At 38.1% G+C, this 72089-nt stretch overlaps 1 long non-coding RNA gene across 2 annotated transcripts; it reads left to right on the forward strand.

Moving 5' to 3' along the window:
- The first annotated feature begins 20478 nt into the window (after positions 1-20478).
- Positions 20479-58069, forward strand: LOC128114128 (uncharacterized). 2 transcript variants are annotated; one of them, XR_008219724.1, is made up of 5 exons: positions 20479-20576; positions 50576-50633; positions 54460-54555; positions 54981-55095; positions 55789-58069. It is a non-coding gene; the product is annotated as an uncharacterized LOC128114128 (long non-coding RNA). The 2 variants fall into 2 exon arrangements; XR_008219723.1 differs by lacking the exon at positions 20479-20576 and adding an exon at positions 29399-29578.
- Positions 58070-72089: the final 14020 nt, after the last annotated feature.

Genomic DNA, 72089 nt, shown 5'->3' on the forward strand with positions numbered 1-72089 from the left:
TTGGGACGGTATGTGAAAGGAAGAAGTGAAGTTTGTTATGCAGCATTTCTCCATGTTTTCTGTTTCAAGCTCCTGAACTGAGTTGTCCCTCTGTATGAACATGGAGGTGTAAGCCAAATAAACTCTTTTCTCCTCTAAGTGGGTTTTTGTCAGTGTACGTGTTATGCATGTAATGATGAAGTGCTATAAACTGAGCCTGATATTCAGACACCCTGTTTATGATAAGAATTAGTGTCAAGGGCACAGTGTGGAGGAATATAATTTCATACCATACATGAGTGACAATAATTAGATTATCAGTTTTCACATAAAGCACACATGCCAAGAGCCTGAAGCTTTTGTTCATAAGAAAATTAAACAAGTCTTTCATAATCTACACAACATATTTTCTATGTATTTTAAGAGCTAAAAGTACCAATTCAATTACGATATGATATTTACATTGAGTTGCAAACATTAGTGGGAGATTTGCCCTGAGATTGCACACTCTTTTTGTTGTTGTTTCAGGTTTAAAGTATTGCATAAAGGTAGAGAAATTAAAAGGGAAAAACAACTTTGCCCTTCAGTTTACATTTCTGGCAACAACACAGTAGCATAGCAGATGTCAAGAACCATAGTCAGCATTTCGGGAAGAAAACATTCTAGTCAGCTGCTCACTGTGGGAAGCAGTGGCAGGGCTTGAAATCTGACCAAATCAGTCCACAGAAGTGTACAGATAATTTCCTGAGACAGACTTGAAGAAGATCGGATTGTTGCAAGATAAAGAGATGATGAATCCATCCCAAATGGAGGCAGTTGTTCTGTATTTGGGCTTCCATGATTGTGATATGTAAGAGGAAAATAATTTAAAAATCTCATGATCTCAAGATATGCAGGACTAGCATATCATAAAAGTGATGTGTGCTATTGGAGTTCGTGTTATTTAATTAGTTGTGTGCATTTAGGGCATATATATTCCCAGAGACAGTACTTATTACTAGAAAAAAGGGTAAAGACAAAGACATTCACCTTGCTGAAGAAGTACAATAAATATCATTTATATTTTCTTCTTTTGGACAATCAGTTGTTTCCACATTCTTTATACTCAATCTGTATCGCCTAAGTGGTTTATAGATTAAGGTAGTAATTGTCATATGATATAAATATCTTGACCTATTATTTGTGTCATTAGAATCCCAGAAGAGAAAAATAAGAGTGGGGTCAAAATTATATTCCAAGAAACTGTGGTTAGAATATGCATCAAATTAGAAAAAAACCCACATAAACTATAGATAGAAGAAATTTAATGAACTAAAAACAGGATTAATTGAAAGAAATCCACAAACTTCTGGTTAATGGCAAAGACAATCTTGAGAGGAGTGAGAAAGAAACCAGAACCTTGCCTACAGAGGGGAAATAAAGGGATTATCACAGACCACAGTGTTCAGAGGAAGTACTACGTTTCTCAGTACTGAGAAAGAGCCATCAACTGGAAATTCTACATCCCATTAAGACGATCTTCCAGAATAAAAGATCAAGAAAGAGAGCCCCAGGAAAAGAAAAGCTAAGAGTATTTGTTTCCAAAAGATTTAAGCACAATGACTAAGAAACTTTTTCAACAGGAAGGAAAATTTAGAAATCATGAGTCTTGCAACATCAGAAATTGTTTCATAACAATATGGTTAGAAAAATATATATTATGTGGTTTCAAGTTTAAATTTGTTTTATTTTGTGTTATGATCTGTCCTGGAGAATGTGGTACCTATTTCTGAGAAGAATGTGTGTTCTATTGCTGATCAATAGAATATTCTGTATTTATTTGTTTGTATCTAGGATTCTAGGTGATCTATCTATTGATAAAACTAGGTTATCTCAATTTTGTTATTTACCACCTTGTGGGATCTGGAAACTGAATCTGGGTCCTCTGCAAGAGCAGTAAGCATGCTTAGTGGCTGAGCCATGTCTCCAGCTCACATTTTCCTTAATTTTGGTATATTATGATGCTGATATCACAGTTTCATCTATTTGTGTTATATGTTTATCAAAAATTATTGTATACAGTAATAATTTTCTTAACTTTGGTATTAGATATAAAATAGATTTGCACATCACCAGTTACTAATAAAACATTCTGAATTTGACTATATACTTACCTTTACCAGTCAGTTTTTTGGTTTTATTTGTTTTCATGTTACTTACCATATTTTTGTTTTAATCTGAAGAACTTTACTGACCCTTGTCAGATGACATTTCCAATGATGATTGAATATTGTATTTCTCCTTCCTTTCTGAAGGATGGCTTGGTTAGGCATAATATTAAATATTGATTGATGATTGATAGATTGATTTTCTTCCTTAGCATTTTGAGATACCATTCTACTCTTTCTTGGCCTGAACGATTTCTGCTGAGAAACCCACCAAAGGTCCTTCCCTTGTAGAAAGGTTTCCTTTTCTTTTCTTTTCTTTTCTTTTCTTTTCTTTTCTTTTCTTTCTTTCTTTTGTTCTTTCTTCCTTCCTTCCTTCCTTCCTTCCTTCCTTTCTTTTTTTTTCTGCTTCTTAGAAGATTCTCTTGCTGTGCCTAGATCTTAACATTTTGGCTATAACATATCTCAGATTTTCTTCTTTTGACTAAGTAATCATTGTTTCTGGTTGATTTAATTCACTAACACAGAGGTCTTTCCTAAGATTTAACAAGTGTGTTCAAGCATTGTGTTTCTCTAAGGTTTCTACTCTTTTCTCATTTTCTTTTCAATTCCATAATTTATGTCTTTGTTCCTATTGTAGCGTCTTACAGGTCTCTTACCTGTCTTCATCTTCCTTCATTTATTTGTATCTTTTCTTCCTCTAACTGGCTAATTTCAAGTAACATATCTTAAAGTTTGCTGGTACCTTTTCCATATTGTCTAGTCTGCTGCTGAAGCACTGTGTTACATTTTGCACTTACAACATCATATTGTTCAACTCTAGAGTTTATTTTTGGTCCTTTTTTGTAATTTCTTAAACTTCTCGCTTTGTCCATTCCTTTGAATTTTTATTTAGTTATTTATCTTTTTTACTCTCGTATCTTAAAGAGAGTCCTACAGACAATTGTTTTTAATTCTTTGTCAGATGATTTTTCAGATGTCCCTTTCCTTGGGGTCACTGCCTGAGACTCCATGGTTTCCATTGGTTATGTTGGGTTTTCTTGTTTTATTTTTTTGTATATGCAGATACATGTTGGTGTCTGTGTATCTGAAAGAGTTAAGATCATTTTAGTGATGCATTCACACATTAATGGATTAGTTCTGTGATCTCAGTTGGGTAGGAGGTAAGCTGGGTCACATTCTGCTGCTGAGCACATAATACAATCTGTTTGGCATGTCTATTTCTAGGGACTTAAGAAAACATGGGGATCTCTTCTATTTCCCTTTCCCATGGCAATCCATGTGTCTCTTTTAGGGTCCTACTTGTTAGCCAACTTCTTTGGAGCTAAACTGGGGATGAGAAGGGTCAATGGAGGGTGGGGGATGGGAGATGAGCATATGAGGGAATGGGATGGTAGAGCTGGAGCAGGGACTGAGTGAGGGAGCGGTGAAGGAGATACCATGATGGAGGGAGACACCATGGAGATGGGGAAAGGCCGGGTGCTAGGGATGTTCCCAGGAATTCACAAGGATGACCCCTGCTTAGACTACTAGCAATAATAGAGAGAGTGCCTGAACTGGCTTACCTCAGTAATCAGATCAGTGAATACCCTGTCATCATAGAGCCTTCATCTAGTAACTGATAGATGCAGATGCAGAGATCCATGGCTGAGCACCAGGCTGAGCTCCAGGAGTCCAATAGAAGAGAGAGAAGAGGGATGACTAGGCAGAAATGACTAAGAGTCTCTCCAGGCCATGTGTGGTCATGGGGGCATGGCTAGAATTCCTATCATCCACAGCTGTTGGTCTAAAGTTCATGAGTTCCTCACTAGTTTGGTTCGGTTGTCTCTGTAGGTTTCCTCATCATGATCTTGATGCCTCTTGCTCATAGAATCCCTCTTCTCTCTCTTCTACTGAATTCCTGGAGCTTGGCCTGAGAGCTGTGGATCTGTGCATCTGCTTCAACGATTAGGTGACTACACAGCTCATGGATTATGTAATCTATGAGCATGCATGGCGTAGCCATGTGGACCCATATGTCCATATGCGGGGGTAGTCCATAAAAAGCGAATCCCATGTACCCTCCCCCATCTCTGCACATGTCTTTCAAATAGGCCTGATCACATCCTTTTCTGTCCCTCCCTTTTCCTAATAAAACTCTCAGTGGGTTTTGTTGTGCCTAGTGACTTTTCCTTGAAGGGTAAAAGCTCGGCATAAAACCAACAATGGAGCCTTCATGGGACTGGACTAGGGTCTCTGCATAAGCAAGACAGTTGTGAAGCTTGATCTGCTTAAGGGGCCCCCTGGCAGTTGAATCAGGATCCATCCCCGGTGTATGAGCTGGATTTTTGGAGCCCACTACCTATGGTGGGACACCTTGAAAATCTTGATGCAGGGGGAGGGGCTTGGACCTGCCTCAACTGAATGTACCAGGCTCTGTGGAGACCCATGGGAGACCTTGCCTTGTTGGAGGAGGGAATGAGGGGTGGGTGGGAGAACGTGGGAGGGGTGGGAAGAGGGAGGAAAGGGAGATCTGAGATTGGTATGTAAAATGAATAAGAAATTCCTTAATTTTAAAAAAAAGAAAGAAAACATGGGTTTTGTCTAGGGACTGAGCATACTGGACTGCCCACTGAACTTAGGTCACTGGGATTAGTGGAGGAAAGGCTTGACAGATTTCAGTCATGTTACCAAGTGCATTATCAGATATGGCTTTCTCTGGGTCTTTGTCAGGGTCCTTACTGTGTCATTCAGTGAGTCTCTGAGCAGGTCACAGTGTCCTTGGGTCACAAATAAGATGAAGTAGAATTTTAGGGGGAGGTAGGAATTACAGCTAATGCTGAGGTCTCTGGATAGTGTCCTAAATTCCTATGTGTGGGAGGAAAGTGAGGTGGGGCTTTTAGCAGTGCTGGCTGTGGGTCACAGTCCAGGAAAGATAAATCAACATTTCACAGTCATTTTGGGATCTGTTTTGGGTCCAAGGTCAGCAAGCCTATGCCATAGGGATGGATGGGCAAGCTACTCATTAAGTCATTTACGAGGCAAAACTGTTTTTAGGCAACAGCTGAGATAGATTAGAGTATAGTTATAGAACTGGAGTCTGCAGTGGAGCAGAGGTCAGCAGGCCTGCCTCCCAGGGTAAGGACAGGCTTAACATCTGATGGGCTCGATGGCAGGTGTGACTGTTCTTATACTATTGCTCAGAGGGGCTAGTGCTGTGTTTAAGAGCTTCTTTGGGAGCTCCCAGGAACAAAATGATTGAGCCTGTCATCCAAAGTGCTGGTAGATATGCCTCATCTCACATCACTTGGTGGAGGATTCTGATTGGAAGAAAGAGCGAAAATGGGGTCCTGATTGAGTCTACAAATGGACAAGACCGTGTGTAGGTTACAAACCCTACCATGGTCAGTAGGCCTGCCACTAAATATCTTCTGAGGCATAGGTACACTATTGCACTTATATAGGATTGCCAGATGAAATTTAAAACTGACAGTTGAACCAGGATCTTGTATAAGCAGGCATCTTTTTGAAACAGGGTCTTTCTGTGTTTTCTAGCCTGGCCTTGAACTTAAGATTCTTTAGTATTATCCTCAAACCTGCTGGCGTGGTGTGAATCAAATAGTATTTTTAGTTTAAGCATGTCCAAAATTTTGCTTAGCACATACTATGAAATTTCATTGTACTTAGAGAGATTCAAATTTAAAGAAGTGTTTTGTAAATTTACTTGCTAGTCCAATAATCTTACACTTGGGGCTTTTTGTTATAAATGATAACACACTTTCAAAACACAGGTATATACTTCAGCTGGGTAAGCACAGCACTTTGCAGTTTACTGATTTTCTATGCAATCAACTTCCCTTCTCACTCATATATACCCTTTAAAGAGAAGTTCAGACCACCTACAAGGAATCATCTGCAGATTATGCAGTGTTAAAAGTGCTCTCTACATTGTTGTTATTCTGTGATTGACTCCCAGAAGACTAATTCTAGAAAACATCACTGAGGATGATTTTTATACACAAGTAAAATTACAAATTATTATACCTAAGAGATGTAGCATAGTGTTTTAGATGTAATGACATCTTAAGTAGAGTGTTGATAAATACAACTGGATGACCACACAATGATAACTCTAAATTTAGTGATGTAAGGTGAAAAGAGACAAGCACATCATGGTAAGTGCCTAGGCTGTCTGCAGTGTCTGCCTTTACACACTTACCTCTTCAAAGCAGGTGCCCCTGAGCTGACATCTATCTGGAACATGGCTTCCAGAAGCTCCAGCTATGACTGCACATGGGGAGGCTTGGTCAGTGGCTGTGAACAACTGTTAGGTCTCTAACCAGTTGTTTAAATCATAAAACAATTTCAGCCTCTCGAACAATAAGCCCATTTTCCAGCCATTCATGTATCCAACTTCTTGCAGTCTTTTCAAAAACGAATTCATTAGTCACTCAGGATGTACTGTTTCATGCTGAGAGTTAAAATGCTGGCCTGGGTAAACTCAGAAAGCAACACGGTATCACTCTCTATTGCTCACCTGGCCAAATTTATTCAGTGCAATTGATGTCATGGTCAAAGCTACAAAAGCAATTTCCAAAAACACTCATGAAAAACTGACTTAGGTGACTCAAATTATGATAATAGAATTGAGACTGTCTAATGATTCATCTCCAAGATTAATGAAACCTGTAAATTTGAGTACTCCTTGAATAGTCTAGATTAGTGTTTCTGAATTTAAGTTCACTGTGGGCCAGAACTTCCTTCCACTTGTTAGTGTTGAACCTATAAGTAAAAAAATGTAAAGAAAAGAAAAATTAGGGAACTCGGAGGACTACAATCATAGAAGCAGAGAATGTGCAGCTGCAAGTGAACACTGCAAAGCTCTCCTCTGGAGTTTCAGATCAGCGTTTCTGTTCTTGTTTAAAGCGTGTCTTCTTTGCATTTTAACCTTGTTTCCTTCATGCCTTAAGACTGTGGAATTCAATTAGGCATATTGTTGTGTAATCTGGATGATGTCTATTCAGTGCCCTAAGATTTTCATTCTTCACCTTACAAAATAAATGATAATATTGAGTATTTTACCTGCGAACACACACAACAAGAAGGATAATGTGATTCTGAATCTATTCGCGGAAACGCTGAGAATCTATTCTGTGCCAGGTGAATCAAGTAGTGGTAAGAATGTTTGTTAGGAAGCTTTTTGGCAGCACACAGCAAAATACTGCTTAAAGGACAAAGAAATTTATTGTTGTCTTAAGGTGATTTGAGAACAGGGTGGGTTTTTCTATTAAGTTTCTTCTTTAAAAATTATATACATGCAAATAATGCTTTTTGATTACTGTCCCCTCCTACCTTCCTTCATTTCTATCCCATGCTTATCATCCCCACCCCCATCCCTACCAGTCTCTTTTACATGCTGAAGACTTCAGGTCCCAGTTAGTTTAACCAGGGCTATCAGTGTGAGCAATGGATTAGAATTATCCACTGGAGCTTGGTGGGGTCATCAGTAGGTAGACAAGTGAAGGGAATGGCTATCCTCAGTTCATCAGTAGCGAAGACTGGATCAGCAAGAGATAGTGCCTGGAACCTCTCTTCTGTCCCTGTCCCACTGTTGACGGACACACTCTCATTCAGATGCAGGGCACAATCCACAGCCCAGGAGATCAGGGCTGTAATGACAGTGTCTTGCCCGGCAGATGACATCTCTCAGCCCTCTCCCTTGCTTAAAGGGCTCTTACATCTTTCTTTCCCCTCTTCCACAATGTTCCTAAGCCTTAGAGAGAATGATATAAATGTGCAAAATAGTTTTTAGAGCTAATATAATGACTGGGTAACATTATCAGGCATTATTTTGTATGTGTAATAATATTTTAAACACAGTCAATAACTACCTTGTATGAAACACAATTATTAACTGTATTAACCATACATTCACAACAGAATACTATTTATCTGTCAAAATAATAGTGTTCTGTTATTAGATGAACCTGAAGGACATTGTATTAAGTGAAATGAATCAACTACAGAAAGACATAAATATCATGATCGAATTCTGTGTGGAATCTGCTCATAAAAATGGAGCAGAATGTAGTCACCAGGGACAGAAGATGGAGGGAATAGGCATTTATGGAAGAATCAAAGGCTTAATTAAATGAATGAAAGTATAATAAATTAAAACACCATGGAACATGGGGAATTTTAATTTGACAAGGGAATAAAAATAAGGAACACTTTTTCTTTTCTGAAGCTTCAAGAAATATATATTAACATGTAGTATTATCGCAGCTTATTAAGATGAAGGTACAGTGACCTTCCACTATGTGGAAATTTGGAGTCTATGAAGTACATGTGCCATTCTTCAGTCTTCACTCCGAAAATGAGGTGTGAAGGTCACCTTTCCATTCATCCACTCATGAATATTTCCCAATCATTAGGGAAACACATTACCTTGGACTTTGATGTAAGTGTCCTTTCAACAAACTCCAGTGAATAAAACACATCAAAGAAACCGTTTCAGGACGTGAGGCCACACAAACAGCACAGCATCTGAAGCTGGGCCTGTTCAGAACCAAAGCTCCATTCCCTGCTGGCTGTAGAACACTCTGTGAATTCCTTATCCAGCCCTCTCAGAGTCCTTTTGGGTTGCTGTGTGGCACGGAATCAAGAGCTACTCTGGGACTGAAAAATGAAGCTTTCCAAGAACATAAAATGTCATATGTAAATGGCAGCTGACGAGTTCTTGACTTACAAAAGCAGAGGTTCTTTTCTTCTGCATTTTTCTTTTTCTTCTTACTTACTCCTTTGTATCAGACAGGAAGCACCAGTTTTGAAAATTGGAGGCTGCACCTTAGTCATTTTACTGTTTTCAAAAATGTTTTAAATGTTCTCTTTGTATTTTATTTAATGTGGTGATAGAGCTATAATACATCCTGTGATTTCCCTGCTGACTATTTGCTTCTTTAGTAAAACACACTGCCCTTTCCTTCCTTACGGATGGAGAAAGTGCTGTGCAGCTCTGTAGTCCGGAGTTAGGACCATCAAGGGCTGTAATATCCTTGAGACTGTGACCAAATGTGAAGATGTCTGACTTTAGCAGCTCATTTCTCATTTTAAATGCTAAGAGGTGACTTTCTTCATTGTTAATGGAGATAGTTAGAAGAAGCAGATGTGCATGATTTCAAGATATAAAATTTTATATAACATAATTTTTTAAATTATTTCTTTAATTTTTTGAGATTAAAATATAATTACATAATTTACCTCTTCCCTTTCTTTCTCTTTTCAAACCTTCCCATTTATCCCCCTTTGCTCTCTTCAAATCCATGGCTTCTTTTTTCATTAATTGTTGTTTTATAAATATTGTGTTTGATTGTGTTATATTTACCATAGGCTCATATATTTGTGTATGTATATGTGTGTGTGTGTGTATGTGTGTGTACACAAATACATCCCACTCTGTCTATAAAATGTTACTTGTATGTTGTTTTCAAGCTGACCATTTGGGGTGCTCCTCCCTGGGGAAGCCTACTTCTCCTGCTTACAACATTCCTTAGTTGCTTGTAATTCTTTGTGTAAGGTTGAGGTCTCATAGGTTTTCCTCAGTCTGCTTCAGCATGTCTATTGCTGTCTTTGTTCAGCTCTCTCACCAACATATTTGGTTTTGTTTTGTTCATTTCCGTAAACCTACATGTCTCATTTTGTCTGGTTTTGGCTCAGACGGGAAGGGAGCATCCTTCAGGGACACTGTTGGGGACAATTTCTCATGTCCTCCTCTGCAGTGAAACAAGGAAGAGGTCAGATCCAATGGCTGGCTGTCCATCTTCAGGACCACAGTTTTCTAAGGACATCCTGGCAATTTAAACAAGTACGTTTCATTCTTGTTGTGGTTTGATTGTGTCATATTCACCGGAGGCTCAGGCTCATGCATTTGAACACCTGGTCCCTGTCTAGCAGCACTGTTTCGGGATCTTCTGCAGGTGTGGCTTATATGGAGGAAATGGGTCACTATTGATGTGCGGCTTTTAGGGTGATAGCCCAGTCTTGTTACAAGCCAGAATCTCTTTGTTTACTGATCCCACAAAAATGTGAGATGCGACCTCATTCTCTTGCTACTGTGCCCTCTCCCACATCATGAACTATACGCTCAAACCATTCTGAAATGAACTCCTCCTGAATCAAGTTGTTTCTTGTCAGAGGTATGATCACAGAAGTGAGAAAAGGAATTTTATTATACTATTATTTGTCAGTATCTGATTATCATGGTTAAGAATAAATACACCCGGAACCACCATCTCTGGGTTTAAAACTGATAGGTATGTTGTTAGGTTGAGCAACAAGTTCACGTAAATAAAAACTTCTCATAGGTGACTTCACAACTAAACGTTAAATATAACTGTATTCCCTATGCACTGATAATAATTTAACATGTAATTTGAGTGTAATAGTCAGTAATTTTGAGATCTGTGTGGAAATTATAGAAAATTTAATTTGCATGTTCTATATTGCTCTCTTGTCATAGTCTGCCCATCCTTTACTATGGCAAGAGCCTCCTACTTACAGCTGTATCCAGACAACAACACCGGGATTTGCCCCTCACTACACAAAAACCCACAAAAGGAAACCCAAGGCTAATGCCATCCGTGTCCGGCAGCAGTGCCAGTGATTTTGTGTGTTATTAGTAACGGTGTCTGCATTTGTGGGTGACTCGGCCTGTTCATACAGACTTGTTACCTTGTCCAGTTTGTATTTGCTTCTTGAGAATTCTTGCATTTTCTGGTATTTTTATCCCTTTTACTCTTGTTGGTCTTGTCTCTTCTCATAAACTCTGGTTGTGATGAGCCGTATTGCTTTGAGCTTAGTGTCTTTGGGGTCTTCTACTCATGTCTAGTTGTACTACTGGTCACATTATCTCCTTAATGACTGTATATGTATACACACACACACACACACACACACACACACACACAGACACACACACACACATATAATATTCTAAAATAAAACTAGAGTGACGAGGGGAAGCGGGCACAGAGTCCCACCCCTAGTCAAGGAACTATTTACAAATTATAGTTGCTATGAAAGGGAACCTAAATTATATTTAGTGGAGTGTCACTGGGTATATCTTTCACACTCCAGGGAAGGTCCCATGCTCAGGAATAGTTGGCCAACAGACTCCATATTTTTCAGTGGCCTTTTTATTCTTTAGTTTTTAAGAAAGAAAAAAATATGAAGTTGGGTGGGTAGGGAGGGGGGAGGATCGATCTAGAAGGAGTTGGGAGATGGGATAAAATAATAATATACTATATGAAATTCTCAAAGAATAATTTTTTAAAAAAATTTTGAGTTACTGACTTGACTTTCAGAAAAAGTTATAAAAAATATTACATTTTTGTTTTGGAATTAGGACAGAATGTTCAACAGTTTCCAAAATGACCAAAAACATATCTCTGCAATTATGTACTACATATTTATGCAAAATGACACTGTCAATCTTGACAGCTATTAAATAAAATTATTAACTCTAAAAAGTGTTGCTGATGATATGGATCCTGAAGTAGCAAATATTCAGCTAAAATTCAATTCTTCTTCCTCTAGCAGCAGATGGGAACAATTGTCGTGACCCCCAGTCAGACATTACGGAGAGAGTCGAAATGGGATGTGTCTCTCAAATCCCTCCCCTCAGAACTCAGGAAACCCTGCAGAAGAGGAGGCAGAAAGACTCTAAGAGGCAGAGGAGATGGAGGACATCAGGAGAGTAAGGCCATTGAAACAACTAAGCAAGGTGCATATGAGCTCACAGAGACCTAGGCTGTAAGTATAGGGCCTACACAGGTCTGCACCATGTCCTGTGAACATACAACTTTTAGCTTAGTATTTTTATGGGACACAAGCAAGTTCCTGATTTCTTGTACCTGCTGCTGGGACTCTTTTCCTTCTGTTTGGTTGCCCTTTCCAACTTCAGTCTGATGTTTTTGTTTTATCCTGTTGTATTTTATTTTGTCGTGTTTGGTTCCTGTTCTTTTCTAATGAGAGACAGAAAGGGAGTAGATCTGGAGAAGAGGGAATGAGAGGAGGAACTTGGAGGAATAGAGGGAGGGGAAACCATAGTCAGGATATATTGTATGAGAAAAAATTCTATTTTCAATAAAGGGAAAAATAAAAAAGATTAAATTCTTCATATAGAAATAAGTAAGTTGCATCATCTAAATTGCTGTTCTTTCTTTTTAAACAAATTGCCAAGTTTTTAAATCGGGGGACATTTTAAAATAAATCTATTCATGGCTTATTACCAAAAAACAAAAACAAAAACTTTATTTACAAAACAAAACTTTATTTATAAAAACAGGCTGTACCATGTTATATCTAGAGTATAGGCTTTATTTTGTTGAGTTGACAGTTTGGTAGCTGTTGCAAGAAGGGAAAAATAAAGCAGCCAGTCTGCACTTATAATGACTTCAGTAGCAGAAACAGGCCTGGAAAACCTCTCAGAGTCATCTAGGAGTTGCATGTGTAGCAAGGGATACAACTCAGCCACAACAGGCTAAAATCTATGCTAAAGGAACTGGAATCCACCATGTCAAAAGAGTCAAGCCAGGTATATCTTGAATGTACTCTCTCATTTGTTGAGATTAGCAGGTCAAGTCTATGTCATAGGTGAGCTGAAGGGACCAGGACTCCCAGTGCTGGTAGATGATGGATCTCAGCTCCATAAGATACATCAAATGGAGGGGGCTTATTTCAGGTTCTTTTTCAGCATGCTTAGATGTGTATCTATCAATAAAGCATATGTTATGCTTCAAAATAACTAGATATTCTCCAAATATTAAAAATAGTATATGAAAAATAGAAATGCTTTTTTGCCTTGATTTGAGGGCTGCTGCTATACACATGTGTAAGTCTGCTGAAATCTACTACATTAGGACATTCAGCTATTACGTCTTTAAAAAAGAAGTTTCAAGCCAGACTTGATGGTGCATAGCAATAGTCCTAGTCAGCTTTAGTTTATTTACCATTTGCAGATTAATATAAATAGTTTGATTGATTGGTCAACTGACAGCTTCAAGATTCCAGTAAAAACACACATAGTACAAATACTTTTAAAAGAATGTTTTTTTTTAATTCTATGGGAATTACAGATAGTCTGTTTTGATCATGTTTTTCTTTCCCTCAACTCCTCCCAGATCTTCCTCCACCTTCCTATCCAACCAGCTTCATGTTCTCCTTTTCTTTCTTTTTAAACCAGCGTTTTAATACTGTGAAGACAGCATTCTAATGACATGGTATCTAAAATTATGCTATCAACGTACCCAAATTTAAAAAAAAATATCACGTGTTATCAAAATTTCCTCACTTTCACACCTTTCAAAGTACTGTCAGGATTGTTTTCTTATATGATCTAATTGACAGACTACATGATGTTCATGTGTGATGGATTACTATTACACCAATAATCTCATGACTTCTTACAGTTTGATTTTTGCCATTTTGAGTGCCTTTCCTGTAGGACAGAGGCTGCTTCTCAGCAGCCTGCATGATCAGCAAGGTATAATAAACATGACAGATTAGTATGGTATTCTTTGAAAACTCTAGTCATGGTATATATAGATATCTTCAGACTATATTCTGATGGAATGGTTGAGGGTAATTTTAGACTTAAGAAACATTTAAAGAGCACTTGTCCATTCTGCATGAGTGCATATTGCTTTTGACACCTTCTAATTAAGTAAAAGAGAACACATTGACCTTATTAGTGGCCTCATCCCACATATCTAAGCCCTCACTTTGAGCTAACCTATCAGCATCATTTTCAGTACAGTAGCTGTGGTTGGAACATTACAAAGTTGAATTTATGGTAATCTACAGTCAATATTAATGACTGATCCAGTTTCTCAAGGGCCAGATTGGTTAATGTAAAGACCCTTCAATCTTTAAATGTAGCACCAATCCCAATAGTCTATGGGACACTACACTGTTCTTGAATTACTACCCTGGTTTGAAGTATTTTAACTGGTGTCAAATTTTATTGTGGTTGTTTCTTTTATTTTGGTAATGCAGTACAATGTTGGAGAATTTTTTCTAGCTCCAAAGGATATAAATTTCAACTATATTAGGTTCAACGCTAGTGAGATGGCCACAGGGTGTGTCTGTGACCCCATGAATATAAAGGATCAGATTTCAGCTAACTACCTGATGCCCCATACTCCCTCCTAACAAGGGAGTCTGATAATGCAGTCTCTGAATGTCATTGTCATCTCAGACCCAATACCCCACCACTCAGCTTGTCTTGACACTCTTCTTTTTTCAGTGAGTCCTTTCATAGGAGGATTAGTGGAATTACACTGCCAACTGAGAGCCAGTCTCATCCTCTTGAGGACAGTCCGTTCCTTAATTACCATATTCAGAGTCAAGGAACAGAGAGATCACAAATGTCTTTGGAATGATATCCTCGAGTCTCTTGTTCCATTCTCATCATTTTAAAGTTGTAAATAAGAGGCTATAGCCTTGTTGGCTCTTTGTCTCTCTTCCCCAACTAGTGATGCCATATGTTATTAACCATCTCCATAACATCCTGTGGGCCAAGACTTCTTGGTTGCTCTTCTGACTTTGATGGTCATTATGATGATTGTGTCTTCCTGCTTTCTGGCAGTTAAATGCCATCACATGCCCTCTATTATTTCAATAATGCATTACTCAATGAATATTAATGGGTCCTGGCTGAGACCATCTTTCTTACCATAATCTCTGGCCTGAAGAGGTGAGCCACCAATCAGTATTGATACCACTCTTCCCAGTACTGTCCACACACATGTGGATTACCTACTTGGGATGTTTAAAGTGTTGCAAAATATATCAAGCTCAGAATTCTACTTCCCTCCGTCTTTCAAATTTCTCACCTGTAATCTTACAGGGAAACACAGATCCTTCTCTGCAGTTCAGAGGGACTATAACTCACAGGCTTCTTATCAGTAAGTTTGCCTCACTCTGTGAGGTCCTAGTTGCTAGGGTGTTAAAATCCTACATAAAAATCCTGGCATAACAAGTCAATAACATTTTGATTTTTCTGTATTTTGTTCTAGTTCACTTGCTCATACAGCTTTAAACCGCAATCTCAGGAAAGGCATTTACTGATGCGTGCTAGTGCGTACTTGGCAGCTGTTTTAATGAACAATCTTTTCTTTCCTCCTCTCTCATATCCAACCAGGTTACCTTAGGGCTTTAACTTAGACACCTGCCTGGCAGCTAGGAGTAAGGTAGATTCTTTCAGATGATCACTGTTTACTTGAGGGAACATGGCATTCCTTGGTATCTTCCAGATGGGGATGAGGGTGCAGTTCTAATGAATATTTAAGTTTTTAGGTCAACAACCAATTGTGCCCACAAAACATTGCATTCTTATAGTCATATACCAATTCTGGCTCTCACAATCTTTCTGTTCTCTCTTCCATGATTATCCCTTAACCTTTGAAAGAGATAGCCTGATATAGACGATCCATTTAGGACTGTCATATTCTTACAAATGATCACTGTTACAATATTTGATTACAGTATTTGAATATAAAATATATGTACATGAATGTTACCATGAAAGCAAAACTCCTGATTGTATATTTACATTTATATTCATTTAGTGTTAGGTAAATATAAAGTGGGACATCTGTAAAATGTCATACTAATTAGACATTAATGACAAATATGCAAAGAAAGTAAAATAAAAAAGAAAAGAAAAACCTCAAAATGTACCATAGCTTACATGAAAAACGTAGTCAGAAGCTGCTGATTTCTCATTTTTAAAATTACATTGATTGATTGATTGATTGATTTATGTGTATCAATGTTCACATACCACAGCACATATGTGCTTGGAGGGCAGAAGACAACTTGTAGGAGTCAATTCTTTCCTTCTTCCTTGTGGGTCTTTATGCTTTGCAGCCAATACCTTTAGTCACTGAGCTATCTACTCAGACCCATGCTCTTGATTGCCTCCTATAAAAAATTGTTGAAGATACCACAATCTTGAGATATTGATTGTGGAGAGATCAAGCTGGGACTCATCTGGAAGTTTCATTCCTGTTGACTAGCATTCGGAATGTTGGAGCATGCATGCATGCTACCAGAGGAAAAAGTAATCAATAACCTTATAGCTTTGAACCTTGCCGACTCTAACAATGATCAGCCTGAAAAGGCATATCTATTGGTATGACAGTGGAATGAATGTTGTGGGAATTATTAACCACTTTCTACTTGGATATAAGACCCAGTCTACCAGCTGAAACCTATATTTGACACTGTAGCTAGACAGGCCCTACAGAAGTACCTACTACTATTACTCTACAAAATGAACATAATGTTATACAAGTCTAATGAATTATCATGGTATCCATAGGCTAGTGTATCAGTTAACCCTCATCAGAGACACTTTTTTTTTTTTGTAGCAGAATGCACGTAACACAGAGACTCATAACTGGTCAAGTTGTAGAGAATAAGAAACTTAAGAGTTCTCAATTCTAAATGGGTCATCTTTTAGGATATGCTGAGGGATAATAATGGAAGAGGGAGCAGAAAGAAATTTAAGAGCCAGAAGTGGTTGACTACAAAGATATAAGGTGTTTATGGGCACAATAGGGCAGTTGCACAATAAGAAAACTCTCACACGCATACACACACACACACACACACACACACACACACACATTAAAAAAGCAGAAAACCCCACTTAACTGTTTGCTGAAATCAGGAAGTGACCTTTTATGACTAGTATAAGCAAATGCAATATATACATTTTTATGATGCCTCGAACTAGCTAATGACTAGGAAAATGGAAACTGACTTCATAATGAGATAACACTACATACCTATCAGACTGGATTAAAATAAGCAATGGATATAATATCAAATATTGGCAGGAGTGGGGAGAACTGAAATCCCTTATGTATTGCTTATGGAAATGTAAGGTGATAAACTCATTCTTGAAATTAATGGTTTCTCATAAAATTAACTGCAGTTATGTCACATGAACCTATGATTACACTATCTGGAATTTCTCCCAAAGAAATAAAAGCGTATGTTCATATAACAACCTCGACCCAAATGGTTATTACGTTCATCTACAGAGGATAGTCTTTTTTAAAGATCAAGTAGTTTTCAATGACTGAATGCTTGAACTGTGAAATGTCCATGCTTATGAAATTGCATGGAATGCTGTGGATGAATCTTTGGGTATTTTTTTTTGTCAGTGAATTAAGCAAATCCCTAAAGGATACATGTTGTCAATTTTCATTTTCTTTGTAATTTTGAAATGACAAGAGATTAGAAGTTTTCTCAGTATTTAAAAGGCCAATGTGAGATATTATTCTAATTACATCTATGCTTTTTATTATAAAAGTTAGTTTACATTATAAAAATTAATGTGTTTATGGCTACATTTCCATATATGCATGTATCATACTTTAATTCAGCCTTCTTTCCCTTCCTCCTATTATCCCTCTGGACTACCTGGACCTGGTGTCTGCTAGGCACCATTCCACAAGCCCAGCCTCAAGAGAATGAATCTTGAAATAAAAATAAACCTTAACAGTTTACATTATAAAATCTCTTTCACCAAAATCTAGACAAGTCCTGAGCTAGGAAATCATAACAGTATCAGTTGAAGTTTGTTTCTTAAAAACCAAAATGTTCCAGGAAGGATGGCCAAATGTAATCCCCAACAGCTGGAAGTGGACATCCTAAATCTCATTCCTTAGGTCAGGGCAAAGATGCAGAATGTCAGTACATGGCAGCATACACTCTTTGTTACCAAATCATAAAGATACCCAAGGACCCTTATGCTGAACCTCTCAGCATCTCAGGCTCCAGAAAGATCTCGGGACCTAGAAACACTGACAAAATCCTATCCATTATCCAAACAGAGAAGAAAGAAAAGCTGCAGGGAAAAGTAGAGAAAGTTTCTAAACCTTCTAAAGAGCAAATGCAGAGGAGGCTTCCGATGGACTGAAGCAAATGAACAGAGACTGCTAAACAGAGTAAACAGGAATCTCTCAACTGTGAAATTAAGATTGCCTCATCCAAAGTGCACCCGCATGAGTACCTTCTGACTGCCACTCAGTGCTTCAGGAAAGTGCAGTCTCGACAAAACCCAATTTCTACCTATGATCATTAGAGTCCAGTCTTCTTTCCATCATTTCCTGAAGGCCTAGAGAGCTGCAGAGGAGAAACACTGTTACTTAAAGATTTTCTAAATTACAAGCTACCAAAGAGCTCTGTCATAAAACCCAGAGACACGAGTGGTGCCTGACAGACTCTGCAGTATGTCTTGTGTTCCTCAAAATCTTAAGGTATAGTCTTTTCCAAAATTCCTTGCACTGAATAATGATTTCATTTGTTTGTATACAAGTGGACAGCAAATGGCTTCTTCATCTTCCACTTGTTTGTAGATTCTCTCTGGCATTCATTAGGCCATGGTGACTCACCCAGTTCAGATGTTGAGGCTAGAAAAGGAATATTTTTCTGTCAGGTTTGAGGATGAGAACATCTTGACACCTTAATGCAGAGGCATCTGCAACCACATAAGGAGCCGCTGTGTGTCTGGTCCCAGGTAGTCACACGTGCTCCATATGCAGAACAGCTTAAAGCTCTGTTCTCACTGTCTTAAAATGTTTAGTAGTTTTTCAACCATGGCCTAGAAATTTTGTGTTCACTGAGTTCTGAAGATTATGTGTTTGGCACTAGTGGAAGATAAAGTCAGGGGTTAAGAATAGCTGTCCCTCTCCAGAATGGCAGAGGCCCACATGTCCTGACCTACCTGGAAACTCAGCTCTGAAGGGTGTGGGAAGCAGGTGAATTCCTGAGTGAATGTGTATTGTTGAAAGGAGCATGGCCTTGCCTCAGACCCCTGGGAATTCGAGGCCTCCAGATGGTCCAACTATGGATGGTGACAAACAATGACCTTCAGCTTCCTCAAACTGGTTGAGCGCAGCCAGAGACTGCTCCCCCATAGAGACCACCAACCAAGATCAGTAGAGTTTATTGCAGAATACAGGGTAGCAAACATTCAATACATTCAAGGGTGGGAATGGGCAGCGGCCAAAGTAAGAACGGGCCATTTTAGACCAGAGCACACACTCTCATGGGGTCAGAGTGTACAACGGCCAAAGGGAACATTGTGCTAATCTACATTTTAGGCAGGCTTTATACTATTTCTAAAGTCTCTTAAACAAGTTGCCATCATAAGGGCCCTTGTGCTGTCCACATGGTTGACAGGCCTGTTGGTTTGGCCCTTACTGGACTGGCCAGTTGAATGGCATTTTTGTTTATCAAAAAGCCTATACATTAATCTTGTAAGATACAGAAGTTCTTGAAACTAGGTAAAGGTAGCTATCAATTAAGCTCAGGATTCCAAATGTCTTCTCAGTGTAAGAAATGACTCAGGTTCTATTCCTCCCAACTGTAATGTGGGTGCTGATGTTGTAGTCCTTGGTTATAACAAGGCATTTATTAGGGGAGAAAAGTCAAACCATGATGTCATGGTGCCATCCAATCCTGATAATATCTAAGGAGCAGTACCAAATTGACAAGGCCAACTTTGAGCTCTTCTAGATTCCAGGCTGACTTTGAACTCTGTAAACCAGGATTTCTTGAATTTACTTTCTTCTTAGCTCAGTTTCTTAAGAAGCACAGGGTTACAGAAGTATTTGTTACCAGGCTCAGCTAAAGATGTCCACTTTAATCAAAAAGACAAGCAGACTGACTTCTGAACAGGAGTTTAATTTGGTAAGAAAAGAGTGTTTGGCCAGAATTTCCCTGGTACATGGAAGAAAGGAAAAGTGTAAAGGGCTTTCCTCATGGAGAAGTAATCCAATAGGAGAAACTCAGTCGAGCGCCGACGCAGAGTGTGAACTAAGAGGAAGCCACCACGGCCTATGAGGGCAGGGTGAGAATAAGTGGTAGGCTAGGAAAGGACTATGGCCTCTGACCTTAACTTTTAACCTCATGCTTTAATGGTTTTAAATGAGGCAGGAATCAGAGGTGAAAAACCTTAGCTGTGTTGTAATGGACCAAGCAAATCCTGTACCATGTCACGTGAGATTACACCAAGGGAAATGAAATTGCTATTTCCCCACGTGCTTGGGTGTACGTTCCAGAGCTTACTTGTCTCCCGGTGGTTTTTTGTCTCCCAAACTCTTTTAAGGTTAACAATCACTTACGTAACTGTCCTTTTAGAGACTTTTGTAAATATCGTTGAAACGCTTTTCTCCAAGTTGAAGAAAATGCCTTGGGTGGCTGCCTAGCCTAGTCTCATTACTATGCATCTGCATTGCCCTCCTGTGACAGGCAGCAGAGAAAACACAGAGACAGGAAGGTAGAGAATTAAATTATGTGAATTTTTCTCTCCTGACAAGGTGATGAATCAAATAACCACACTGTTCTCTGAATATCTTTTTCTTTTTTCCTTCCTCATTCCAGGAATTTCCTTAGCAGGTAAGTGAAACAACTAGAAAGATCTAGAAAATTCACTACCATTAAGGACAATTGGCAGACTTTCAGAGTATGGATTTTATACTTGAGTTTTAAGCAAAAGTATGCATAGTCATAAAGAAGGCAAAATTGTGTGGGTACTTGAATATTAATGTGTTTCTGTCATTGTCTCCGTGTGTAACTGGCCATCTAAGTGATCCCAGCAAGAAATAAAAGGCATTGTTGTTGGAAAATGTTGGATGTTAAGCTCCAGGTTTCACCTATCAGGTTTCTCATTACACCATTTCTCTCAACATACCATGTTTTCTTTCTATAACTTGGGGTTCATAATAGCTTAATCATATTTAAGAGTTTTTGTTGTTGTTGCTAGGTAGAGCTGTTGTTTTCAGAGAGAAAAATCAAAAAGTCACAGGGCTGAAGCTGGTTGAGGAAATAAGGAAGAAAATAGTATGATAAATGAGATTCTTAGAGGCAGAGCAAGGGTTTGTACCTATTGTGCTTACTCAGGACTGCACTAGAGCTCACTTTTAAATAATACTACTTAAAAGAAAGGCTACAGATCCTTAACTGAGGAAATGTAGAAAGAAAAAAAAGTTTGAAAGCATAAGGAGGTCAGGATGTGTGTTCTTTATTCACAGTAATGAGGCATGCTTTTGATACCTGTTTATCAGCTATCAATAATCTCTCATTCTTCTACACATACCACTGGCCTCTTTGCTATTTGTTTTGTTTATCGTCTTGAAGAATCCATAAATACGTCAAAGTTGTAAAGGACAGTATACAAAACTAATCAAAGCAGAACTTTTCTCTTCAACAGAGACCTGTGATCCTGGTGATTTAATCCCCAGCACCCTTTCATTTCAGAAAGAGCATAGAGAAATAGAGACTCTTCTGTAGACGCCACTATGCCATTCTAAGACACAGAAATTTTGAAAGAGTGAAAAAAAGAACAACATAACAAATCTAGGATCCATAAAAGAAAGGAAAACACAGGGCAAACCACTGACCCAGCAGTAAAGGGACTGAATTATGAGAAGTCATGGTTTACTAATGGTTTACTAATGATGAACAAATAGAATTTTAAATTAAAAATCATATAGACATAAATCTGAAAAATCATGCACATGCAAAATCTATGTTAGAAAAGCTATGAACATCTGATGAACAAAATCAAAGAAATAGCATGTTCACAGAGAAGAACACTCAATATCACCAAGAGATCAATTTTTTTCTAGTCAATCTATAGATTTAATGCAATCCGGTCAAAATCCCAGCAAGTTATTTTGTTGAAATCATCTACCTCATTAGAAATTTCTTACAGAGAATTTTAAGAAAAGACCCAGAATAGACAACCCAATATCAAATAACATTGTTGGAGGATTTATACCACTTGACTTTATTAGTTACTATAAACCTGCAGTAATTAGAGTAGTGTGACATTGCTAAAAGAATAGACAGACAGATAAGTCGACTGAATATATCCCAGGAATATACCAAATAAACATGGTAAACTATCTTAGACATAGAAAAAAAGGCTGTATAGTGGAGCAGCGATAATCCTTTCAACAAATGACACTAGAACAATATTCATATACATATAAGAAGATAACTCTAGACATAAGCCTTATATATCTTACAAGAGTTAAATGCTAAATTCTGAAACAGTGCCTATCAATGAGGTTATTTCAGAAAGAGAAATACTTTATAATTATTTGCTGGAAAAGAGAATATTAATTTTTTTGTTAAAATGTATTGACTCTGCAGAAAAGATACTAAAGTGAATGAATTGTGATTTCTATAATTTAGCACCAATTAACATTAATGGTAATAATTTGCATATGTGATGGTTTGTGTGGTGGAGAAAGCTGACAGATAATTTTATTAAATTAACTCTATTTGATTCATGGAAAATGCAAACTGAGAGAGAATCGCCTGACAAATAGTTTGCATAATGATGACTCAAGATTTTGCATTTATATTAGTGTGTATTAGTGAATCAAATAAACCCTAGGAGCTGACAAGATGCAATCTGAAAGCTGTAGTTTGTAAGGAGAATAGCAGACTCACACAGTGAGGTAATCTTCATTGTCCTTATTTCAACCTTCACCAGCAGAGAATGTCTATTCTGTTAATGCTTCCTTCCAAGGGCATGTCTTACCATGACCCAGTTTTACTCAACAGGTCTGCTATTCACTGCCACCTCTAGGGAGTGGCCCTGTCGTGCCCTCTCTGCTGTAATAGACTCTACCCACTATATATAAACCTCTCCTTCCTTCAGTTGATTATGTCAGGTATTTTGTCATAGTTATGACAAAGAAAACTATGACAATATAGATAAAATAAAATCAAAACAACACACAAGCAAACACAGACAAAAACTACTCCTGTGTGCTAGAGCAAGAGACAGTTGAATTGGGTTACATAGTTCCAGGCTAATTTTACAATGATAGATATACTGTTGCCACAACTCCAATCTATACATAAAAGGGGAAGTGAGCTATTTGAGTCAAAAAGTTAATATTTTTTTCTGAAGCATTTTTCAAATAAACAACTGAGATATGAACCTTATAGTTCATATTTCATTGTAATTCAATCTCTAAAAGCAGGCAGTCTCAGAGTTCTTCCTATGATTTCTCCAAATCAACTCAACAAACACAGGTAGACTTTCTTAAGGAAATTAAAAGAGTAGTTACCATGTAGGTCAATGTGAAATCAAAGTCTCTTCTTGACTAGATTTTGAAGGATCTTCTCATAATACACATCATCTTAACTTCCCTGCTTACATCTTAACATTCTATATCTTAACATCACTGCTACAAAGTTTAAAGCAGATAAAATAGTAATGTACAATTTAAATTCCTAGGTGAATAGCCAATTTGCCAACTAATATATATTTGCTTGAAAACCTCAAGTCTGACTGAGCTGGCAAAAGGTGAAGTAACCATTGATGATGCACTTTATATGTAACCTTGAAGCAAATTCTTTAGAAAGATGATAAAATGTCACATATATTTAACTTTTTCTTTTTTTTTTTTTAATGTCAGTTCCCATTCAACTGTAAAAAATGAAGACAGGCTTTGTGAATTCATGTGATGTCGCTGTAGCTGTCAATGTCTAGGACAATATTTTGGGGTTATTGTTGATATAGACAATCATCACTGTATAGTATTACTTACCCCAAAAGTGCACTTTTAATCAATGTGTTCACTGTTTCCATCTCTGTCTGGTGTAATTTTAATGTGAAATGAAACTGATAGACACAGCTGGTTAAACATCTGGACCACAGCTGGCAGTGCTCTTCTGGAAGGTCACAGGGCCTGTGAATGAATAGCTTGGCCCTGTTTCTGGTCTTGCTCTCTGCTCTTTGACTTGCTTTTCCCAACCCTACTGTGTGAGAAGGTCTGATATTCACTGCTACCTCTAGGGAGTGGCCCTGTCGTGCCCTCTCTGCTGTAATAGACTCTACCCACTATATATAAACCTCTCCTTCCTTCAGTTGATTATGTCAGGTATTTTGTCATAGTTATGACAAAGAAAACTATGACAATATAGATAAAATAAAATCAAAACGATAAAACACACAAGCAAACACAGACAAAAACTCACAAAAATTCTAAGAGTACAAGAAAAATGGTCAAGGTAAGCTTAATTTGGAAGAAAAGATGGAGTGTATGTTTTATTTCTCTTATTATAGCTTAACAAGAACTGTGCAATTATTTCATAGCTTTGACAAATAAAAAGAGTCCATTTTCCTTTACTTTTACTATGCTAATCACTATATCCTATTCCCATCTTTATCAAGTACAAAATTATAAATAAAATTTAATAGAAGGTATTTTCACTTGCCACACCAAAAGAAAGAAAATTTAAAGGTCTTGATTATAGAAGCTCTCCTAACTATTGAGATTTATCATTTTTAGTTATTATTTATTCAGTGTTCTGCCTGCATGTATGCCTCCAGGCCAGAAGAGGACACCCGATCTCATGGTAGATGGTTGTGAGCCACCATGTGGTTGCTGGGAATTGAACTCAGAACCTCTGGTAGACCAGCCGGTGCTCTTAACCTCTGAGCCATCTCTCCAGCCTTCGAGATTTATCATTTCAACTATGTGGTTTTTTTTGTTGTTGTTGTTGTTTGTTTGATTGAAGTGTAGTATATGTGAAGAATTGTGTCTTCCCACAAAAAATAACTATATTCACTTTTAGTATCATGGAATAATACATAGTTTAGTAATGGCAAATATGACCCCTGTCTGAGACTTTACCTGTAGCATTGGTGGTATAGTGGTAAGCATAGCTACCTTCCATGTCTGGGATGTCTTTTCTAAACAATATGTGCATAAAATGAATCTTTCTTGTTGCATGAAGCATGTCTTATTTTAGTCTCAATATCTCATAGTGTGTCATTGTGTGAATATGCTACTCTTTGTTATAATCTTGTGTGTGTGTGTGTGTGTGTGTGTGTGTGTGTGTGTGTGTGTGTGTGTATGCTCAGGTGCATGTGTGTGAATGAGTTCATGTTCACATGTCTGTTTGCATGAAGAGATAACAGTGATAATGCTGGGGGTATCATTTGCCAGCTGCTATATACCTCTTTTGCTGCTGTTTGAGATAGTGTTCTGTTTGCCTGAACTTCACCAAGTAGGAGAGGTTAGGTGACCAGTGAGCTTCAGACTTCTATCTCAGCACCACCCACCTCAGCCTTAAGAATACAAGAATACCATTTTATTTTCTAAATGGGTGCTGGGAATTAAACTCAGGGGCTCACGCTTGCAAGGAAGGCATATCGCCAACTGAGCTACCTCCTTAGCACTGTCCATGATAATGTGGATGGGTATCTATCACTTTCAAATTTTTGCTTTCTCAAATAGACTTGCAAATTTCATAAATAAATACATGAAATTATAATGTCATAGAATATGCATGTCCACTTTATTTTATATTATCAAATGCACTATCGTATACACTATAAGCAGTGGCATGAAAGCCTCACTTGAATTCACAGATTAGTACCTCTAATTAGACATTGTTGTTACTAATTGTCAATATTATCTTTAGCTATCCTAATGAGAATACGGTTCTTGGTTATCCAAACTCTATTTCCATTGATTTTGATTGTTGTCTTACATTCTGATCATTTACATACACAACAGACATATCTCAGAAAAGCTTCAAACTCACATTCACAGAAAATACTAGATCCATTTATTTGTTTCACAAAATTTTTGTCTGCCAAGGCTTCAGAACATTCTATTGTGAACTTACTGGTGGAAATGCAAAACCTGCTTCTCGGTGGCTTTAAAAATCTGTGATTGTATGTATAGTAAAATATTTACTTATCTACCCTTTACTGATATCTAAAGAATGGTGTTTCTAGTATATTTTCAATTATGTAGGAACACAATACAACAAATCATAATATAAAATTTAATGATTATTCTGTGAAAGCATTCATGGAATAGTTATTGGGTAGCTATATAAAAAATATACAGTTGGGCGGCGGTGGTGCACACCTTTAACCCCAGCACTCAGTAGGCAGAGGCAGGCGGATCTCTGTGAATTCGAGGCCAGCCTAGTCTACAGAGCGAGATCCAGGAAAGGCACTAAAACTGCACAGAGAAACCCTGCCTCGAAAAAATTAATAATATACATACATGCATTTCATTGTTAAAGCACACATGAAGTACAATTATTATTGCTATGTAATGGCTGTGGAAAATAAAGCAGAGAGCTCTGATACCATGCCCGTCTTGTCGTAGCTCACATATAGCAGGAGGTGGAGTCTTTTGTCTCAGACAACATGGCTTCAGAATTGTGATTATGGCCACCACAACTGAGTACCTCATAGCTTTTCTGTGCTGAAACAGAGAAGCATTAACTTCTACTGATATTTGATAGTCAGCAAATCAACTTTATTCCATATCACTTTTACATGAATTTGTTTGAAGTCCCATGACTTATAAATTAAATCTGAGTTTCACTACTCCCAAGGGTTCTAAGTGGCAACCATGGCTGTTTTTGCCAAGGACAGCATTCTTGCCCAAAGAGAGGAAAGTAATTCTTTTAATCTGGCTCTGATATGTCTCTCAGCTTATCCATAAACTGGCTAGGACAGCAAAACATTCTATTCACCTATTTTTATTTCCATTGGGAAGGTTGCTCACTTCCCAATTTGACTCAGTACCTACTCATTGCAGATCTGTTCCTAGTCACCTGTGCCTCATGATACCAAACATGTTTGTTTCAGATTCTTTGCTGGGAAAGCATTTTATACTTTATATATGATTAGTATTATATTTGGCTTAATCTTTATTTTAACTAGATTGCCAGCAAATTTTCTTCCACAAAAGTTACCAACATTTATGGCATGGAAGTCAAGTGATAAAAGCATTAGCTACAGGAGCACTACATGATCCTAAGGAATTAAAACATAATGTTTCACAAAGCAATAAAATTAGTATTTTTGCTATGATATCAACTCTGGAACAAAGAAAATATTATTCTTGAACTATCAAACACAGATAATTAAAATGAGGATGTTTCTATAATAAATATGCTCTTGTGAGAATGTATGAAAAAGTTCCGCAAAATGGACTTGTCAGTGCTAAGTAACAATTTTCTGTGTTCCTAGGACTATTTGCAAAATCTTCAAATTCAGATTTAGTTTTACATTAAAGACTAGGTTCAGCAAACAATCAGTAATTACTCAGAGTTTAATGCTTAAGTATTAACACTATTGCATATAATTTTGATGCTTATTTTATTTTATTTGAGAATTTCATACATGAGCACTGTGTGTACATCATTCCCACTCCATTTCACATACTTCAGACATAAGGCTTGGAGAAATAGAGCTAAATCTAATTGTATCTGACATGGATGCCTCCTTCTGGAGGACTAGATGTCATATCCAAAGGTGCTGTAAGGGCTGCCAAATGTAGAAAACAATCAGTAGTCCTATCCAGCTGTGAAGCCTTTGGACCAAACAATGGCCAGAATGGCAATATATGCTCAAGAGTGCAATAGTAGCATTTATATCTTGGAGATAACCAAGAGTCATTTAATCGGATCTACAAATATGTAAACTATATATGCCCACTCATGGTGAAGAATATGCCAGCATAGAGTTAAGAAAAGATATGAAACCTTATAAAAGAAGAGCATTCCCAAGGAGAAGCTTTTCCTCTAGTTGTATTCTTTTCTGAAGGGTGATTTTAGAGTCACCACACAATATAGCATCAGGAAGCTTGTGTACCAGGCACTGTACCAGCTAGGACACCTTTCCAACTAACTTCCATGATCTTTAAAAGCCTCAGTAAGACATATTATCATTCTCATGTTCAGTCTAGGATGCTAAAGATGCACTAAAGGGCAGGATAAATTGCTCTCACTGTCTTCTCAGCCTATTTTAATAGACACAGCCTTCTCAGAACATTTTGAAAACCAGTTCATAATTACAAATTTTCCATAAGCTTCTTCATAAGTATTTCTTTTTTCTTTCACTCTAGTCATAGAGAGTGAGCATCAGAAACAGTTTCCAAAACTATGACTGTAAATGTGGCCACTGTCATGTGCTTTGTGGTAGAAACTCAAGTCACTTGATGCTTCCCTAGAACCATGAACAGAAAAATCACATTTCTATTATTCATAAATTTCTCCAGAAAATTTAATGATTTTTTAAATCAATGCAGGAAACTTTACTAGGGTTGAAGTAGGAATCATTGACCAGTGAAAAAGAGCAACAGAAGATGGTTTTAAAGTCATCGATATGTTGCTGCTGGTCAGACTTAGTAAAATTTTGCATTAGTAAGCAAAACATGCATTAAGTGGCAACTTACATAAGCTTACTTAAGGCTTGGATTTTATTTCATCTTACTCCTGCAGTAGAAAATTCTTTTCAGTGGCCACTCTATTAACAGGTAAATAAGATTAAGTGTGAATGTGTACCACACAGATGCCATTTAGAAAGAATCTATTTGGATATATACTGTGCTTATAACTGGAGACAGTGTTGTAACTGATTATCATGTACAACACACTCTGCCTCTTAACTCTCAAGTTGTCAATCTTTACTTTTAATTGTAAATATTTAAACAGCTGGTGACATGGTGATATAGTCTTACAAGTGCTTAGCAACAAGGCCATAATTAGAATCAATATATCTTGATTTCAAGTGGTGATGATGACTCACAGAATTCACATAGCCCACAGAGAGATTTTGCCATGTACTCTGGAGATGAATGCACACAACCTGATCTTGGAGTCTATAGCATATGCTTGATGTGGATCAAGATTAGAGTCTAGCACCTCTCCTCATTCTAGCATCTTATGACCCTGGTCAGAAAGTGCAGCTTCCTTAATCCTAGCTTCCTGAACTGAATATGAATGATAGGATAAAAGGGTAGATTATTGAATCTACTTTTAAAAAGCAACTACTTGTTTTAAATGTTTCAAATTGATGTAGATCTTTGTATATTGATACAAATTTGAGATTGTTTTTCTTAGAACATAGTGTACATACATTTCTACTCATATTCAAGGTATTGTACCCATACAGCTCATTTAACATAATGCAAATTTCTAGTCCTTGAAAGTTATTATTACAAACTAATTAGGATATAAAGAAATGCAGATTAGTAATTAGTCATTTTTACAATCAAACTTGTTATCATATTAAGTATGTTTCCAAGGTCAAACAGAGATACATTTTAGATAGGTAGGCTGTCTTCAAACACTTCAGAGGTCTACAGAATATGGCATTTAAGATGTTTTAATAACATAGGTTCTTTTTTTATGACAATGAGACATGTCTGCTCCTGGCAGCACCAATCTACTTCAGAGAAGATGATGGGCATTGAAGAAACTCCATATGGAGTTTACTTTCTTTGTGGCAAAAGTTAGCCACTGGGCAAGAAAATTCTCTTGCCTTGACTGCTGACAGTATCCTGTAAAAAGGGGACAAGCAGGACACAAAAGAAAGGACAGCTGAACTCTGCCAAGACAAGGTGAGACAGCCCTTCAGAATATTCTGCTTTGCACAAAAATCTGCCAGATATGCTAGGCCAGTAGGCTGAAGATAGATGCCCCAATGCTGCAAAGGAACCTTGGGTCATTGCCCAGAAAGCCAGCTGTTTTTGTCCTTTCTCACATTTTTTTTTTGGAAGTCACTTGCTTGCATTTCCTTCTTACTCAGTTAATATTATTTCCTTCTAGGGTCCTTGAGGGAGTTGAAGACTAGATAGTTATACAGTTAGAGTTTTTCTTGTTTATCAGACTCAGAAAAGAAACTCACTAAAGAGATGTAAAGTGTATAAGGTTGAGAAACATTTAAAGATAGTTTTAGATGGTAATGCAAGTTAGGCTAGAAAGTGAATTAGGTACAAGACTTTGGACTCACCAAGAGATAGCATAGATAATGAAGTATTTTCTCTGAATCTATCAAATGCAAATGTACTGGACATTGTTGATGTGTTTATTGCCTGCATATATTGTGTATAGTTATTTTATTTAATGTATGTAGTTTTTCTTATATTAGTTACAACCTTCTTTTTTATTTTAGACAGAAAAGGGGAAATATGGCGATATTTTGTTTATGATCTAACAAATAAAGCTTGCCTGAAGATCAGAATGCCGAGTTATGCCACTATTTAGCCATAGAGGCCAGGCAGTGATGGCACACACCTTTAATCCCAGGACTCAGGAGGCAGAGGCAGACAAACATCTGTGAGTTCAAGGTCACCCTGGGCTGTACAAGACTGATCCAGTCTAAAAGAGAAATAGAGCCAGGCCGTGGTGGCATGCACCTTTGATCATAGAATTTAGGATCTTAAGCCTTTAATCCCAGCACTAGGGAGATGGAGAAAGGAAGTGATATGGCTAGGTGGAGAGAAGACTATAAGGTGGGAGGAGACAGGAGCTCACTCCTTTTCAGGCTGAGGATTCGGTAGAGGTAAGAAGTCTTCCTACTGGCTGGCTCTTTTACAGATCTTTCAGCATTTACCCTGATATCTGACTCCAGGTTTTTATTATTAAGACCAATTAGGATGTGTGCTACATGTGAAAGTGATGCTATGGATCTCAGAGGCCATTAAAGATCATAAAAGTTAGTTGGAAAGATGTTTCAGTTGGTTCAGTGCTTGGTACACAAGTATGATGTCTTTAGTTCAGATCCTCAGTGACAATGAAAAACTCTGGGCACAGTAACAAATCTCTGTATTATCAATACTAAAGAGGGTGAGGACACAAGGTTCCCTCAGGTTCATCAGCTAACAAATTCATGTAGAATTGGGGAGCTCCAGGTTTAGTTACTTTGTCTCAAAAATTAAGGAACAGTGATTGCTGAAGACACCGAATTTTGACTTCTGGCTATATATATATATATATGCATGTATATATATGTATATATATATGTATCCCACACACAAACAAACATGCTCACCCACCCCTGCCTCCCCCCACATGCATGTATAGGAGCACACAGACAGAGTAGAGATGTTTGTAAAAAATGACTGTAGTATTTGGGTTTAAGAAACTTTGAAAAAGTGTTATTTAATCCCTCTTCTCTCTCAACTGGACGTCTGGAGCTTGGCCTGGTGCTTGACTGTGGATCTCTGCATCTGCTTCCATCAGTTACTGGATGAAGGCTCTATGATGACAGGATATACACCAATCTGATCATCAGAGTAGGCCAGTTCAGGAACCCTCTCCTCCATTGCTAGGCATCTAAGCTGGGGTTGTCTTTGTGGATTCCTGGGAATTTCCCTAGCTCCAGATTTCTCCCTTACCTTATAATGTCTCCCTCTATCAAGATATCTCTTTCATTGCTCTCCCACTCCATCCCTCCCCCAGCTCCACCATCCCATTCCCTCATGTTCTCATCCCCCATCTCCTACCCTCTATCGTAGCCCCCATCCCCAGTTTACTCATGGAGATCTCCTCTGTTTCCCCTTCCCAAGGTGATCCCTGTATCCCTCTTAGGGTCCCCCTTGTTTCCTAGCTTCTCTGGAGCTGTGGGCCATAGTCTGATTATCCTTTACATATAGTATCCACTTCTCATGATGGGAGATTCTACAGAGACAAGTTAACCAAGCTCATAGGAACTCAGGAACTTTAGACTGACAGCTGTGGAACCTGCATGCATGCGACAGTATTAGGCCCTCTGCATGTGGGAGACAGTTGTGTAGCTTGGTCTGTTTGAGGGGCCCCTGGCAGTGGGATCAGGATCTATCCCTGGTGCATGAGCTGACTTTCTGGATCCCATTACCTGTGGCCAGACACCTTGCTCACCCTTGATGTACGGGGGAGGGGCTTGGTCCTGTCTCAACTGAATTTACCAGGCTTTGCTGTTCCCCCATGGGAGGTCTTACCCTTCTGGAGGAGGGGATGGGGGTAGGCCTGGGGTTGGGGAAAGCAGGAGGAAGGATGAGAGGGGGACCTGTGGTTGGTGCATAAAATGAATAAAAAATTTTTTAAACAAAAATAAATAAATAAATAAGAAGCATTATTATTAAATGAATTAGATAAGGAGAGAGGCTAAGATAATTTCAGTTAGAATGAACTAAATAAAATTTAAACTATAAAGTATAATATAGAATTTATGGAGTCTTTGTTTTTATGTCTTAGAATCAGAATTTTAGGATCACACAGCAGTAAATCTAGCCCCATCATGCATCCCTTTCAGGTTTCCACCATTCCTTTAATAAATGAGAACCTTTACTGCCATGTCCCTACTTTATCTTTCTTTATATTTAGTTATAGCATGAAGAATCTCAAAATGCCTCTGTATTATGAAATTCTTTATCTTTCATCATATTTTGTTATAAAATAAGAAATCTCAAAATGTCTTATGTGTTATGAATTCTATCAGCAAAGTCATTTATTTGCACTTTGTAGTTTGATAAATCTTTGCCATGAATACTTGTAGAATTCAGATTTATCAAACTACAAAGTGCAAATAAATGATTTTTTGTACTATGACATGCATAGATTCACTCTAACTCCTATCCAAATATTACTACAACATCACCTCTGCTGCCATACCTACAGAACCATGTTTTCATACAGGTGTTCTACGGTAGGATATCCTTGACCTATGTATGACTTTCGATTCAGTAGCTTCAAGGAATCTCCAAAGAATTACAGACATGAAAATAATGGTTTTTAAAGTGTATCTTCTTAGACAACTGAGGACTTCCTTCTCATTGAGCTCCCTCCAAAGTTGCCTCCAAAAAACATAAACATGGCCAATATGACTGAGTTTCCCTAACCAATCATGTGCCCCAGCATACTCAGAGTCACTCCTCTATGGAGACACTCTTGATTTGTACATAGTCTCTATTATCTATGCTTAATTTATTGTTTCTGGCATACAGCTGCAGTGCATGGCTTATACACACATTCTCATTCCTACAGCCTACCAGCACAATGAGGGCAAGCACCCTATGAATCATTTTCCAACTCAGATCTAGCACAATGCTCAATATATGTTTGCAGGATAAAAACATATAAAAGAGGGATTTGAAGATATTCTATTGTGAGGAAAATACTGAAGTTCTTATTTTATGACACACCCAAAATCACATGGAGAAAGAGAATAGTATTACAAGATCCTTTAATCATCATTTCCTACTAAAACATAAAGTACAAACATCTGAAATTTCTCATCTGTATTGAGCACTCAGCAAAGGCCTATATGACCCTTACATAAGAGTTCATTCAAGGTGATAGAATGCTGCTGAGGTAATAGATAATCTTATGATGTGAAGACAACAGCATTTACATTTTTATGTTATTTTAATGTGGAGAAATATATTCATATCTTATGGATTCATAGGGTTAAATTACTGGCTCACAGAATCTTGGAGCTCAATGTATTTTGAGATTACCTATTCAATACAAAGCTTTATATGTATTAACCTAAATGTGTGATGGCAGATGCTTAAAAGAGAGACCAGTTTCTTTAGTTTGACTATCAAATTATCCACATGTCATGATTAACATTCTGCTTGCTCATTACATAGGATCACTTAGCATCCTTTTAGCCATGAGTTTGACAAATTAGGAGTTACTGGGAGACTTAACATTTCTCCAGAAACGTCATTTTTTATTAGTGCTCAAGATACAACATGTATACAAATTCACTAATTGACCTATTTTTATCAAACTTTAATCAAGCTTTCTCGTCAGCAGCTTCTTCTTAATCAGTCTCTTAGTTCGTTCCATGGCAGAAAGTACACCATTGGTTCCTGGCATCCTCATTATTAGGGATTTAATTTAGGGCTTTATTTAAAATGTTACATTTTTGATGAAAAGAGGAAAATCCTTACAATTGAATAAAAGTTTATAAGTCATGTTTTCCATTTCATGACTTTTAGAAACATGCACAAATCAAAATCTGGAAGATAATCAATACTCCCAAGCAGGCAGGATGCAGCTTTATGCCATTCTACAAATCCCTACGCACTGTAGAAACATGCATCAGTTCTTCAGTACATAGAAATCTCGAGTGTTTTTAGAGCCACAGAGTCTTTACATCAAGCTTTTAGTTTGAATACTGAAACCAGTTAATTTTTCAAAATCTTTTAGCCCTGTTCCCCTAGCCATTTCCACAAAACATGAGTGCAACAGCTTGTTTTCTCTCACACCATCCTCTGTATCATTCTCTTCTCTCTTTACCTCCCTTCACAGTTTACCTCGGATATTGATTCTATCTCTTTTAAACAGGATCAGATCTTCATTATACTCAGTCCTCTTCTTTGAACTTTATTTCCCTTTAACTAAAATTTTGGTTTCCACTGGAGGAAAAAAGTGGAGTCAGCCAAGAAAAGGGCACAAAACCTTCTGAACTCCAATCATGCAGGCTTGTAGGAAACATCACTGTTTTATATATATATATATATATATATATATATATAATTATTATTGTTTTGTGCTGTAGTTCTTTGTGTGTATGTGGGTGTGCGAATGTGTGAAGGTACCATGTAGGTCAGAGGCATTGGATACCTATAGATATAGATTTACAGGAAGTTGTAAGCTTCCTGGGTGGGTCCTGAGAATTGAACTCTGGTCCTCTGGAAGAGCAGTACATGCTCTTAACTGCTGAGCCATTTTTTTCATCCTGGCTTGATGTCTTTACTTCTACTATTGCAGACCACATTTTCCTCCTTACAGGAGCAAATCTTCAACTTTAAATTCGAGGCAAATGCAAAAATGACTTCTGACTTCATTGCTATTTTCTCCAGGCCTTCCATTATATCTGCTTCTGTCTCCAACCTATCCAGGATAAGCCTTAAAATGACACATCTTAACCACACAATGACAGCTCTGCTGCACCATCCAGGTTCCCACAATTACATCAATGATATAACGTCAAGGGTGAAACTCATCATTTGGCACCTCACTTATCATTCCTGGGTGGCTTATGTACAAGTTGGGAAGAGATACATAGTATCCTGTTCTATTTCAGATACCATTGATCACTTTTTCATCTGTTTCTCAATACAAATTTCTAAAACCCATTCTCAGGTCCAAACATTTTTTTTCCTCATACAGAGTACACTTAGTCAAATGTGCATATTACTTGACTTCCTGAAGGGGAACATCATACTACTTTTTCTTCTTTTCCAAAACTTTCATCTTGGCACCTAAATTCTCAAACAATAGCCACCCCAAAATGACAAAGAAATTTACTTATCATTCAAAGTGACACAACAATTTTATTATAATTAACGTAACATGTAACACAAAACCTCAACACAAAGTCCTATAATTCATTAGACAATAGCATATTATTTCTAAGATATAATTTTATATCTTAAGGTGTGGTGACAGGCTTTTACAAATAAATTATACTCAGACATATTTTAAAATTAACCTCTGTGGTATTTTGAAAGAAAATGGCTCCCAAAGGGAGTGGCACAATAATTCCACTATTAGGAGGTATGGCCTTGTTGGAGGAAGTGTGTCACTGTGGAGTGTTGTTGGTTGTTTTTGCTCTTATGGGGGACTTGCCACCCAGCTCCCAAATAAATCACACATGGAGGCTAATTATTACTTATAAATGATCAGCCTTCTTGGATTGCTACTTGCCAGCTTTCCTTAACTTAAATTAACCCATCTGCCTTTTGCTTCTGGAATTTTACCTTTCTCTATTTTTGTATACCTTTTTTTTTTCTTACTCCATTGCTGGTTGTGCAGCTGGGTGGCTGGCCCCTGATATCCTCCTCCTTCTCTGGTTACTTCCTTTTTACCTCCAGATTTCTTCTTAAATATATTCTCTCTGCCTGCCAGCTCCTCCTATCCTTTCTCCTGCCAGTTCTTTATTAGACCATCAGGTGTTTTAGACAGACACAATAACACATCTTCACAGTGTTAAACAAATCCAACATAAACATAAATATCATACCTTAAAATAATATTCCCCAACATTTCCCCCACTTTTTTTCTAAACAAATTTGAAAGGTTTTAACTTTAGCATAGTAAGACTGTATGCAGTACGAACAATTATCAAGTAAAGATTACATTTACAATGTACTGTATTCCAATTCATTTGTGTCTGGTAAATTTAAAGAAAATACTACATAATCTCTCCTATCCTAGTAAATCCATAATTTTATACCTAATTTACTTTCTATTATATCTAATGAAAACTGCAACAATAACTATCTAGTCTTCAACTCCATCAAAGGCCTTAGAAGGATATAATATTATTTAAGAAAACAAAAAGTGCATTGCAAACAACTTCCAAAAACTTTAGAAATGACAGAGACTGCCTGGACAGTCACCTAAAGTTCCTCTGCAATGTTGGGGCATCCATCTTCAGCCTATAGTTTTCTCTAAACTGCTTTCTGCTGGCTGTGGGAAAAGGGATCTTTTATAGGGGTCCCTGGAAAACTTTTGAGATAATGACCAAGTCCTGGAAGACCAGCAGTAACCTTTGTTGATAGATACTACCTGTCAAGGTTCAGGAGCTATCCCTTGATCACACTTCATCAATACATTCCTGACGGAGTCCATAGCCTCTCCTCTCCTGTGGGAACAAAACTCAAAAGCATTTCTAATTTCCATTTAACAAATATATTTTTTGACTTCTTGTTTAAAATTAAGACATTCCTAAGGTATCTAGATTGGTTCAATTTAACAATCCAGTTTATAATCCCATGTCTCTTAGCAGCTGTTGTTTGCTTCTCAACAATTAAAAGAAAAAAAAAAAAAACCTTCAAAATCAACACAATTACATGCAGGATTCAGACTCCTTGCGCATTTTCCATCTCTATAAGTCTTATGATTTTTTTATTATATTACTTCTCTCTTTAAAGACTTTTTTAACTATTCATTTTTCCTATTACTATACCCTTTTTCTTTTCTTAAGCTTATGCACATTGTTAAACATACTATAACCTGTTTAGAGGCTTTTTCTGTCTGGATCTATTTTACTGTACCTTTTAGCCTTTTTTGACCACATGAGCAAACTTTAGACTGCTAACCTACACCTGGATCTTCCACACAGTTCCTAGGCTGGCTCCAATGGCTTCTTGGGCATGAAAGGTAAGCTTAAAACTTGCAGCTCAGGTGGAGGTAGGTGACCAAGATCAACCTTCCTAGAGCGCTAGAATGCTGGTTCTTTCACTGTGGCAGGTATTTTTTACTTAGTTTTTTGTTTCTATTTAATGTACTGACTGCTCAAGGGGTTGCCAGCAGGCAGAAACTCTTAAAGAAGCCATTACTCTCCCCCCACCCCCAAAGCTTTCTCAGGGCCTATGGAAATACAAGCCTCACACTGGGCACCAATTGTTGTCTTTCTTTAAAACTGTTGCTGTCTTTGAAGCAATGGCTGTCCTAATCAGCAACTGCAACTCTGCCACTACCAGCAGTGGTTCAGCAGTAAGGCCCACAGCCTGGGGGATTCTGTTCTCTCAGGCACTGACTCTTTCAAAGCTACAAAGGGAACTTACCTGAATCTCTGTCCCTCTAAAGAACTCAAGATTCAAATGTTGAGATGGAATTCTGCTCCTCAGAGAGGCTGAATAGCAAGTAGCTCACCTCCTCTCCTTGATTGTGTCTCCCCAAAAGCCCTCACCAATCTCTTATGCCCCACTTAAAAGCCCTTATCCCCCTGGCTCCTCCCTACCACTTCCTGTCAGCTAGTTGCTGACTCAGCCTCTTGACCACAGGTGAATTTTATTTAATCAAACAAAAGTAACACATCTTGGCATCATTAAACAAATGTTTCAGAGCATAAGCAAAAACAACACACCTTAAAATAATCTTCTACAGCAGTGGAGGTGGGCTTTGAGGACTCTTTTTCTCAAGCTTCACTCAGTGTGACAGTGAGACAACTCCTGTTGCCTCTGAGTCAAGATGTAAGGAGTGTCAGATCCAGCACCACATCTGCCTGCATGCTGTCATTCTCCCCTGCCATAATGGTAATGGACGGAACCTCTGAAAGTGTAAGTGAGCCACCCCAATTAAATGTTTCTTTGTAAGAGTTGCTGTGTCTCTTCACAGCAATGAAAATTCCAATTAAGACAGAAGTTGGTACCAGAGACTGGGGTATTGTTGTGATAGGCCTGACCATGCTTTTGTTTGGAGTAATACAGACTTTGGTACTTTGGATTAGGAAAGCAGTGGAATGCTTTAAGCACTACTTAATGAGGAATATTAATAGGAGCATGGAAGATAATTGTGCTAATAATGATTTGAAATATTGGGAACTGGCTCAAGAGGTTTCAGAGAATAATTCTATTATGTTGCATAGAAATAATTCTTTTGATATTTTGATGAAGGAAGTGGCTGCTTTTGCTCTTCTCTGAAGAGTCCGCCTTAGGCTAAAGTAAAGAATTTTAGATTAATGCCATTGGCATAAGGATTCTCAAAATAGCCTAATACAGACTCTGTTGTGCAGATAATAGTGGTAACTTTAATGAAGATTTATAATACAGGGGAGCAAGCTGTGTAGGGTAAATTACAAAACGTAAATTTTGAAGAGAAAAAGAGTACAAGAAAGTGGAATGGAGCTAAATCCTATGTTCAAAGAGATAAATGGATTAAGAAATGGAATAAAGGTGACCTCAGTGAAGTTGCCAACAAGTGAAAAGAAACTAAAGAAAAGCTTAGATCCAGATGTGGTGGAGCACACTTTGCTGAGCTGCAAACAGGGAGTGGAACCAGCCCAAGAGAAATAAGTGTGTTCCAGTCAACAAAGCTGAACAGAATTGGAGATGTGGAGAGCATTTTGAGATCAGACATGGAGATGAAGAGTTTGGAGTATGCCTAGCTGGTTTTTGGTTTTGCTTTGGTTCAGCATTTCCTCATTATGCATCCTTCTCTGTGTTTTGGGATGGTAATGTATATCCTGAACTATATGTATGTGATCTGCTTTTTTATTTTTATTTTTACAGGGGGATTACAGGTAAGAGATTGCCATGCATCTCAGAAGAGATTTTGGACTTTGGACTTTTAAGCATTGTTGAGACTGTGATAGACTATGGAGTTTTTGAAGTTGGACTGAATGCATTTTTTTCGCATTATAATATGGCTGTAAGCCTTTGGGGGGCAGGGAGTAGAATGTGGCAGTTTGAAGGAAAATGGCCCCCAAAGGAAGTGGCACTATTTGGAGGTGTGGCCTTGTTGGGGGAAATGTGTAACTGTGGAGGTGGGCTTTGAGGTCTCCTTTTCTCAAGCTTCACTCAGTGTGACAGCCAGTCAACTCCCTGTTGCCTCTGAGTCAAGATGTAAGGACTGTCAGCTCCAGCACCATACCTGCCTGTATGCCTTCATACTCCCTGCCATGATGATAATGGACTGAACCTCTGAAAGTGTAAGTGAGCCACCCCAATTAAATGTTTCCTTGTAATAGTTGCTGTGATCATGGAGTGTCTTTACAGCAATGTAAACCCTAAGACAACCTCATGCTATAGATAGAGTCCTTTCCTTGTTTGTTTTCCATGAGCACCAGGCAAACATTATACACATAGCCTGCAACCAAACCTTATTCTAACCCAGGATTTAACACCAAGCATTTCCTCTATTTTACTGCAAACCTACTTCTCACACATTTGTGTGTAGTCATGTGTTTACAACTGCTGTCTAAGAATTATTAGTTCCAACATCTTTTCTTTTCTCAATCCAGGTTCTTAAGCACATCGAATTGAATATTCACCTGTACATTAGTATCTCCACCTGGATGATTCATGAGTGTTTAACACTATACTTTTTTCGATCTCTCTTTCTTTCCTCTTTTAATAAACTGACACTTAAAAATACTTTTTAACATTTCTTTTTGTTAAATTAAAAATAGTTCTTTGAGAATTTCATACAATGTGCTATCTTAGTGACCTCCCCTCTCCCAACTCTTCCCAGTTCTGTTCCTGATTCCCTTCCCACACAACTTTGTATCTTTTTTTCCCCCAGCAAAGACAATAGTGTTGCCCACACAACCTTGGATATGTATCTTTCCACTGGAGTGTTTTTTTTTTTACTCACCAGGGGATACACTTTTTACCAAAAACTGACAATTATTCTCACAGCTCTTTGACTACAGGTGTAATTTCCTGACCAACATCCTTGTCCATCCTGGGATGTGCTCTGCCATAGGCTTGCACTAGTCTTTTGCATGTTGTCACAACCGCTATGAGTTCATATAAGCAGCTACACTGCTGTGTCTAGAAGATACTGTTTCTTGGTAGTCATCCACTGTTCTGGCTCTTATACTCTTTCATCCCCCTCTTCTACAATTATCCTGAGCCTTTGGATAAAGGGGTGCAGTATATATGTTCTATTTAGAGCTGAGTATTCCATGTTCTCTTATTCTCTGCACCTTGTCTAGCTATGGGTTTCTGTTTGGATCACCATCAACTACAAATAGAAGCTACCCTGGTGAAGGTTAAGAGAGATCTTAATCTATGTGTGTAATTTTAAGTCATTGACAGTTGATTTAATCCTTGTCAATTTATAGGAATAATAGTAGCTATCCTATAGGTCCTGGAACAGTTATGATGCCAGGTATGTGTTTCATCTCATAAGGTGGGTCGTAAATACAATCAGAAACTGGCTGGCTATTCCTAGGACATTCCTGCTACAATTGCACCAGTGAGCATGTCTTGTTAAGCTGTTATAGTATCTCACAGAGTTCACAACTGGGAAAGGTGGATGATTATTTTTCTCTCCTCTGTGTGAGTGTGAATGTGGTAACACGTGTGTGTCATGGCACAGGCATGAAGGTCAGAGCTCAACTTTACAAAATTCAGTTCTTGCTTTTGGTGAATTATAATCAGATAAAGTAAAAACAGAAGCCAACAGGGCTGCACTAGGAGTTTAGTACACATCCTTTCCCCATTAATGAGATTCATAGAAATCTTACACAGTGGAATTCCTGTTCCTCTGCTTGCCAGATGCCTTAATCAAATACTTGGATGAGGGGCTCTGCTCCCATCTCCTGCCCTGTCCCCCATTGTTCCCTGTCTTTCCATACTGATTCATTATGAACTGGTCCTTTTTAAATATTTTGGAAAGTCTAAAGCAGATGGACTATCACTAGTTGTCTCGCACTCAGCCATAGGTACAAGTCTTGGTGCATAAAGGCCTGGGATTTGAAAGCCCAATAAAGAAAGTATTTAGGAGATAGACCTGGTTGCCCACTAGAGAAAGGGAACTAATTGGTCTTTTCTAGTACTTAAAATAACAATTTAACTTAGATACATATGTATATACATGTATACATATGTATGCATGATCCCTAAGAAAAGTATAACATCAAATGACATGTCCCTGCCATGCCTCTAGCTAAGTTCAGGGAGGAATGGATGTGGGCCAGGTAGAATCAAGTCCTAAATGCTCAGAATTAAATCACTAACACACTGGGAAGGGAGCAAGGTAATATCGATGAAAGGGCCTGCTCTTTAGGTCCCCAGCTGTTCATGGGGATGACAGTCATAAAAAGACAAAGCAAGCTGAGCTAATGGTGCTGCTGCTTATGTGTTCCAATTTCAGAAGCCATGGTTACTTCAGCCAGAGAACATAAAGAAGAGCTATGACGAGAGGGAGTGCTCTTGGTCCATCTGGCAGTCCTTGAGTGACTCTAGTATAGAGTGCAAGTGTTATTGATGAAGCATCATGAGGGACATAGATATTTCTTGCTCAGCTTGTCCCACCAGACCAGCAGGAAGAGTGCTATTATAGTTGGAGCTGTGAGTTGTCTAGTCTGGCTTTGACCTTATTATCAGTTTATCTTGCTTGTTAACTTCCATTTAGTAAAGTTACACCCTATTGGCTTCCCTATCAGTAAGTTTCAATGAACCTTATGTCTCATATCTCACCCCTGAGCATTTTCTACAGTTCACATGAGACTCCTTCAGTGGACTAGCACTGCTGTAGCTTTACTGTTTCATATAAAACCATGGTTTCATTGGTTTTACTTTCGAAATACAAGTTCATGTTTTCAGCTCACTGTTTCTGAGTTCAGCTTCTTTGCTTAGCTTCTTCAGATGCCTCTTCATACTGTTAGCATCGTAAACCTAACTTCATAAAAACAAACATATCCTTCCTGTGTTAAAAATTATTTCCTGACTTGATAACATAACAGATAAAATCTCAACCCATCATCATTCCAGACTGAGTTGTGTGTTTACCTCTGTAGCTTGTCCTCACTTGACAATTTGTCTACCTTGTGTTATGAAATAGAAAAAGAGACCAACGAAGAGTTAGACCAGTAAATAAATAGAGTTCAGTGTGGCAATAATGATATATCTTGGAAGATCTGTGTCAAATATGTATATCTTTTCTTCTTCCTCCTATTAGGGAAAGAAGCAACAGGACAGGAGAAAAAATACACTTTGGGACAAGGCCTGAAAATAAAAGTATATGTAGATGGGATCAAATTAACTACATTCACAGACACATTTTGGTAAAAATATTGAAGTTGCATTCACATGACCCATGCTCAATGCAATGACATCCAAATGCATTTATTGGTGATTGACTTATTTTCAGCACATCGCTCCCACTTTCACTTGTTCTTCATATCTGCACTCATTTTTAGGAAGCTTTCCTCACTGGGACTAGAAGGAGTTGCAACTAAAACAAGCCCTGTCCCCTCCATGCAAGAGTTCTCTACCCAACTTCCTCATTTTAATTTTTTAAACTCTTTTTATTTATTCTTTGTGTCTTTCACATCATGCATCTTGATCCCACTCATTTCCTGTCCATTTGTATCCACCCTCTACTCTTACAACTCCCCCAAATAAAATAAAATAAAATTTAAGAGAAAAAAAGAAGAAAAAAGGAAAAACATTTCATCATGAAAGATGTAGTGCGACATAGTGAGTCACATAGTAAACCCTTTTATTCATATATCTTTATGCGCAAGTGTTCACTGCACAGTCATTGGTCTGGTTTGAGGCCTCTGGTTTCTGCTACACTATGGGTGCTGGACCCTCTCTGAGACTCTACTTGGATATCTTCTGGTAACCCTGTGTTGTGGAGATCTTGGCTTTGGGTCTGCAGTACCAGTCCTTTCACATGCTCCTGTAGATCATAGATGGGGTGAGTATTGGGGTGGGTTATCTCATAACCCTGGCTCTGGACCTGAGTAGTTGTAGGGTTGGTCAGCCCACCAGCTCTCTCCCAGTCTTTCCCACCAGGGTGAGCTCTCCAGCATTGCCCTTGCTAGTTCACCCCTTGCAGTGATGAGCAAGTGGTAGGTCCATTTCTCCTGTTTTCACATTCTCAGAGTTGGCTCTCCCATACCTATACCTTTAGGGCTAGTTCTATTGTATTGCCCAAGTGAGGTGTAGGGGCCACTTTCCGAAGTGCTGGAGCTGGTGAGCAGACAGCTCTCCCACCTGCTACAGGTTTTGCTTCATCTTTTCTTAGTTGAATAGTTTCTAGTATTTTGTGCTGTTAACCCATCTTTTACTTTAACCCATATTTCCTCATTCCTTAAAGCCCTTTCAATTTATTTTCCCTACTCACCAGTTAATACATTGTTTATGCAATCTAGATTGCCTCATGGTGCTCAAAGGACACATTGACTAGCACTACATACAAAGCAATTTTTTTTCCATTTTCTACTTTCCCTAGTTCCTTAGAAAAGATAACCAACTGATAACACATTTTCTGCACCTTGTCCTTATCAAACCTGGTCTTTCACGATCTACTCATATTGGTTGCTGTTACCATGATCATCAACCTGTGTTTATTAGATGTTTCTGTTCACATACACAACAGGTTCAAATTAACTTGCAGGAAATTCAGAGGTTAGCATCTCAAGAAAATATGTCTTAATAGGAAAAATAAGTCACTAGCATGGAGAGTATGTCTATACAATATCAAAAGAATGGGCATAAGAGCAGGGATGGCTACACAGTGTAGGAGAAGATTGTGAAGGGAAGAAGAACTCAGGACAGAATTCAAATGCACATCCATGTTAAGGAGGGTGAGCACAGAATTCTTACAGGGTAGAAAGCTGTGAAGGGTAGTTAAGATATTAAATTAATGCCACCTGATGGTACTTGAGGGCGGAGGAACTGGACATGAGGCTACAGTTTGGCAAAGTAGAATTGAACATAATTAAAATGAAAGATCAGTGTTCAAATTTCTTTTCTGGTAAACAAAATGATAAGTTGCTTATGTCTATTTGCTTTTATTGTCTTATCTGTAAAATAAGGATACTTACTACCTCTGTCTGCTGGGTTTCCAGTGAGAATTAAAATGCCTAGCAAAATAGACTGGCCTAAGGTGAGTCTTAGCTAGCTGTATTAACTGTGTTATTTCTGAAAGGAGAAATGATGGACATTTTCTAGCTATTTTGATGTTTTACTGTAATTCAAAACAGTAGCTCAAGATATATAAAAAAGTGGTTGATTGTAGGACTGGGGCGGACAGTATATAAAATGAGTTATATGGTATTTCTATAAACTCAGAAAGTGGCATGAAAAGTTATAAGGGTGCTGAGGAGCTATGGAAGCCAGCGGAAACAATCCCCACAGGTCAAAGTTAGAATACTTGTGGTAACACATTATAATAATGTGTTAAACATATTGTGGTACTGGATCATAAATCTAAGCGTAACTCTAATTTCCATTAGCCAGTACTGGCATACATAAAGGCTGATACATGTATAGAGAAGAATAGGTGAATCTTGTGCAATCTCAGATAATTTATAAAGATGTCCTGCTTTCAAAATCTGGCATTACTTCCTAGTTCTGTAAGGGTGTGCTGTACATGGAAACTCCACCGCTAGAATACAATATAGAAAGAGCAGGGGTAACTTTATGAGAGAAGGCAAACACCACCTATACCATATCAGTAATGTCCACATCAATGATGAGTTGTAAGTCATGATGATGGCATGTATTTTTATACAATATGATACCAATTTTATTTCATCTCTGTTGATTCCTCACAAATGCCTATCACACTGACATAAACATGAGAAACACACACACAAAGAAAATACTCATAAAATTTCATTTTGGAGTGTTTTACAAAATGTCTCACCAAAACAGTCAAGATCATCAAAAACAAATCTGAGAGACTGTCATAGCTAAGAAGAATCTATTTAGACATGGTACCTGTATACAACATGGGTTTTAGTGAGTGGCCTGAAACATAAAAGGTAATCAGGAAGAAACTAAGGAACTCTAAAGAGTATGTGGATATTGGTAATGATTCTTCAGTGTGATATTTTTAATTGTGATGAGCATTTTGTGCCAAATACATCGATAACAGGACAGAAAACAACATAGGCATGGGAAAATTCTATCTTTGCAATTTTTTCTTTCAGTTATATGCATTCAATGAGTTTTTGTGTAAAATTCACATACAATCCTTAAAACTGAATTTGAATTTCATGCATTAAGTTTCATTGCCTTTCCCCCAGACTGCATAATAATGCAATCAAAGAATCCACTTTGTTGGGGCTATCATATCAGTAGGGCTATTTAAACAGGAAAAAAAACCATAAAATACAACAAACTTCAGTGAGTTTGTCTGCGCTCTGTCATTAGTTATATTCTTTTCTATCACAAATATATTTATGCTTTTAATTATAAAAAATAAAATCATTGCTTGATGGAGTAAATTTGATACTGTTCTATAGCACTGACTAGAAAGTTACTCACTTGCTGAGAACAGTGAAGAATGCTAGATGCAATAATGGAATGATTTCTTATTATCACCTGGTATTTGTTTTTGTTTTGGCATCATAAGTTTGTAGATACTGTTATCCATATTTGTAAATGGACTCAGTGGAAGTTGGCCTAATTATTGCTTGTTCAAATATCAAAAGAATCATAATATTTTTTGATCAAGCTAAACAGCATTGCGATGTTAATTATTATCTAATTTCTTCAATTTGAAAACATTGACCAGAGTAGTATTTTTCTTCTTTCTCTAAATATATAGAAATATTGTTCCCGGCTAACCAAGTGTGCATTTTCATTTACATTTACAAGGTTCTTTCTGTGAAACCAGAGGAAACTTGGACCTGAGCTGAATATGCTGAAGCTGCAAATGCAAGAAAATGTATGATATTGACTCTTAATAAGATAAAGGGTTGGTGGAGAAAAGCATCTTCTATCTTTAAAGCAACTGTGAAAATTCTAATAGGCATGTTCGCAGGCACAAGTATGTTTGCAGACTGAGATTGCGATTGGAAAGGACAATATTTCTTTACTAATGTTAGTTCAACAACATCAGGGCTTTAAAAAAGGCTCTGAGGAAAGGGGGAAAATGCTTGACAAGAGGAATAAAAAGCCACATTAGGCATCAGTGAAATATATCATCAGGAAAGACTATATACAGAGGCTGGAGGAGAAGAAAGTGAACTGTGTGGCGAGGTATAATAGTTACAGCCTCTACGTGATAGAATTGCACGTGTGATCCATCATGCTAATTCTGCCTCCAATCTTCTCAGTCAGATTGTGTCTCCTAGTGCCCATTATTTGTGGTCTTCATTCTGCCTTTCAGGTTACAAAGATCCAACCAGGGGCAGACCACTAACATGACCATTCTCTAACAACTAGGATTCTTTTCTTATAATAGACTTGAGTTAAGGGCTTTCTTCCACTAGACCTTCTACAAAAGATTTTCATCTTTCAGAAGATAAGTATTACATAACACTTTATATGGAACCCAATTAAAAGTCTAAATAGGTGCACCAAGCACATTCTACAACTGCAATAAAGTATTAAACTTACATAAGGTAGCACCGTCCCCCTTTGTTGTTAGGGTAGAAAAAAAAAGAGGCCATGGATTTGAAATAGAGCAGGAAGTGTTCTGGGAGCATTTGGAGGGAGGAAAGGGGAGAGAGAAATGATATAATTATGCTATAACCTCGAAAATAAATTTAAAAAGTGTTGAAAAAAAAAACCCTAGCCTTCCATGAGGTCTATGTTCCAATCCTTGGAAATTAGGAGATCCAAGGAAGACCAGAGCATTGAAGAATAGATCCGGAGGCATAGGCCGTACTTCATTTCCTCAGGATGAATGTCCCATACGCAGGTATATGCTGACAGGTGCCCAGGCATGTATTCCCATACATGAACCTCACCCAACCAGTCATGGACACACAAGTAGACCAGCACACGTTGCACAGATGTGACACACACAGGCAGGTTGGTGAAGTTGGAGGCTGAGACCTCTGACCTCATGGCCATCTCCATACAGAATCACATCACAGTACCATTATGGCAAAAACAGTTATACAACAGATTCTATTGCTTTTGCCTTGTGGTTCCTCAGATTTCCTGTGAGGTATCTTGTGCTGACTCACACCCACCCCCATGGATGTGTCATCATGTTTTAATGGATTCACGCCTGCTGTTCCTGCCAATGCCATGTTGTGTCCTTGTCAACTGGCCCAGTGGCCTTTCTTCCCAACACTTTCTCTTTACTTGAAATTCTTTAGAAATTCTGCAATTACTATGTTTCTGTTTATTTTTTTGGAAATCATTCCAAGAGATACACATACAAAGAGTTTAAGAAAGGCATCCTTATGTAAAATTATTTTGTAAATTTACAGCTGGTTCTAATAAATGATTAGAATAATGATCCTATCTTTCTCAATTAAAGTTTTTCTTCTATAATGAGGCACCTATTTGAGGGATAAATTGCTTAAAATTTTTTTTCTTCATTTTATATTTCACAAATATGTATTAGAAAATTCTGTTTCTTACAGTTTCACTTGAAGAAAAACATAGGTTCCTGTATCTGTTCCCACTACACTCCTTTATTTTTCTTGACTTTATGGTTTAATTAAAAATTTCATTTACTTTTTTAAGTTTTTATTACATTTTTATTTTGTGTTTGTGTATGTAGTGGGTCTGTGTACATGTATATATACATGAGTGTGTGTGTGTGTGCTCGCGCGCTCGCGCACCAACTATGGCATACATTTGGAAGTTTATAGGACAATTTGCAGGAGTTTACTCTCTTCTGCCACATTGCAACCCAGAAATCAAACTCAAGTTGTTCGTCTTAGAGGTTCTTATCTGCATCTTGCTGGACATTTCTTGATTTCTTCCAAGAAAACTTTAGCTGTTGCGTTAATTTTTCCTTTGATAAATTAGAACTTTGCTTAAGGCAGAAAGATATCCTAGCATGGAGAGTGAGTACTAAGCACCTCCCCCAACTGAGGAGCTATTGGCAATGAATGGATGTTGGGAGAAAGAGTCAGTTCTCTTCAAGGGCGTGGCTCTGTCAGATCCATCAGTGGTAGGTCACATGTTCAAGTGTATGTCTGGAGCAAACCTGAACTGAATAGGTATAAAAGCAGACATAAATTTGGGGGTGTAAGAAAGGAGAGTGGGGTCTGGGAGGAGTTGGGAAAGAGTGACTGTGATCAAAATATCTTGTACAAAATTCTCAAAGAACTAATAAGGAAAACATTAAAATAAAAATAGGCATTTGTTATAAGACCACTCAAGATTGAAGTTAATCTTGTTCCTTATATCTCTCATTTAATGCCACATTTATCACTTTTTTATTTTATAATTACTGTGTGCACAGGAACTAATATGTTTCTTCTTCAGAAAAAGATTTGTAATAGCAAAAAATTATATGAATGTACCCAACTCCAAAGGGGAGCATTGGGGGTGGCCACTGTAAAATAAGACTACTCTAAAGTCCTATAACCTGGCAACTAGTGCTATGAGAGAATGAGGTATCCTGGATTCAGCAAAGATGACATCGTGAGCCTGGAAATGACTTTTTTTTTATTCGTGATAAAGAACCATTTGTGCCAGCAAATCAATGACTTTTTCAGAAACCAGTAGTTTATTTGTCAGTAATAAAGTCAGGTCATGGGGGTAAGGTGCTGATTTAAGAGAGAAAATGGCAGCAACAGCCATGACAAATGACCACTACAAATAACAACTTTGTCTATTCATTCTAAGCACCAATTAGTCAACATGTCAATCAAAACAAAATGAGAATGTCAATCAACACTTATAATGACTTACAGTTTGTTTTCTATGACACTGTTTTTATTACCTTAGGATTTAATTTTCAAAGACTTCATAACAATCAAATGTAAACATAAATACTGCACACAGGTATGGGAAAGATACAAATTATATAGAATTGATATCATATGAATTTATATAAGTATGAAAGCATCTTAACAAACAATTGCTCTCATGTCTAAAGTTTACTTTGTGAAAAACAATAAGCAATCCCTGACAAGATGACCAGCAAACTTAGAACTCTGATGAAAAAGGCTTGGCTGATTCTCACATTTCAGAAGTATCAGACACTAATTTTCTCACATGTTTATATGTAGGGGTATTTATACAAGTCAACATCATTTTATCATCCATATGTGACTATTAGGAATGTCTTATTAACTGAATTTAAATAAAGCTGAAGAGTCAAACAATTCATAATTAAAAAAATAGCTTGGTGTTTTTTAATTACCTAAAACTTCCCTTTTCTTTTCATATTAATTGATTCTCTAAGGCTCAATGAGAAGGACAGAGAAGGTGGCTTCCATTTGAGTTTTAGTTTGTTGAGTTTTAGTGCATATGACTTGGTAAAAATCCATGGTTTCTTCTGAATCCCTGATATTCATACTCTGTACTGTCACTTTAAACATTTTTTTTTGTTTCACACTAAATGCTTGTGAGCAATGATTCAATGCTTTAATTCCTACATAACCCAAGGAGCCTTGGGAAGCAGAATGACTCACAAACAAATGAGTTCCATCCACCATTTGTGTGGGATATGAGATGAACAGTGACTCACTTTAATAAAATTCCCCAACATAAACAAAGCTAGAAACTCGAGAGTTAGAGAACAAAATTCAAAATCATTTTATAAGTATCTGAAGTTTGTGTTGTATTTCTCATATTGCTTTACCTCAGCTCAACTCCCCATTTAACTTGTTATCCTTGCTTCCAGGATGCATTCACACAGCAGTAGAAGTACAACAAGAACTAGCAGAGGAAACTCCCTCAGTCACTTTAATCTAAACACAGACGTTTAAAGCTCCAAGCAGGTGTTCTGTATGATTCATTTTCTAAAGTTTTCTCTTGTAATAATAACATTTATTGACCACATCATGTGCACTAACTAATGTGAGGAATATTTCACCTCCCATATAATTGACGTTAGCAGCTATTCTTCAAGGGACCTTTTAATATAATGTTTTATTTACTGTTTGAGAATTTCATAATACACGGTTTCAAAGATACATATGGTTTTATCACATTTACCTCTCACTCCTCCCCCTAAATTCTCCTGTATCTACTGTCACCCCCCCCCCACTCCTTCCAACTTCATGTCATCACTTTTTATTTACTATAACCTACTGATTCTAAATTGTGCTGACCGTATACACATGGGTATAGGAGTCAACCTACCAGAGACCACATCCTTAAAACCGACAACCATCAACTTTCAATAACTTCTCAGCTAAGGCGGGAGGAGCCAGAGTCCCTCCCATCCAAGATGGAATGTTGACAGGCTTAATCATGTAATCATGTGCTGTTTTTTTTTTTTTTTTGTAGGCAACTGCTACTGATATGAAAACCAGTTCATTGGTTCTGTCATGGCTAGAAGACACAGGTAATCTAGATATACCATGTTTTATAAATATTTATTAGCACTTTGAGAATTTTATATAGTGCGTTGATCACATTCACCCAGCTGCCAACTCTTCCCAGATCTATTGTTCCCTTCCATCTACCTAATGTTGTGTACTTCTTTCCCCATCAAGACAAATATGTGCTACCCAAATATTCTTAGATATATGGCCTTCCACTGGAGTGTGGTTGACTTACTAGGGACTAGACTTTTAGAGAAACTCATGTCACAGGAGTAACCAATTGTTTTCTAATTAATTCCTGCTATGCAAGATGAAACCTATACTTGGTATTATTATTGGTCCAAGAACCACTAGCTACACATGTCATAGGCTATAGTGTTAAACTGATTTCTAGTTACTTATCACTATACCCATAGATTAATGCCTCTCTCAATCCTCATTAGAGAACCTTCTATTTGCAGTTGATGGTTATATACACAGAGACCCACATCTAACAAGGAATGCAAAGTAAGAGACTATAGATTTCTTAGCCCTAAGTGAGAAGGACATGTTGCACCCCCTCCTCCAAAAGTGCAGGGATCATTGTGAACGAGAGGTATTAAGAGTTTAAGAGCCAGATGTGGTGGCAATTACAATCAAACATTGTCCTCCTATACATAGGGAAGCTGCACATAAGAATTTACAAGGGTTGTTACAACGTGCACAGGACCTGTGCAAGCCTAAGCTATAAAGCATAGAGAAAGGAATTGAGCATAAAATTCCACTCCCAGAAGTGTAGATAATGACAAATATTAGCTTCTGGGAGAGGGAGAGACAGTTTTCTTTAATACTTCAGTTTTACCAATAAAAAAACTTCAGTTACAAGACTCAGCAAATTGCTATTAATATATGTCTGTCTCATTGTAAATTCCATGCATTTCCTATGTTCTGACAATAGCTACTTAGTCCCATTCACATATGAAGGCATCTATTCTATTCTTGAGCATGCCCTTCAGCAAACAGGCAGACAGTGCCTCTCCAAGTACCAATTAAATGCATCCATTTAGCTTGTCAGCAGTTCACTTGGAATTGTTGTTTCTCTTGTTGGTTCATTATGAAGCAATTAGGTCTTTGGCAAATGACAGAGGTAAAGATGACTGAATTGACTCCTATGTACCGTATTGCCAGTATTTCACCTTTGAGATCTTGCTCATCTACTATTGAGATCATATTGAAATATGATATTAATAATAATATTATTATTAATTAAAATATTATTTTTTAATTATTAAAATTATTTTTCTGGAAAAGTACTTTATAAAATGTTTAAGAGAATGGATCTCAATACAAGGTAGGTTGTTGTTTAAAATCCTCTGATATTAAAATAGGCCTGATGAAAATCATACTGACATGAACTCTGGGTAGTCTCATTTAGATAACTCTCTTGTTTCCATTTTTACCTGTACGAGTTACAGTCTATTGAGAAAGCTAAGCTTAAATCACCAGCTGTTTTTGTTCCAGCAGGTGGAATCTTCTTATTCAGGTCACATACAAAAAAATTCACAGTAAACACTAGCATAACAGAGACATCCCAACCCTTGAAAGATTATGTCGTAACTAAGCAAAACAGTAAAGAGAGGGAAGCTCCTATGTGAGGGTGATTCATAGAAGAGGCAGCCTGGCAAAGAGCACAATTCTTGTCATCGGAATATATATTAAAGAAGGAAGTGAGCTGCCACAAAGAGAGGCCAGCCAGAGAAAGGGGTTTGAAGGGAATCCAATTTTAGGAAAGTTTCTGCCAAAGAGCATCACGATGTACTCTTGACTGCTTTGTCTCTAGAGTGAAAACAACATGGCAATTGGAATGTGCCTAAGGGACTTTTATCCACAAAACCTGCAATCTTAACTGAGAAACTTAAAACACAGTTTTTATAGGATAAAATCTAACACACATGATGGGTAAATAGAAGAGTGAGACATATGGATGGAGATGGCCAATCTCTTGGTATTTGATTTTACCAATTATTTTTGCAGCCTTGGTGGTTATAAATTTTTAGTACTTTATTAGCCATAGACATACAGTCAGGAAATGATACAGGCAACCGTTTTATAGATATTTCTTTTCTGGCATATGTTAAATTCTCAAATTTCTGTCTTCTTTGGATACACCCAATGAACAGACATGTTAGAATGTAAAGCCGAAGTTTTAGAGAGAAAGATATAGCCCAGATTTGTTTCATTAATTTATTTATTTTCAACTTGGCTCACAGTTCCAAGTTTCTTACCAAGGCACTGTATCTTTGCAACAAGAAATTAAGCTAAAATAGAAGGTATGTTCTGCTGTCTTTTTTTTCTTGGCTCACTCTTTTTTTTTTTCCTCTGCTTTGAGCTGTAGAGGTGAGACCAGGAGGCAGGGCCTTGAACCTTCCTGAATACTGACAAACTCATTTAGGTAGTTGCATAGAACACTGAGAAATCAGTGGTGTTTACTTTAAGCCTGGATCTGAGACTTAATTCCTTAAGCCATCATATAAACGCTATAACCAGTGTCCCTTGTGTGGGCATATAGGTAAAGCATATAAGAGAGTAAAGCTCTCTCAGCGTCCATCCTGAGGACTGATGCAGCTTTGGACTAGCCATATCGGCATTCAGTGCCTCTTTCTTTGGCATTTAACCTGGCCCCAACTCAGTGCAGTTTGAAAGAATCCTTTGTGAAAACTCCTCTACTACCATTTTGAAGACAACTTTAAAAAGGTATTCAGCTGGTCAAAGTAATCTTGCTGTTTTTTTGTTTGTTTGTTTGTTTGTTTTTCTGCTTGGCTCCTAATGAGAAATAGTTTCTCTTTCTGTCCTTGTTGCATTAAATCTGAACTTAATGTGGAATTTTAGTCAAGAAAAATCAATAATCTGTTATCAGTTGTCACTGATGCTTCTCCAGCATCACTAACAGTAATGGATATTTTGTCTCTTTCCCAGGACAGGATAATTTCCCAACTCTCCTCCTACAAGTTAAGGGTTTGGTCTCTAATGCTTCTTAGAGCATGAGATTAAAATAGATTAATGTCCTTTTGTCTTACTTAGGGTTACTCTTGCTCTGATGAAATACAATGGCCAAAAGCAACTTGGGGAGGAGTTTATTTGGCTTATGCTTCTTTATCACTGTTCATCACTGGAGGAAATCAGGATGGGTGCTCAAGGAGAGCAGGACCCTGTAAACAAGAGCTGATGCAGAGGCCATTGAGGAGTGTGGTTTACTGGCTTGTTCCTCATGGCTTGCTCAGCCTGCTGTCTTGTAGAACCTAGAACCACCAGCCCAAGAATGGCCGTACCCATAATAGACTGGTCCTTACCGCATCAATCACTAACAAGAAAAATTCCCTACAGGCTTACCTGCAGCTCAGTCTTAAGGAGGTATTTTCTTTCTCAGGTGAGGATCCTCCCTCTCAGATGACTATAACCTATGCCAAGTTGACATAAAACTAGCCAGAATACCTTTAACCATAGTTACGAAGATTCAAGGTACAAGCTAGACTTTAGTGCTTAGCCGGACAATGTGCCCCTATTTATCCATGCCACTGAGTCCTGAGCACTCTTCCCTTTCCTGTCTCCTGGCACTTTTGTGACCCCTGATAAAGGCTATGGGGAAAGATTTACAAGAATGTCCTAATCTTTTTGTGTCTGTCACCTCAATTTTTTTTTTCTACTTGACTTCTTGGACCCACTCAGCCAGGTAAAATTTTAGCTGAATCCTTAAACTGCTAAGATGTAGGATATACATCTTTCTTCTCTTGAGTGTTTTGAGGAGCACAAAACAGTTAATGTGTAAGTTTACATACTTTCCTTTAATTTTTTTTTTATTTTCTTTAGAAAAAGTCTCACTGTGTTGCCCAGCCTGGTCTCAAACTTCTGAGCATCCTGTACCAGCCTAAGTGCTGGGATGATAAGAATGTGCCATCGTGCCAGGTACGCTGAAATGCTGTTAAGATGTTTTTTAAAATGATTGGTAGGTTGAAAATGACTTTCTGTTTGTTTCCATTTATCCATTTTCAGATTTACTTCCAGCCGTGTATCTCAGATCATATTTCCAAAAACAGGATGGAAAATGTTTGCTGTTTGTTTTCTAACACAGAGGGCGGTAAATGCTGTGTCATGGAAACAACCTTTTGCAAATGCAAAGATTGGCTGATGTGCCATTCTTTGCAGATTCAAAGCACTCAGATTCAGTTAGACATGATTTTTGCTTTCAGAAAAAAAAATGTCATCACATTTAACACTATAGATTTAGAATAGGTTGGCCTACTAATGTACTTATAAACAATTCTCTGTTGGATTCATCTTAGGCATGCAGTTTTATGTTTTTATGTAGGAACATTTTTTTTTTCATACAGATGGAGCATTCATGCCTGATCACTGCATGCCATGAGTCTGCTAATGTCTTTGAGTGAGATCTTGTTCTTTTTTATGAGAATGGACTTAAATCCTGCCACTAGAAGAGTGAGAACAGTGAGTATGTTTTAGAAGGACAGATTTTACCCAGAATATAAAATATTTGAGCTCTGAATGTAAGATAAATTCAAAACCCTAGCAAATGTATTAGGACATTTGTTTCAGAGAGGGGAGGGAGGAGGTAGTGAGGGAGGACAAGAAGTTGGGGAGGGAAGATTAGAAATTCAAATATAGAGTGATGATGCCACCCCTGATAGTCATGCAAAAACCCCAGTGCCAGGCATGAGTTTACCATGATAATTTAGGTTATTGACACTGTTGCCTTCTAGAACTTGAAGGTAAGACCCTATTGTTGGTGACACCATAGACACACAGGACATGGAGGAATTGAACTGGAATTGACTTGGAGGCCTATTCCTTGAGGGCTAGCTCTCATAGTATCCAAAGGTGCTATGTAAGCTGCCCAGGGAGATGAGCATTTGATGGTTCTAGCCAGATGTAAAGTCTATCAACCATAAAAATGACTTGATTGGTGAGACATCTCCAATATAATGGTTCTTTTATCTTGGAGTAGGCAATCACTGTCTGTTTGGACTTAAGGCATTCTTTGTTGGAGGAAATTCACATCTGGTACTGTAAGCCTATGTAGCTATCCACAGCTGGGGAAGTCAGAGGAGAACCTGTTACTGCCATTTTCCTAAAGCAATATAATTTCTAACTGTGTTCTAAATACTCTCTTTACTGCCTCAGATAAGTGCAGCTCTCATCCCTCATTAAAGAAGCTTTGATTCCAAAATCAGTGGAGACTATTACAGAGATCCGGGACTACCAAAAATGAAGAGAAATGAAGCCAACCCCAACTGACACATCTGCAATGCAATTCCTACACCTAAGGCTCAGGGAAAAGGAAAAAAAAGAGGGGAAGAAAGCCTGTGAGATCCAGGGGCCTCCTACGCCCATTGCTAGGCAGTGTTCCCTAGGTAAGATAAGGGAAATGCATCCGTGGAAGCTAAGCAATATGGTTCCCTGAACAAGATCAGCATGGCAACAGCAACTGGCGTGTCAACAGTGACGGGAGTAAATTACACGCCTCCCACCCCTAGATGAAAAGCTGTAACACACCTCATAACAAAGCCCCAGGTAGATCAATGGCTGCTGAGAAGAGCAGTAGTTTCCTCCAAGATCAAGCTCCCACACAGTAAGCTCTATCCCAAATGGTTAGTGCCACACACATGTACATATGCATAAGGATAAATGGACTCAGAGGTTGTATATGTATATGTTTTATTATTATTACTAACAATAATAAAGAAAAGACTGAATTTGGGAAAGAATGGCACCAGAGGAGTTTGATGGTGGGGGAAGAGTAGGAATGATATAGTTCCTGTGTTTGTGTATGAAGTTCTAAATAAAAGAAAAATAATGTGGCAAATCAGTGTCAGGTAATGGAAGGGCAGTCTTTCTTGAACAGTTGTTGAGGAGACTGATTTATAAAGGCCACTGCTCATCTGTCAGTACTGTTGTAATGCGGCAATGGGATTTCTGAAAATAACTATATTCTAAGAGACTGGAACTTGAACCTCACAGTCCAAGTTAATATTATATCTTGATGTCCCTTAAGACTGGTATGCTACTGTATACTAAAACTGTTTGCTTAAGCACCTTTTAGGAGAACAATGTAACAACAAATCCTACTTGCATTGGATTTTCTGTATAATCAACTCTACAACCTAAGCTAATGCATAGCTACAGTCTTAATTTATGTACTCTTCCATGCCTCTGACTCAAAGTAATCCATGTGTATTATTTGCTGAAAGCTGAAAATACAAAAGTTGAAAAGGGCTTCCTAAAATCTGCTACAAAGGTCAAAAGCAACAATTTATGACATTTGGTTGATAAACAGTGATGTCTGTTATCTGGGTCAGTTTGAACTGGTGACTTAATCCCTTGTAAAATTCTGTTAGAGATGTCTGTAAAGAATCCCACTTCTTTCCATGTGATGCTTTCTATGCTGTTCAATAAATCCAGAGTTAAGCCCTTTGTTAGGGACAGACATAAACAACTCATACAACAGATAAACAGAGAGCTCATCCAACAGCTCACACCACACATATAGATTCACAAGATAGCCTTCACTCAGGCACAGATTTAGACTCACACAACAGCCTACAATATGGAAGACACAGTAAGCAAGAAGTAGAGAATTCAAATCTGGACTGGCTTGTGTTTAAAAACTTCTAAGGGGAAGTGCTATCTATTTCTTTAATTTGACACTGATGCATTATTGGATAGTGCTAACAGACTTTGTACTAGACAGATAAGCCAACTCTCTAAGACAGTTCACACAGCAGACACCACTCATACACAGACACGCAGACAAAACCAGATATACACAGAGACAGGCACAGACACAGGAACAAACAATTTCACAGGCCAGACTTAAGCACAGATTCAGACTCACACAACAGACAGGCAGAGGGCAGAAGACACACAGAGCACAGATTTGACAATTCAAATCTGGATTTGCTGTTGGCTAAATGACTCCATGGAGAAGCACTTTTATTGTTATTTTTAAATGTTACATCAGGGAGTTACTGTTGTCAGAGTTAATCACTAATATGCACGATTCTTGCATGGTGAGTTTTCCTTATCATATCTGGGCAGAGAGCGGCTCCCTGTGATTTTCTCACTTCCCACTGGATGTTTCCCCCAGCCAAACAGAAGTCTGGATAGGTAAAAGTCTTGTCAAAATTATGTTGAAAACTCACCACATTTCATATTCTTTTAAGAGTCCAATAACCGAAGTAGTTAGACACAAATTCTAGTCACTTTAAAGGGCGTCATTAACTGTTTTGAAGCAACTCATTGTGTCTTAACTTCTTTTATGTTATTCTAAAATATGTCCCCCAGAAAAGCAACAGAGAGGAGGAAGGGATTTATTTGGCACACATGGAGATTGAGCCAGGTGGTTATAACACATCTACAGACATGAGTAGTGAAACTAACGCTCCCAAGCCACCTATGCTAAGATAGCTGTGTAGCTGGAGTTTTCCTGCCTGGCCCACAGTCAGGACAAATCTCTGTCACCTGCCAGTCCCACAGCCGTCAGACCCAACCAAGTAAACACAGAGACTTATATCGGTTACAAACTGTATGGCCGTGGCAGGCTTCTTGCTAACTGTTCTTATAGCTTAAATTAATCCATTTCCATTAATCTATACCTTGCCACATGGCTCGTGGCTTACCGGTATCTTCACATTCTGTTTCTCATCGTGGCGGCTGGCAGCGTCTCTCTGACTCAGCCTTCCACTTCCCAGCTTTATTCTCCTCCTTGTCCCGCCTACACTTCCTGCCTAGCCAATGGCCAATCAGTGTTTTAATTATTGACTAATCAGCAACACATTTGACATACAGAACATCCCACAGCACTTCCCCCTCTTTTTTTTTTCAAAAAGGAAGGTTTTAACCTTAAAGTAAAATTACATATAATTTGGGAATTTGGGCGTAGTTTCTCTTACTACTTCCTGCTGGAGGGGGGCGCTGTATCTTATGGGGACACAAAGAAAATTTTAGGATCATGGAAAAGTCCATGAGGGTGTATCATCTGAGCCAGTTGCCTTCAAACCATTCTGGATGTTGGATCATCTGGGCCATGGTGTCATCGGAGACCTTTCAGGGGGTCTTGGCTGGTCAAACCTGATGTATCTTAATCTGGAACAAATCCATAGCCTCTGGCTTTCTGTGGGAACAAAAGCAGAGTCTCCTTTCCAAAGTAACATATCCTTATATTCAAATTTTGAAGTCAAGGTACCTTTAAAATATACATTTTGGCATAACTCAACAGCTTTTACAATCAAATATTTTTCTGCAGTTAAAAGTCCCAAAGACAACACAATGCAGATTCTCTGTGTAATATCCATTTTTACGTGGCTTATTTTTTATACTACCTTTACTGTCTCTTTAAAGACTTTATTTTTTAAAACTATGTATTTATTTCTATAACTCTATATATCATCTTTTTTGTCTCTTTCAAGCCTACGTATCTTTTACACACATTGTAAACTATTACATCTGAATCTGTCTTATTGTGAATCTATTGCCTTAAACTGCAGCAGCTGTGGCTGCTGGATCCACCCACCTCAGCTTCCCAACATGGCCATGGTTTACCGCCAGCTCTGGGAGCTATCGGGGGTCTATGCTTTTAGCCAAGCAGCGTGTAGCCCAGAAACCTCCCCTTTTGCTCTGCACCAGCAAAGGCTAAATCCACTATGCAGCTCAAAGTGCCACTTGCAAAGGCCTCATTCCCGCCATAGGCAGGTCGAGCACGCACGCTAGGAACCCACCAGTAGCTCAAACCAGCAGCTGCCGCTCATTTGAGAGAGACAATTAGGAACTGTTTTTAGCTCCGTTTTAGAATCTTTTCTCAGGTTTTTAGGTGGAAACTTTTGCCACCACGTTGGACGCCATTTGTAGCTGGAGTTTTCCTGCCTGGCCCACAGTCAGGACAAATCTCTGTCACCTGCCAGTCCCACAGCCGTCAGACCCAACCAAGTAAACACAGAGACTTATATCGGTTACAAACTGTATGGCCGTGGCAGGCTTCTTGCTAACTGTTCTTATAGCTTAAATTAATCCATTTCCATTAATCTATACCTTGCCACATGGCTCGTGGCTTACCGGTATCTTCACATTCTGTTTCTCATCGTGGCGGCTGGCAGCGTCTCTCTGACTCAGCCTTCCACTTCCCAGCTTTATTCTCCTCCTTGTCCCGCCTACACTTCCTGCCTAGCCAATGGCCAATCAGTGTTTTAATTATTGACTAATCAGCAACACATTTGACATACAGAACATCCCACAGCATAGCTGTCTTCATTCCCATACAGTTCAGGGATCAGCCCACGAACTAGTTGCACCCACATTTGGGTGAGCTTTTGTTTTTTTTTTTAAAGATTCTTTTATTTATTATGTATACAGAAGAGGGCGCCAGATCTCATTACAGATGGTTGTGAGTCACCATGTGGTTGCTGGGAATTGAACTCAGGACCTCTGGAAGAGCAGTTGGTGCTCTTAACCGCTGAGCCATCTCTCCAGCCCTTGGGTGAGCTTTTACATACCAATTAACAATCAAGACAATCCCCTATAGACCTATCCACAGGCCTACCTCACCTAGGCAGTTCATTAAGGAAAACTTTCTTCGTGATTCTAAATTTTAGTGAGTTGATATTTAATGCATACAAGTAACATTGTAACGTTATACAGTCTGAGTGGGTTATATTTAAGAATATGTTATATATATATATATATATATATATATATATATTACCTAGCTAGAACATATTTACCCTGAAGTATAGTATTACCAAGGCTTTAATGTTCTCATTTAACCCATAGATGCTTACCTAGAAATTGTCAGACACACCCTGAGAATAAAACCTTTGGAGTTGCTAGGGCCATGCCTCTGTTTAATGGTAAAGTAATGTCTTTAGTGTTTTTTATCTTTGAATTCCCCTCTGTAGGCTTGGTAAGAGTAAATGAACTGTAAATATTTAAACAATGTTTAATAAAACAACAACAACCACAAAACACCAGGCCTGTAAGATGCTAGCTTCAGCAGGCTAAGTTGGGGCCACTAAGAGTGATAATGACCCGAGGTCCATCCTCAGAAGCCACATAGTAAAAGGGGTAATCAGCTCCTGAATGTTGTCCTCTGACTTTCACATGCATGTCATGGCACATGCACAATCACATGAGCACGTGCACACACGTACACACACACACACACACACACACACACACACACACACACACACACACACACAGGCACAAATCTCATCTAAACCATTATTTTATAATTAGAGTGACTCCAGGAAAAAACTAAAAGTTTGTGATTAATGACAGGCATATTTTATTACATTGACAACTTGAAGTCATTATCTCCCTCTTTTAGCTTTATTTGTATTAGTTGTTGTTTATTTGTTTCAAGACTCCTTGGCATGGTGTCACAGCTGGAAACAATAACCCAGACTATGAATGAGCTCTTCGTGTAACAAAAGTTCTGAAATTTCTCTAAGTTGCTGAAATTTAGTTGATATTTCTGGTTGCTAATAGCAAACTACTCAAGATTTTAGACACTCTAAGAGGAAAACACTAGAATACTTTTTCCCTTTTTTTAAGTTAGTGTTTGACTTTCACTCATAATTGATTGCTACCAGCTTTTCCTTGAGCAACAGAAGAATGAGAAATCAAAACAATGGCTCACACAGAGAAAATGACCACATTTTAATATTTCAGCAATGAGAGAAACCTTCGGGACGTAAGCTGACTTCTATGCACTGATCTATAGGGAGGCCCCTTTCTCTCCCCTTACTTCCCCCCTGGGGAATTATTTTCCTGCCACTCCCACACAGATGCATTTGTTATGTAGATTGACTCATGCCTTCTACCGATCCTCACCAAATGACTCTTCTCTGCTCTTGGTTTTTCATCTTTTTTTTTGTTTCTAGCCATTTCCCTTCTCTGACCACATATCTCTCCCACATCTTTAATTATTTACATGTTGATTACTTTTAAAACCATAACTTCAGGTGTTATTTATCCCCAATCTTTAGAGTCCAAAATGCTTACTTACATTTGCACCTATCTGGTTGTAGATAATAAAATAAAATCATTTCTTGGCCTGATACATTCTTTCTTATGTTAGTAATGTTACCGTCACCTTGTCTGCTTCAGAGTGCAAAGGTATCTCTGGGTTGTCAGTTCTACATACTCATTTGGACAGAGAGCTGCTTGTTTAGCTTCAAAACTGTACTCAGGATCCTGCTCATCATTTATCAGCTATGGATGGAACAAAACATTTCCTGACTAGTAGCTGTAGGTATAAGCCAATTAAGACCAGGAGAAAGCCGGGCGTTGGTAGCACATGCCTTTAATCCCAGCACTCAGGAGGCAGAGGCAGGTGGATCTCTGTGAGTTTGAGGCCAGCCTGACCTACAAAGCAAGTTCTAGGAAAGGCACAAAGCTACACAGAGAAACCCTGTCTCGAAAAAACATAAAAAAAAAAATCAGAAGAAAAAGTAGCTTTAAAAATTAAGTGTTGCCCCTTTCTGAATGGAGATGGAGGGTAAGTGGATGGGGAGAGAGGTAGATGGGAGTCAAGGGAGGGAAAAGGAAGAGAGGAGGGAGGGGAAACTGTGGTTGGTATGTAAAAAAATGTTAATTAAATAAAATAAATAAGTTTTTCAACCATCATATTGTTTGTGTTTCAGGAAATGGAGACTCACATATGTAAAATACTCTAAGATCAAATCATTAAGTTCTAAAGCTTCTGAGTATCTATGGACAGACCAGGCCAAGCTTCTAGACTGAACACCACCATCTTTAGGGAATGAAACCACAGCAAGTGAACTTCTTCCCAAAGCCATAGAAGAGCTGAAAAATTCATGCAGTAGTTATCAAAGTCCCAGAAACCGTACATCTAACTTGTGCATACCATCCTTTGATTAAAGCAAGGCACCTCATTTATTTCCCCAAGCTTGTGTCCCTGAGTCTACAGTAGCCATCCAAACCTGGACTTCACGGGTTAATAAATGGGGTAACGTGAGAGCACAGTGTAGCATGAATCTTAAAGAGTCTTACTAATAAAAACAAACCCAGGGCCAGTTATTTCTGCCTCTGGAATGCTAGGATTAAAGGTGTGTGCTACTACTGCCTATCCTAAGTATCTAGTGGCTTTTCTGTTCTCTGACCCCAGATAAGTTTATTAGGATACACAATATTTTGGGGAACACAATATCACCACATTTCCTCTCTTTTGTCTAAAATTAAAAAAAGCTTATAACTAATACAAGAAAAATTATATCCAATAAGTATTTACAACATACACAGTCAAAATTACATTAACGATTGTCTAGTCCATTAACATTTGACAGATTCAGACAAAAAACTCAATTATATATATTAACAATGTCCAGTCCAGTAACATTTGATAAACTCAGATAAAAAATTTTCATTACTTATCTTATTTAAAACAAGTAGTTCCTTTTTAAAAGTATTTTTTCTTTTCATAATAGATTCAGTAATCTACCTTTTGTCATTTTTATATCTTCCCCTTTTTCGTTTTAGTGTAGATTCAGTGATCTACCCATTTATCCTATTATTTCTTTATCTTTTTCCCCAGAGTAGATTCGATGATCTACCTCATATCTATATTCTCTTTTTCTTTTTGCTTTCTAGGGGTGAATATATCTTTAGGGAATCCTGAAAGGAAATTTTTTTGGGTTAATTGTCAAGTCCTGTATCATTTGTTAAATCTCTGCATATTGAGAAAGTGCAGGGCTTGTCTCAAGTCTTTGTTCAAGTAGTCTGTCAGGCTGGATCATCTCAGCTAGCCATCTTGAAATTGTCCTGAACAGTTTGTAGTTCAAAGTCGATCTTTTGGTGGTGTTAATCAGCTTAATGGCTTTATCATAGTCCATGTGGAATCATCACTGTGGAGTCCTGTCATCTTTTTGAAGATTTCAAAGTCACTGTTAGGCGTGGTCATGATTCCCTTTAGAATTTTTTTTTTTTTGTGCCTCCTCTGTCATCTGGAGTAATCACAGTCTGATAAATGTCTGTCTCTCTGAACCATGAACATTCTTCCCTAGAACAGAAAATCTTCACCGCATTTTCTCCCCACCATTTGTCTTGCCAAACTTTTCCAAACTGACCTTTGTCGATGCTTTCTTGTAACACGATGGTCCTGGCAATTCTCTGAACAAGCAGCAATAAACCTTTCTTTCCAGGTAGCAACATCACTGCAGTCATCAACATGATGAGAAGAAGCCAGCAACTCGGAGTAGCAGCCGCTGCCTCCATGGTCCCACCGCTGTTTGTGGCTCAGCCCTGGCCGAAGCTTCTCCCAAGCCTGCTAGGCCGGCCTCAAACTCGGGATTCTCCTACCAGCTGAGTGTAGCTTGGGCCTGAGCTGGGGCCCACAAGGCCACAGGCAAGTAGCTCTTTCATGAATTCGTACCATGAACGTTGGGCGCCAGATGTAGCATGAATTTTAAAGAGTCTTATTAATAAAAACAAACCCGGGGCCAGTTATTGGGGTGAAATGCTGGATGGTCAGAGAGACAGAACAAGCCACAGCTAACCTCACTTGGCCATCTTCTCAGCTGATCTTGTTTCCTCAGACTGGAAGCCTCTGTGTCCTCATATCCAAATGGCTCTCAGCTGAACTGTGCTGCTCAAAACCTAAAAGCTTAACCAGTCAAATTGCTTTTAGTTTCTGGTCCTCACGCCTTATATAGCTTTCTGCTTTCTACCATCACTCCCTGGGATTAAAGGCTTGCTTTCTGGGATTAAAGGCGTGAGTCACCATGCTTGGCTGTATCCTTGAACAGATGAATTTCTGCCTCTGGAATGCTAGGATTAAAGGCATGTGCTACTACTGCCTATCCTAAGTATCTAGTGGCTTTTCTGTTCTCTGACCCCAGATAAGTTTATTAGGGTACACAATATTTTGGGGAACACAATATCACCACAGCGCAGCAGAAGACACTCCAGTGTTTTATGAGCAGGAATAATTGAAGCATATTTTGGACACAAGTAGATTTGCTCTAATTATTATCTGCTAACATGACATTAAATATGTCTTTTGGGGAAGAAAAAAAGGAACAGAGGCATCTGGGAGAACATTGGTGTCCTGAGGAGTAAACTTTACCTTTTCAAGTTCTTCCTGCTTACTGTGAATGCACACTTTGGAAGCCAGCTCGCACATACATGCATGAGTAAAGCCAGACCTGTAAGTGATCTAATCTCAGAACAATGATCCCTGAGCCGTAGGTGTAGGAGCTGTATTGTAGATGTATTAGTTGAGACCCGGCTCCTGAGATCTGAATTTTGGTCAGTTGTGGTTTGGGTTAATGGTCTTAGTTTGTTCTAATGAGAAGTTTCCTTTATAAGGGGTGAGAACTGCATTTATCTATAGGAATAATAGTAAATATTTAGAATGTAGTTAGTGACTGGGCTGGTTTAGTAAAGCGGTGATTGTAGGTTCACCTTTAAGATTCATGACTTTAGCACCCCTGGGTAGTTGACTAGGTTTCTAGTACTAGGCATAATTTCCCTCTTCCTGAGTTAGAGTGCTGTTGGTTACTACCAAGGTATGTGTGCGACTACTGCACTGTTAACAGTTATCCTGACAGGCTGGTCATTGTTGTGATTCGTAGGCATCACAGCTGGGTGCAATTATTGTTTGCCTCCTTCCCTTTGAGTCTTGCCTTGGTGCCTTATGGTACCATAAAAGTTAGTCCTCAGGGAGGATCATTCAGGTCAGATCGAACTCAGGTTCTCTGGGTCCTGTATCTGAAGTGCATGGTGTCTTCAGCAATTAGGACTTATCTCCCATCTCTGGAGGAGAGGGCAACCAAGAACAACAGCAATAGACTGTTATGTTTTAGGAGTCTATTGGGTACCCTCGGCCAACCACTCAAAAGAGATGCTTTTTATGTCTTGTGCTGGGGTTTCTATTAGATAATCTATGGCTCTGTGTCAAATAAAATGAGGCCATGAATTTGAAAGAAAGCAAGGGGGATGGGTATATGGGAGATGTTGGAGGGAGGAAACGGAATGGAAAAGTTATGTAATTATGTTATAATCTCAAAATATAAGAAATAAATAAAAAGAACATATAGAGGTAGTTGTCTGTGCTTCACCCCTTAAGCACTGCTCCTAGTAGGCAGCAGGTAACTGACAGGTACCTGCCCCCACCTGGGGTGTGGCTGAGACAGAGACCCCCTAAGACCTGAGATGTGTAATGCTCACTCTCTCTTGGCTACCTCGTGATCCTGGATGCTGGATACTTGATGCTGGACTGCAGACCAAGTCAGAGTTCTCCAGGGAACCACGTTGGACTGCGCCTCACCTCTCCTAGATTCCTTAACTGACTCCAAAATTCCTTAACTGACTCTTTTGACTATCAGATAAACTACCTCACCTCTCCTAGATTCCTTAACTGACTCTTTTGACTATCAGATAAACTACCTGGAATTGCCTCATTAATTTCCACAATAAGAACAAGCTCCAAAGTCACTCAAACAAACCAACAAACCAATAAACAAACAAACAAACCAAAACCCAAGCAAATGTCAGTGCAGAGAAGAGGGCTAAATCTCAGTTTAAGAATACTTTCCTATTATGCCTGTGGCTTGAGTAAGACCCACAGCACACTAAAAAGAGAAAGAAACAACCCAATTCATTAAAGATTTTGTTCTTGTTCAGTGAATTTTTAGCACCTGTTTCCAAAATACTGACAAAAGACATACCGAAACTGCTGATGTCTAGTTTCAGGACCCTTGAATGATAACTGCATGAATGTTTGTGTTTCTTTGAACCTGGTTCAAAGAATTTAGTCAGTACAGTCTTTCAGGAAATTTTTTAAAAGAATTTTACATTCAAAGAGATTGTCAATGACATTAAGCAAAAGTTTCTATTCCAGGTCCAGTTTGGGATACTTCTTTCCCCATCACCATAATTTATATATTTTTGTGTCAATAAATATTGTAATTGAGGAGAAAGACTTTTATTGTTGGGGATTCCAACATGAAATATATGAAACACTGGAAGCCAATATTTTAACTTTATTATAATTAATAACATGTATGTGGAAAATCACAGACTCAATAGAATGCCTCACTGCAGAGAGTATCTCAGACAAATTTCTGCCCTGGCTATTGGTACATGTCACTGCTGATTCAGCAACCAAAGCTTTAGTAACCATCTTTGTAATTTCTTGTCTTGAAGTCATAAAGTGTATTACACCCAGTCAATGAGACACCAAGGAAGAGAAGGCATATGGATTCCATTTCCTTAATTGGCTATCTTTGTTTTAATGTTTTCTGTTTCTTGAGTTTGGGGTTTTATATAAAATTCAAGTGACCTATAAATTCCCAGACCATCACCATATAAGCAATTAGGGTCATTGGCTATAGATGTAAATTAGAGCATTCTAGGGTATTAAGTCCTCACCAGGGAAACTGATGCAACATGGCTCTCTTCCCACTCTGTCCCTAAATTCTACTCTAAGTTTGATGTTAGTGTTTTTCAGAGGTGCTGGATAACCATCTCTCCAAGCCCAGGTACCTTGTAGCTTCAGCTCCATAACTATTACTTTTATTATTATATATTTAAGTAAATGCAAAACCACTTAAAGAACCTATCCCATGACCCATTCTGTTCATGTGAATGTGCTTTCTTCACCTTATTTCAGTGTTCATCTTCAGCACACCAAGGATATGCTCGGTTAAATGTTATAAGCGGAATATTGCCTTTTAGCTAACTCTTTGCCACATTATTTCCTAAGCCATAACCTCTTTGCTTGTGTCCAAAGTCTTTGTTTGCTCTAGGATTTTTATTTTCCTTTCCCTTCCATGACCACATTCCTTTATCCCAGTGGCTCTCAACCTTGCTAATGCTGCAACCCTTTAATACAGTAGTTCATGTTGTGGTGACCCCCAACCAGAAAATTATTTTGTTGCTAATTTCATAACTGTAACTTTGCTACTGTTATGAATCATAGTATAAATATCTGATATGCAACCCCTGTGAAAGGGTCATTTGACCCCCAAAGGGGTCACAAACCACAGTTGAGAACCACAGCTTTATCTATGTCATCAATTATTTACACATTGATTATGTTTAAAACCATAACTTTAAGTACTATTTATTTCAAGCTTCAGTGACTATAGTGTTAACTAAACACTTACACCTAGCTACACTATGTGTACACCCATATTCCACCCCCTATTTTCCTTTTGAAATAATAGGACAGGAAAACCATTTCTTTTCCTCCCTTTCAAGGAACAAATGTTTCCCCATGCACAAATGTCCTTGTGTGTGCATATACAACCTAGGGAGAGTATTTTTCTGTCACTCCTATCTGTGCTCTTATTTAATCTAGTCAAAATTGCTATTTAATATTCATATCTATAAAGAATCACAGATAACCATTTACTCATTAGGAGATGGTCATATGAGAGAAGGACATAAAGAGGTAAAGATTTTTGATGTCCTGAAATACTTCCATAACCACATAAACCCCAATACCTGGGAGTGGGAGCTTCATGGGAACAGCAGCAAAAGACTCACTGTTCCAAAAGAACTTCCTAGTTTGTAGGAGAATCTTTTGAAATTCTCATTATTTCTTCATAAGTCCTTGCAGGCAAAATTTCAGACTCATATTTCCTAACTGTATGAGTGTTTGAAGAGAGCTACTATGCACAGGGGAATAAATGTACCATTCAAGGCATTATTAGATGAAATTGTAGTGATAATGTCCCTCTATGTAGAGGTGCCAGATGGGTTTCACAAAATTAGTGACACACTTACTAAAATTTAATACACTGCATCTCGATATGAAGATTCTATCATACTTATCCCAGTCACCCACCTTTCTTGCTCATTTTGTTTTGTTTTAGACACTCCTTATGTAGCATGGTTGGTTTCAAACTTAGAGAAACTCTCTGCTTTACCTCCAAGTGCTGAGATTTCATATGTACAGAGAGGCATTTACTGAGAAATAAGAGTTGCTTGTGAGGGATGGGCCTGTCCTTGAGTGGGTGGCTATGCTTGACTGAATAATTTTCTTTACAAAAAAGAAATGGAGCATAAGAGACTTATGAAACCAGGAGGTTGGAGATGGAAATTAAACAGTGTTTAGAGTAGCTACCCGGGAAAGCTGAAGAAATCACTTCCATTAATACTCAGTCCTCTGGTGACCAGAAGGTTCAAGAGTGCAGCATGCATGGTGTACACAACTTTTTACAAAATTTCTGCTATCTTCTTAGTGACGTTTCTCCAATGATGCTTTTGTTTGAATGGATCATTTCTGGGTAATATGAAAATGCAATGAGCTCTGTGTTTGACTTGTACAAAGTGAAGATAGAAGCTTACACATAGGGATGTATTGTGTGGTGAACAATGAATTGGCAGAAATTTACATTTATCTTTTATTTTTTTACAGCATGAACTTGATATTTCCTAACTTATGTCTTCATCTTCTAACAAAAAAAAAGTTTGAATACTGTCATTATTTTTACAATATATGTTTGAAAATACACCCCAAGGTACACCTCTAACTTTTAAACAAAATGTCAGAGATCCTTTCAGTTGCAATTCAGAGGATTCAGTCTTTTTTTTTTTTTTTTTTTTTTTTTTTTTTTTTTTTTTTTTTAGTTTTTCGAGACAGGGTTTCTCTGTGTAGCTTTGCGCCTTTCCTGGAACTCGCTTTGGAGACCAGGCTGGCCTCGAACTCACAGAGATCCGCCTGGCTCTGCCTCCCGAGTGCTGGGATTAAAGGCGTGCGCCACCACCGCCCGGCTCAGTCTTTTCTTTTTTAAATCAACTTGTCCTTCCATAACTCATAACATTGAGCTATGCTGCAAAAACAAAGGTTAAAATTGAAAGTTATTTTTAACAAAGTTGGAGCAGAATTTATTTTACTAAAAAAATTATGAGGAAATGATATTTTATTTAAAAAAAAATGCTTGCCAGAGAATAACCTCTGCTTGAAGGAAAAGAGGCAGGGTGTATCTGGGAAAGGTTCCAATTTCATTAGAATTTTAAACAAAAAAATGTGTGTGCATGAGTATATAATTTACAATATAATTATATAAATGTGCATTTCATGGTCTAACTATTGCTATTCCTATATTATGAGTGAAGAAACTAAGATTCAGGGAGCTTGAGAGTGGTACCCAAGGTCACACAGCTAATTAGCCTCAACCAGGCTACACAAAACTCTAGGCAAATTGGAAAAAATTATTCTTTCCAGATACCCGCAGGTTGGCTTTTGGCAGGATTTCTGCTCCATACCCCTTCAGGCCTGTTTTCCTTGCCCAAGACAAACATCACTCAATTTTCCTTGACTGCATATACCTTTGAGACCCTTGCAATGCTTCCATTTTTTTTGCCAATGAAGGAAATTATGAGATCTATTTATAACCATGTTGGCACCTGGGCTGGAGCCAAATTATCATTGTACCTTGACCTCCAAACAGAAGCCAATGTTTTGACTAAATGATGATGACTTTGGAGAGCCAAAAGTAATTTTGTGGTGAGCAGCCCGTGTCTTGATAAAAGATGAAAATTAGACCGGCAAACACGTGTGTAAATTACATCACCAGCTAGAGGAATGTTTTCTGTAGCAACTACAAGACAAGCAGGATTTGCTTCCAGCATGGTCTTGCCTTCCACAGAAACCAAGTTTCAAAATCAAGCACTAGTTCTGTATTTCATTACCATCTGAACAGCTAGGAAAATGTGAAGATTGAGCAGTTTTAGATAGTTTATTTTTCTTGCCATAAAATGAATACGATTTTATTGTCACAAACTTTAGTTTTTCCTTCTCTTCAACAAACCAATATGAATAACAAGAGATATTTAATACAAAACAGCTTCCCTCATAACTAGAGCTTTCCATTTCAAAACTGAAATACATTTTTTTTCTAAATTTATTTACTTATGTTTAGGAGGACATGAAGGTGAGGTAATATTAAAAAAAAGATGGGACCTGACAGAAAAACAGAAATTGTTAATATTTTTTATGTTTTTGGAAGTATTTGTTTATTGCGTATTTTAAGACATGTTATTTCCCTACCTAAATTTATATTCAGTTGTTTGCATTGTTGTTGAGACAAAGAACAAAATGATTTTATGTCATATGAAGCTCTAAAAACAGGCCCTTGGTGGTTTTTGCTTGTCTTTCTTTCCCCATACTTCCTTCGTTGTCTTTCACTTGACACATGTTTATTAATGATGTACCCTGCGCATTGATGCAAAGGATAATCTAGGTAACAGTGTTCATAACAGCCACCTCAGTCATAGCAGCTATATTCTAGATGAGCAAAAAATGCAGACTCATACTGGAAGGAAAAGTACTGGATAAGTAACCCCAAGACCAAGTTTTATCCCAAAAGATATTTATTTGTCCCAGAGGGACAGAGAGCAGGGAATAAGAGATGAAGACAGGAGAGAGAGGAAGAGGGAGAAGGCGAAGGGAGCAGGGAAAGGGGACAGGGATGTTTGTTCCAGGGAAGGAGAGACAAAAGACTGCCTCTGGATAGAGAAAAGATAGATGTAGCAAATAGGAAAATGGCACAAGGTACAAGGGGAAAGGATGAGGTGTTTAATTTTAATTCGGCATGTTAATTAGGTGAGCCAAAAGGGGGTTTTTGATTGCTGTGCTTCAATACAAGCTGGACCTTGATAGTCTGCCACAGGAGGAGGAAGTGTCCAAATAAGAGGAGAGACCTTGGTGGCTAGCTTAGCAATGCAATCTAATGGTTTGTAGCAAAGCAGAGGGAATCAGAGAGAAGGGCAAGGTCTGCCGGAGCCATGCCTGCCATGCTCGAGCGGGCTAGAGTCCCCTCACATACAGTATGCTTGAGATAGTAACTGACAATAGAGAAGAGTGAGGTTCTAAAGGTCTGAGGGCTTTCACTTTTAACTGTATGGGCAATTAGACATTGCTGAAAAGATACACTCTAAACCAAGCACTGGATAAAAAAAAAAAAAAAAAAAAAAGAAAGAAAAACGAACACTAAGAGCATCCAGCTGGGAAAGGTGGTCATAAAATATCCAAGGCTTTGTTCTAGTTTGCTTTCATGTTGCTGTGATAAACCATTTCAACTAGAAGAAACTTGGGGAGGAAAGAGTTTATCCCATAGTTGAAGGATTCCATGGCAGGAACCCAAGCAAAGGTAGCTGCAGAAACTAAAGCAGAGACCATGGAAGAAGGCTGCTGGCTGGCTTGCTCTCTGGCTCTTGTTTAGCTAGACTTTTATACAGCTCATGTCCATCTGCCCAAGGATGTCAGTGCTCACAGTGGGCTGAGCGCCCCTACATAAATTAGTAATCAAGAAAATGACCCACAGATTGTCCTGTAGTTTAATCTGATGAAGACGATCCTCATGTTAGAACTCCCTCAGACTGTTTCAAATTGAGAGCTATAGCTAATTAAGAGAGATCGTCCCATGTAGTAATCTCATACTGAACTTTCACATTCTAGA

The sequence above is a fragment of the Peromyscus californicus genome, unplaced genomic scaffold, assembly GCF_007827085.1.
Source record: "Peromyscus californicus insignis strain IS unplaced genomic scaffold, ASM782708v3 Scaffold_19__1_contigs__length_69161282, whole genome shotgun sequence".
In the NCBI taxonomy this organism is placed as follows: domain Eukaryota; kingdom Metazoa; phylum Chordata; class Mammalia; order Rodentia; family Cricetidae; genus Peromyscus; species Peromyscus californicus.